The sequence below is a fragment of the Barbus barbus genome, assembly GCF_936440315.1.
Source record: "Barbus barbus genome assembly, chromosome: 30".
NCBI classification, from domain to species: Eukaryota; Metazoa; Chordata; class Actinopteri; order Cypriniformes; family Cyprinidae; genus Barbus; species Barbus barbus.
Genome location: NC_136758.1, coordinates 13,372,749 through 13,444,483, shown reverse-complemented (window position 1 = coordinate 13,444,483; position 71,735 = coordinate 13,372,749). Strand labels below are relative to the sequence as shown.

The 71,735-nt window shown below is 36.9% G+C and overlaps 1 protein-coding gene across 1 annotated transcript; it reads left to right on the top strand.

Moving 5' to 3' along the window:
- Window positions 1-46,197: 46,197 nt before the first annotated feature.
- On the top strand, window positions 46,198-71,417 carry LOC306850315 (inhibitory synaptic factor 2A-like; the record flags this gene model as incomplete). Its single annotated transcript, XM_079385883.1, has 3 exons — window positions 46,198-47,273; window positions 59,609-59,680; window positions 71,234-71,417. 3 exons carry the CDS (start codon window positions 46,198-46,200, stop codon window positions 71,415-71,417), a joined length of 1,332 nt encoding a protein of 443 aa, XP_079242009.1.
- Window positions 71,418-71,735: the final 318 nt, after the last annotated feature.

Sequence of the window (71,735 nt, the reverse complement as noted above, 5' to 3'; positions counted from 1 at the left end):
AAGCGCTCTGTTGATGGGCCTGAGATCTAGAATCGGGTGGAGTCCCCTTTCTCTTTTGGGTACCACGAAATAGCGGCTGTAAAACCTGCTCTCCAGCTTGCTTGGAGGGACTCGTTCTATCGCTCCTTTTTCGAGCAGGCTGCATAGCTCTTGTCTCAGGTATTTCGAGGCAATGTTAGAGACTGCACCACGCCATTGAAAGGGAGTGGTCGGCATCTGAATTGAAGGGCGTACCCATGCTCTATCACACCAAGTAGCCAGCACGAGATTCTGGGAATAACTTCCCACGCGCTCAGGAACTTACATAGCTGCTTTAGCGGCTTGGTCGTTGGATGCACCGGCAAGATATAACCTGTGTGGGCAGTAGCTCTGCGGCGTATTGAGTGAGGAAGAAAGAGCTCTTTTTGTGCGAATGTATGCATTTTTATTGAATGAACATCCAACACACAAACATTTGAATACATGAACTTGTGGTGCTTGGGAGCCGGGCCGCTCGCACACTCTCCTCTTCTCTTCAGACCATCAGGATGACGGCATAGCAGCTGGTGGCAGGCGAGAGTCACGTCGCGGGCTCCTCCGCTGGCTTTGGCGTTTCCTCCCAAGACCCCACGCCTTCCTCCGGACATCCGGCTCCTGGCAAGGGGCAGTAGGCAGTAGCAGTCACAGCCATGGTCGCTGGCCTGGGTTGGGAAGAGCCAGATGCAGACGAGGACCTGGATCTCATCGTCTGTTGCTGGAAACATTTGAGGCTCCACGAAGCGATCAATAATGGACTCCACGGCGTCACTGAAGAGGCCGGAGGGAGTCACAGGAGCATTCAGCAGCACTTTACGGTCAGCATCCTTGAGGTCAGCCAGGTTTAACCATAGGTGCCTCTGAATGACGACCATAAAACCCATGGCCTTACCCATGGCCTGGGCCGCTCGCTTTGTCGCCATCAGCACAAAGTCCATTGCCATGCGCAGATCTTTAAGGGCATTCACAGTGAGGGCTCCGCCCTCCGCCACCTGCAGGAGCTTCGCCTGGAGAACCTGCAGCACCACCATGGTGTGCAGCCCGGAAGCCGCCTCGCCATCAGACGCATACGCTTTATTAGCGAGGTGGATGGTGGTCCTGCACGGCTTCGAGGGGAGGCTGATGGGTCTTGGCTGCTGCAGGACACAGATGCTCAGCGACGGTCTCCTCAATGGGGGGAGAGTGCACATACCCGTGGGCCTCCACCCCATCCATGTGGGATAAGATGGCCTGTGTGGCAGAGTGGACTCATGCTGATTGGGGCACAGACAACGTTTTCATAAGCTGCTCATGTACGTCGGGGGAGAAGGGGACTGACGCCCTCGAGTCAGCCTTCCAGGTGGACTTGAAATACCAGGAGTCAAGCTTACTCCAGGTAAGCTCCAACTCCTGGACAGCTTCCGACAGAACCCTCATGAGCTCCTCCTGTAGGTCTCGGGGCCCCAAGCTATCCGGTTGATCGGACTCCGATCCCGTCCCATTCAGTCTTTGAATTAGTAGTAGAATATTTGCCTACAATCTATCCATCCTATAATTTTTAAATCAACATTATAATGTTTTCATTTTACGCTATACGTTACATTTTTCCTGCCAATAGCATTTGTCAGAATCATAAGTTGTGTATCCCATATTTTCTGTCAGCTGTTTAGAAAACTAGAGATGCTTAATTTGCAAATTAATGACTATATCTGAGCCATTTTTTCTTCAATGAATCGCTAATGAATCACTCTTCTGACTTCATTCATCATTCTAACAACTCATCCATACACCTATACTGTTTAGAGTGGTATCTCACTCATTAAAATTGGATACTTTGAAATACATTCAAAAAGATAACTGGATGAAGTGGATAATTGCATGCAAAATTTGAATCAAAGCTGAAAATACATCCTATCATAATTGTTTGTTAGTGTTGAAGAAATAATTAGCTTGTGACAACAGCTTGAAGAAAAGAGCTTGTGAACTCCTCTGTACTAACTTACAGGTAAAGACTCACACTTTTCATTACACCGACAGCAAGAAATGTAGGCTATATTATGCGTGCATTATATTTTATAATAAATGACCTTTTTAATGAAGTAGTGTTTTATGAAGGGTACTGTAGTTTCCAGCTTAGTTTATCTAATATTAGTAACTTGCCAAACACTGTGTATATGACATAGCTAATGATAACCATTTGAAGGAGGAACTGGTCTGTTATCTACTTTGCAAGCCAAGATCTTGGAAGGTGTCAAATTACATGCATGCAAAGATGGAGTTGGGTAGGATTTAATGAGCAGTCAAAAGAAGCACGTCTGACCCCTACTCAGTCCAAAAGAGATTTAAAAACCCAACCGTTCATTCAAATTCAACATATGGCATATCTCAATGGATCTACAGTAACCCTCTGCCATAAAATCGATAAAGCTTAAACAGAAAGTACTTGGCCAGTGCTGAAAGGTTTGAGTTATGTTGTTAGTCCTTGGCCAGATGAGTGTGTGTTATCTGCACAGAGTTCATAGAGCCAATTTCCATATGATAACTAGAGGCTAAAGGAGCATCTGCAGCTCGCTGTGGTCTGCATCTGGGACTGTGCAGACAGATGTGCCATTACCGTTCTGGACAGGGCAGATGCTTCAGACATGTCATCAGGTGACGTCCTGCTAGTTGTCTACACTGGTTTGCCCTTTTGGCTGTGCCAAGGACTGACAAAGTAAGGCAGTCACCCTTAAAGACAAAATTCACTGCAAAAAATTTAAATTCTCATTTACGCAACATCATGTCACTGCAAACCTGTTTGACTTTTTTTGTGGCACACAAAATATTTTAGAAGAATGTTGGAGTATGAAGAATTATGGAAACCTTTGATATCGCTGTACTTCATAAGAAAGATATAAAAAAGAGAAAGTGTTAACGATTTATATTTAATTTTTGTGTGAGCAATCCCAGAATTACACCTGTGTGAACTTACTGACTTCACACATCTACTAAAATCACCTTGTGATTAGTTGGATGAACAACTATGAAAATGACTAAGGAAAGTGAATTTAGAGCATTATTTGTTTGCACTAATTATTTGATATTGTGTTATGTTAATACCTTTTTAAATTGTCCAAATATATGTTTATACCAGTTAAAACTTTGAATACACACTTTATGTCTCAAGATTTTAACATATTTTCAAAGGTTTATTAGCCAGCACGAGGTTTAGATTAATTGTGCCTACTTGACAGAATAAAAATGACCTAATGGATGGAACAGATGGAATAATAATGAAAAAGCAGCCAAGATGTGTGGGAACTCAACACTGTTTAAAAAGCATCCCAGGATGCATAAAATTGGTTGAGAAGCCAGAATGTGCAGAACTGTTATCCAGAGAATGGTAACTACTGAAGAACTGGCTACTGAGAAAGCTAAAATATTCAATTTAAAATATAACATATATATTTAAAATGTATCTCTGTATATATTGGCTATTCTAATTAAAATAATAATAATAAAGACTGAGTAACTTTTGACTGCAGACATCTCCCTGTTCACTTATTTAAATTCCTGGTATGACCCTTGTCTGCCAAGTTAAAGCAGCATTATAGTTCATCATTCCCTTTCTCAAACACTGCACTGCCCCTCCATCATTCGGCCTCCTGCTGATTTATTGCTTTGCATTAAATACTGTGACACAGTTTTTGTCTCAGCTGAGCAATTGGCCTCTTAAGCAGCTCTGCTAATTGATCCTGTAAGACTTGTAAATCATGCTGGTGTTCCTCTTTTCTGTCTTTCTCAGCCTGTGGATTAATCTCATTAAGAACTGCATTACACTCGCCAAGGCGCATTACAATGCACTTTTGCAGCTTACAAGGGACTCTACCTCCATGGAATAATTCAACCGAACTCTGTAGATGGCTGGTCAGAGACTATTTAAAATCATTTTTTAAATTTTGCAGTGATCTTTTATTAAAATATGATATGGCTATGCTGCAATGACATATTTTAATAATGTTGGGGTTGTCCAAACAACACTGGATGACATTTTCTTCTTTTGTGTTCAATGCAGGTCATCGAGGATTGGAATGACACAAGGGAGTAAATGATGACAGAATTTAAATTTTTTATGTGAACTATCCCTATAAATAAATAAATAAATACACAACTGTTCTTTCTTGTCCTCGAATCTGATTGGCTGAGAGTGCGATTTTCACTCCGCTTGCACTATTTCTCACAGTGGGTGTCATGGTGGATGCCAAAATCCACTATAATTTTATAAATAATACTGTTTTTGTGTCAGAGAATGTAGTTTAAGAATTTTTTCGTTAGAGTGTAATTGTTTAGACTTCAAATTTGTGGTTTGTAATAAAAGATAATGCCTATTTGAAAATTTGCTTCAGTGTTTTTGGATATGTGAGCTCCACGGCGTCAGCAACTGCTCAGTGCTCATGACCCGCCGAGAGCGCCCCTCTTCTAGAATTTGCCACTGGCTCTGATGTCTCTATACACTGTAAGCCCATACAAGTTGATTGAACTTGCCCTAAAAAGTTAATTTTGTCTTGTTGAATAAACAAGACATTTCAAGTTCATTACATTGGAAAATGTTAGCTCAGACCAATCAGCTTCTTCATGTCACGTTCCTCATTTCGTTGCCATTGGCAACAGACTCAAATAAGCTTAGAGTTTATTCAACATAAAACATTCAGAGTGAGGAAACTCATGTAAATCGTACACCTAACTCAAAAAATTCAGTACTACATAATTTTTTTTAATTTTTATGTTCAGTGTACGTAATTAATTTGGGTTAAAACTATTTCAGGGATAACAGTGTAGTGGTTAAACATGAGATATAATTCATTTTGGGTACATTAAATGGATAGTCTTTGGTCTCATTAATCTATTATTTGTTACAGAGCAAATAGTTTTGGCTGAGGGCAAAATGTTATCACGTTATATTTTGTGCAACTTCAATGCTGAATTGCAAGAAACGTTTATAATGGCTGTTGTTATTGAATATTATTACTCATTAAATAATATTTAATATAAATAATAGGATAATTTAATAATAGCATTCATTATTGGGAAACAATTCGAGATTACATTTTTCCACCATTAAATGGAGACAAGAGACTGTTTTCATGAGTGAGTCATTAGTAAAGACTCTTATATTGAAAGAGACTAAAACATTGCTGTAAAAAAATAAGTTTTTACTTTCAACAACACCTTGTAAAATGCAGTGAACAAATGCACTGAGCAGCACTGTCATCGCAAATCATCCTTAACAGATGAAACGATAGTACTACAAAGATATCGCTTGACAAAGAAATCACACTCGCTCAGTCAATCTCTCTCTCATAATACTCTACATTATACAGTGAGCTTTTAATACAGTAATACAATAAGTTTTCAATGAAGCAACTCCAAGTTCTTTCGTTACTAGTTCTAATGTGACGTTTTAGAATTAGTAGTGGAGGCTTGGGATCAGCTGTTAAACTGTCAACCTTAGATTTGAATCAATGGCAGGAAGAAGTAATTCTGCACAAAAGAGGGCTTTTAAAGACAGTCGGTTGTTGTTGGTAACAAAATTACCAAAAGGTAAATTCAAAACTAAAAATATAAAAGCCAATTCAAAATAATGTAATAGTATATAAATATAACCGTCATGTGTTGGTGAGGTACAAATGCACAGTGACAAAGGAGATCAACAAAAGGTATTTTTAAGTAGATCAATCCAGGAGACAATGCGAAAAAAACCAACTTAACATGGACGAGAACGGACAAAGACTAAGGGAGAACTGAGGTCTTATAAGCATGAACCAAACATAGGGGACTAATGAGCTGATTAACAGACAACAGGTGAACTGAATGACTAATTAAACAGAATGGGGAAAACTAGGTCACAGGGGAAACACAGAAAACCACAGACATGTAACAATAACAGTCATGTGGTATTCCAAACTCTGAAAATAGCATAAAATACGCTCAATATTAACTGGAATAACAGCTTTGTGTGATGTATTGAATGCAGTTTAGGGTTAATGTAGTCAGTATAAGTCTATGATGTGCAACGTAAACAACAGAAACAAAAAATCACTAAGTGCACTATTAAGATAAGCATCATTAAATAATGACAGTTCTAAAATAATCATCATACTTAATTGCTCATTAATTTCTACATAGTGATCAGTCATATAATGGCTCAAATACATTTTGACCCTTGCAATGGTAATTGGATAAGTGTCTCCCGAGCCTCAGATTTATTGGATCTCTGTCTTTGTTGATGAAGTAAACTATCTGTATGCCCCTTCTGATCTAATGAGGAATCCATCACAAAGGCCGACTGAGACTTCTCTCTAGCTTATTATATGAAGGAGTTCTTCTGTTCTTCGATCACCAGATTCAAGTCCTGAAACAAGCCCATTGATCAGCCTGGTGTTATGTTCTCTGTGATTCATCAGCCTCAAGGGGTGCTTTCTACTAGTATTGCATTAGTAAGCAGAGTTCCTCTTATTTTTTTACACATTTGCGAGCCCCTCAATACACTTATTTTGTCTGCATAGTAAAAACCCTCAATGAGGATTAAAGCTCATGTAGTGTCTCTATTGTTCATCACAGCAGTGATAATGAACATGTCTGCCTTTATATCTCTGAGAAAAAAAAGTTGTTTCAGGTATAACACAGCAAGATGTTTCAGTTGTGACTCAAAAGATCAATATTTCAGATGTATGTATTGCTTTTTCTCCATGCTGTGAGCTCAATGATGTAAATCATGAATCCAGGGTACATTTGAACATAATGAAGTGTATTTTTGCTGTCACCAATATCATCATTTCATTACACTGCATGTAGTCTAATAGAATATTCTCCTGTAAGACCCTCTAAAATAAAATCCCTTTTATGACTCATTTAAACCAATTCAGAGATGATAATATGATTTGAAAATCTAATCCAGTTGCGTTTGTATATGTATGATGAGTATTCAGATGCTCGTCCCTTATTTATGTTGTGATATGGTGGTTGTATCTATAGTTTGTTTTAGTACTGATCAAGTGAGAGCTGTTTGGCTCTAACAGGCAGCATTAGGACAGATTTCCAAAATCCTTTTGCTTCAATTCAAGGCATGACTCTTTCCAAAATGCAGGCAACCAGTAAATTGAATTCTCCAAACGGCTGAAGTGAGAGAGCCGCAGTGCTTTGTAAGTAAAGTTCTCTTTTAACCATCAGCTCTTATTGAAATACTTGATGAGAGACAAGAAAAGGTTTTGCAATTTATGTCCAGTGATTACTGACAGCGGGGTAAGATGAGCCTCATTTTAGTTGTCCTATCCACCTTATTCTTCAAACCGGAAGTAAGCATATAGGTGAGACTTCTGGTTCATTAGCAGGGAAATAATGAGAAGAATAACAATATGTCGTGCAGTAAATGGTAAAACAGTTTGCACTACAAACCATTGTGTTCATAATTAATATAATACTTTAAAATAACATGGTAAGACACACTTTTTTGTAACAATGTATTTCTGTGACTTTTGATCAATTAAATGTGTCCTTGCTGAATAGATGAATTTCTTTAAAAACAAAACAAAACTTACCTAAAACATTTGAATGGTAAAGTGCACATTTACTACTACGTACATCTTAATTTTTCAGTTCTCACAGATTTGCAGATGTAAGCTGTGTCTCAGTTAGTGGCAGTCTGTGGTTTTCTTTGATGTCTTGACTGTCACTCAGGTGATTGATTTCAGTGAGGCTGTGAGTCATAAATGCTGGACATTTGTCCTCGCTTAAGCAGCACTAACCAGCACGACTATCCCAACACACACGTCTGTGCACATCTGTATGGAACACACAGTCTCTGCCTCTCAGTCTCTTTCTCTCCTGTTTACCCATGCAAATAAATGAATCTTGAGTATACACCTTGATTTATGACTTTATTATATTTAAATCTGTCAGTCATAGGGTTTTGAATATGATATATTCAGAATAAAAAAACAACTGGTCACTGAGTTTTGTCATGGCATTTAAAAACATTGTTTAAATGATACAACTATTTGTTTAGAGACAGCTTTTAAAAACTGGTCACTTGAAAACAAGCGATCAATAAGTGACTACTATAAGAAGAGTTATTATATAATGAATGTAGTTGAACTGATGTCTCTACAGCTGTAAGCTTTAGAAATGAAACACTGTCAATATTTACCTTTTAGAAGATTCTGTATAAATTTGTAATATATAATTAAACAGGTTACAAATGTGTAGATGATTTCACATTGACTAACTGAAATGTCATGTGTCTTTAAACAAATAGATGTTTTATATACACTAACGTTCAAACGTTTGGGATAAGATTTATTTATTTTCTCAAAGAAATTAATACTTTTATTCAACAAGGACACATTAAATTGATCAACATTAAAGACACTTATAATGTTACAAAAGATTTCTGTTTCAAATAAACACTGTTCTTTTGAATCTTTTATTCATGATAATATCATGAAAAGATGTATAATGATTTCCACAAAAACATTAAGCAATGATAATATTAAGAAACATTTCTTGAGCAGCAAATCAGCATATTAGAGTGATTTCTGAAAGATACTGAAGACTGGAGTAATGATGCTGAAAATTCAACTTTGCCATCACAGGAATAAATTACATATTAAAATATATTGAAACAGAAAACAGTTATTTTAAATTGTAATAATATTTCACAGTATCACTGTTTTACTGTATTTTTGATCAAATATTTCCAGCTTTGGTGATTTTTAAAAAAAAAAACATTTAAAAAAATATTTCTGCCCTCAAACCTGAATGGTAATTTACATTAAATTGATCTAGTCTTACTTCACAATGCATAATAATGTAGTGTTTCAAGTAAATGTGTTCACACGTAGAATTGACACAAATACCAACCGATTATACAAGGCATGGAAACCATCATGTTTGAAAAGGACTAATAATCCTCAAATGCATGAGGAGGTCACTGATGTTATTAACGAGTTCACTGACTGAGCCTGGTTAGGTTATGTGATCATCCATGACATCCAGTAACGTCATGACAAAGGTCAATGTTATTAATGACTAAATGAAGTCCCGTATGAGTAAGTGTTAACATGATGACAATGTGGTAAAACGATAGTGCCACAAAAATACCACAGGGTACTTTTAATAAGGAAATAAGATGGCTGTCAATTGGTTATGAAATCAATGCAGGGTCAGAGATTTAACATCATAAGTATGCTCAGATATGAATCCTTTAAGTCTTAGTCAGAAAATAGCAAGACACATCTGAAACACTGAGAAAGAAAAACACTGATTCCTTTAATCAATAGACCTTTTAAAAAATAAAATATTTAATTACTAATATCAGCGTTTCAAATTAAAACAAAAGCTCACCTTGAGTTTATCTGGCTTCAGAACAGACTCTCTCAGTATGTACTGAAAAGACACTGAATTATGAACAAACAAAAAAACAGCTATTGGAAGAAAGTTGACATAGGGTGAATGTATTGCCTTCAAAATGTTTGCTTATTGAAAATCCCTCACTTAAAATTATTTATAAGTTTGAGAAAAACTGAAGTATTGAAGTTTACAGTATGACTCTATGCTGTCATTTTCTTTTAGCTTCAGATGGTATAATAGTACCAACATTTGCTTATCTATTTTTTTTTTTTAAAAGGATGGCCTCACATTATTGGTTCTAATTTGTTCTTGTACAGTGTCCATAAGGCAATTATTAATATTTTCTGACTGAAGCAAAAACTGTTTATATGGATTCAAATGATTAATTGAGTGCCTTCTGATGAACAAAATACATTTTAATAGATGAATTTAAAAAAAATATATTTTTACAAAAAAAAAAAGAAAAATTAGCTAAAATGATTCACACTCTCAAGCCATCCAAGATGTAGGTGAGTTTGTTTAATTATCATAACAGATTTGGAGAAATGTAGATCCTCTGCAATGAATGGGTGCCGTCAAAGTGAGTCCAAACAGCTGATAAAAACATTGCGGTAATCCACAAATAGACTCCAGTCCATCAATTAATGTCTTGTGAACTGAAAAACTGCGTGTTTGTAAAAACCAAAACCATCACAAAACAATTTGAACTTTAAACTGCTTTAATACTGAATTCTTCCAAATCTGTTTAGATGAAGAAACAAACTCATCTACATCTTGGATGGCCTGCGGGTGAGTAAACTTCCAGCCAATTTTCAGAATTATTCCTTTAACAGTTTTTGTTATGCAAACCTTATGTTGGTCTGATACGCAGTAGTACCTATACTTTGCTGCTCCTTAAGTAGATTAGTAGCTGCTTATTAAATCACAGTGATTTTAACCTGACAACTAATCTAAATGGATAAACTACCTCTGCACCGTATTACCGTTAAACCAATTGCGTGTATTAAGATGCACTCTCGCAACAAGGGCCATCTTAATTTTTAACCTTATGCTGTGCAACAATTGACCGTGACTAAGCTTGAAAAATGGCCTTTGTGTAAACGCTGTTATGCTATACATTACAAATCTTTTGACAATTTTGCAGTTATGAATCAAGTTGATGGCATCTGCGGTAGTCGTTGCTAGTGCGGGGGTGGGAGAGGGCTCTCATCGCCATGGAGATAAGAGTGCTTCATTTTTTGCGTGAGTGGAGTGGCTTGTCAAGGTCAGAACCGAGGTGTTCCTGTGCCGTCTCACAGCCCACACAAGAGAGGGAGGAACGGGGCACACTGGTAATTGTTCACCGGGGAGGAAACCTACTCTAAGGGTTTGACTGTAATGAGAGGGATGGACTGTAAATAGGGACACTTTTCTTCTGCATTTCCTCCCTTCTGTGCTTTGATGTCATAGCATTATAATTTACTTGAAATATTGAGCTGTTTGGGCATCAGAACAAAAGCTCTGTGTTATCTTAGTTAGAGGTTAAAAAAAATAAACCATACCAAGTACTTTGTCCGTTTTTTGGAATCTAATGTGAATGATAGGAATAGGAGTCTGCATATGTTTTGTATATTTTTAAATATCCAAACATTTACTTTATTATTCAATAATGGCAATAGTTAAAGGTGTGATTTGGCTCTAAAATAATCATTACTATTGCAAACATGTGTTTTATGTGCCAAGCTGTAGAGAAAAGACTGCGGCTTTTGCTTCAATGGTGAGGGCAGTTGAAAGAACAGCCACGTCTGTAATTATGTATGATTATGTGTCTCATCGAGTGGGAGGGAAGGCGAGCTGTGGTTATGTAATTATTAATCAACATTGTCCATAACCCTCCGCTGGTGACCAGGTACAGTGGAGGCCCTCATCGACTCATAATGTAAAATGCTCTTTAGGTGATGAGTGAATATTGTCATCCGTCATATATCTGAGGATTAACCCTGCATGCATGAAGGATGTGTTAAAGTAGAGGGTCATGCATTATTATTATTAATAGCAGTAATATTTATAACAACAACTATACTAATATTTTTATTGTAATAATAATAATAATAATAATAATTATATGTATGTGTGTGTGTTTTAACTTTTTTTCCCCAATACACAAACAACTAAAACTAAAAACAACTAAAAATCAAATTAATAATAATTAACAAAAACTATATAGACATATTTACAAAACACAAAAACTAATAAAGATGTAAAAAACAACAACAAAATTGCTAAAACTTACTAAAATTAAAGCGAAAACAGAAAATATTAAAATAAAATGTAATTCAAAATGTTATCAAAAAGTATGTGTATATCAATAATAATAAAATAACACTAGTACAAAGGTATTTTCTTCATTTATTTTTTTTAAAACATTATTTGATGACTGTTCCAAGATTGTGCTGTTGACAACTTTGCAAAGAGAGAGCAGCTTAATACGTTTTATTAAAACAGCTGATTTTTAAGGCAGGCACCATTCACATGTTCTTAAGAAAAATCGAATACTTCTTAAGGATGTATATTATGTTTATTAGACTATATGTTACAATGTCATTCTCAACCAGAGGCTACCATTATGATGGCATTTTCTGTGTGTGGGTGTTACGTTTGACCTCTGTAGTCTCATATGGGAGTCTTTGATGGCTATAATAATATAAAAATGAAAGCCATTCCTTTCTAAATGACTGCCGTCTCCCTCTTGAGGTCTGTTTTTATGATTCATATCTGTAGAAGGACATTTAAAGGACTAGTTGCTTAAGACAGTGATAGCTAGGAATACTTGAAAAAACATTTTGACTAGATATTTGAATTTTTGGAGTGTGATCCCAAGCTTTTGTGTGCTTTGCCCACCCATGCCCAACCACCCTGAAGACAGTGTGTGTGTGTGTGTGTTTGAGTGTTTGGTGCTCTGGCTATCAGGCTGGGAAGCATCTCTGGGATCAATGTGCTTCATCTCCCTCTGCAAAGTGGAAACAGGTTCAGTTCACTGATTTAGAGGCTCACTGGTCTGCAAATGCGCACGCACACACACACACACACACACACACAACCTGCTCTCTTGGCCCCCTGCTGTTTGGAGATAGCCCTGAAACAGCCTCTCGTTTGGCCTGCTGTGAAAGGTCTTGAGAAGGTGGGGTGCCACCCATTTCTTCAGAAGAGCCCCTAATTACAGAAGCTGGGTGCCCATCTATCGGTGCACAAGTGAATAATAGCCACAATTTGTCTCAATAAATGCCCCCTTAAAGCGATGACACCGAGGGAAGACAGAAGACGCAAGAGGAGTGATTAAGTGATGTTTAACTTAGATTGAGAGACTGTGATACTTCACTATTATCTCATTTGGTGGAGATCAGTCAGAGGCACAAAAAGCATTTTTGGGCCTGTGTCTCTTTTCTTCTGTCAGTCTGATTGACTTGTTAAATGTGAGAATATGGTGGATTAATAATCAGATGGAGGTATCAAAAATTATGTGTATACACTCACGCACACCTACACACACACACACACACACAGTATATGTATGTGTGTGTGTGTGTGTGTATAAGTGTGCTTGAGTGTATATACACCACCAAGGCTGATCTAAAATACCTTAAAATAGTAATATTGTGAAATAGGTTTATCATTTAAAATATGTTGATTTATGTACATGTTGATTTACTGGTCAAGAAACATGACTTATTATCAATGTTGTGCTGTTTATTATTTTTATGGAAACCATGATCATTTTTTCCAGGAGACAAAGAGAAAGTTTAAAAGAATAGCATTTATTAATATGAGCAGTTAAGAATAGTTAGTACTGGTTGGATGCACAAGGTAAGTCATTTCTTTATTAGTGAATCTGTTTCTCAGTGAACATGACTTAATGATTCTGATGGCATAAATTTGATTATCATGGGTCAGAAAATGAGAAAATCAGAGCTGTGGTGATTTACAGTGTTTTGACACTTTTAATCTGCGACCAAACTATAGTTTGAGAAAACTGAGCAAGCTGTTAAAGGTTAATGAAACCGAATATTGATTCTCTGGGTAAAATTTGTTCAGAAACATTATAATTTATGAATTCTGAACATAATTCATGCTCTTCTTCCTAACTCATGAGCTTATCAGTAATAGTCATTGAAAGCTCAAAAATTCCCAGCATGCATCTGACTCCTGTTGCACTTAAATTGCATATGAGCCGTGATGTCAGAGTACACCACGTGCAGGAATCTTTGCCCACCTCTCGTGCTCGATGGGAATGGCTCAGTTTATATCTGTTGCTATGAAGGAGAAGAATATGAATAATAAGTGGCACCTCTTAATGATGGCACTGATTACACACAAAGCGCATCATCAATCAACAGGAGCGTTTCTGCTTTAATAGAGCCAGACAAACGCAAAAGGGCTAAAATCCAGAGCTGCTTCACCAGCGGGCCTCCCAGCTTTTATTAGTCACTCTGCAATATTAATATGAGTTATTTGTGCCATTATACCATCGAAGGAGTCTCGGCACAAGGAGAGAATGTTGATTAGCACCAAATCTGAAGACTTTCTTTGAAATGGCTGTTGTCAAGAGAATCACATGATCACATTAATTATGCAGAGCTGCTTTCTAAAGCTGAATCTAATCAATGACTGTAAACTGAGGCTACTTGTTATGTGCAGCATTGATGAATAGTGTCATATTATAACACACTTCAGCACGATATAAAATAATATGAACCAAAAAATACTGTGCAGAAAAAATAAATAAATAAAAAACATTGAAAAAAAATAATGTGTTACACCAAACTGTTTTATAGTCAAAAGCAAGTTGGTCAAAAATATATACAAGTATCCACACTAATATAAAATGAACAATGTTTTCTAAATCTTGTTCTAAAATGTGTGCCAAGTTCTTAGGAATGTCTCCTTTTTATGTTAGTTTTAAAGGAACACTCCACTTTTTTGAAAATAGACTCATTTTCCAACTCCCCTAGAGTTAAACAGTTGCGTTTTACCGTTTTTGAATCCATTCAGCCGATCTCCGGGTCTGGCGGCAGCACTTTTAGCTTAGTTTAGCATAGATCATTGAATCGGACTAGACCGTTAGCATCTCGCTCAAAAATGACCAAAGAGTTTCGATAATTTTCCTATTTAAAGCTTGACTCTTCTGTAGTTACATCGTGTACTAAAACTGACGGAAAATGAAAAGTTGCGATTTTCTAGTCCGATATGGCTAGGAACTATACTCTCATTCCGGCGTAATAATCAAGGAACTTTGCTGCCGTACCATGAGTGCAGCAGGTGCAGTGATATTACACAGCGCCTGAAAGTAGTCCCCAGCTATATCATAACTAGTTACCTAGCTGGGGACTGTTTTCAGACGCTGCATAATATCATTGCGTCATTTTTGAGCGCATCCTTTTATTATCCTTTTATAGGATATCTGAAAGAGGTTGAAAACACTTCAGTATTGCTCTGGCAACCATCTCCAAGGAGAGTCAGGTCTTTAAGTAGCCATGCCTATTCAGTGGATTTGATTTCAATAAGTAGAGCTCCGGAAGGGAGGTTTTATGGGTTTACATACACAGCATACAAGCCTCTGAAGATAACACCATTAATTAATGTCCATTGTATGGAGGATTGTCTGTAACAGTTTGAATGTATTGATTCACCAATCTCAAGGTTGGTTCCTTATGGTCAGACCAGCAAAAAGTAATTACATTTGTTAGATGTTAGATATGTATGTTCATTGACACGCAGAACAATGAAATGGTCACTGAAACAAAGATGCAGTGCAACTTAATGCGACTCACAGTTGTGCTTCAGAAAAAGCAGATTAATCACAGGGAAAAAAAAATTTACTTTTAAAAATGAACATGACATTTTTCATGTTTCTGCAGATTTGTGTTTTAAGTAAAATAAGTAAAAGTTAATGTACAAAATAATATATATTTTTAAATAATATGATTGTAAAACATATACAATGATGCATAATATAATTTATGTATATATACCTTTCATTTCTGAAAATGCATTGCATTTTGGTGTACATCATTATGCAGAAGAAAAGATCTATCGCTACTTCAGTTTCATTGCAACTTAAATGACATAAGTGGAGCAAAGGCCCCAAAAAGCAGTTCTTAACATTTTATTCCTGATTTATATATTCTCCATCTCACCCTTTTTAGGGGGTAGTGGAGGCCGTGTATCTGTTCTGGCTGACTAGGCTTCTTCTTCACTGAGACCTTGAACCTCATAAAAAGCACAATGATCAATACAGTGATGTACTGACCAGTAGCCAAGAGCATTTCTCATAGCTTACTATCGATGCGCTGTCAGTCTGTCTCAGTCTAAAGTTACGTCAAGCTGTATAGCCTATGGGAGGCTTCACTTCTGGGAATCAGACCGCTTGTAATCAAAGAGAACCTTTGCTTTAATGTTTATATTTTACCATTACAGCATATGTACATTACAGCACAGTAGTTAGCCTTGGGTCTGAGATTACCAATGAAATGCTTACATTTTTTATTCTTTTCTATTTAATATGGCAATTTTCATTAATATATCATTTTATCAGAATAACATTTTAATGACAAGATTAATTTATACTAAAACTTAAAATAATGTCCTCTTTTACTGCAGCTCATGAACTGGATGTTAACTAACATTATTTCATATATATATATATATATATATATATATATATATATGGGGACTTGGTTCTATGCATCTGATGATTGGATTTTGAGATGTAGGCATTGCATTCAAAGGTTGAATTGACTAAATGATTGGAGAGAGAATGACAGTTGTTTTGATTTTAAACATTACAAGGTATGAAGAACTGTAACATGCGTTTAAAAAAATAGATAAGGCAAATTTTCATTTAATGCCAAGGTAGAACTAAAAGTGAGAAACAATTTAAAATGATCCCATCTGTGGTGAAAATATACAGTCATATACAATGTCACATACAGCATGTTACTACACTCTAAAACTTGGGTTATTTGGCAACACAGCGCTGGGTAAATATTGGACAGAACACATACTGGGTTATTTTGACCCAGCTGGTTGGGTTAACGCTTTTACCCAACATTTTGGGTTGTTTTATTTAAGTCATCTATTGTTTAAAAATGATTATATTGCTGCCTTAAAATGGGATGGAAAATCACTCACAGAATTACTAGGCAACAGCAATAATCAAAAGATTGTAACATTTATTATAAAGCAAGAACACATGGACAAAATACAAGACAAATTGAATTTATTTGGGTGAATAGAGCAATGTAATTACATACATTTAAACTCCTTTAACAAGCATTTTAGAAAAAAAAATTTACATTTAAAAGTAGCTTTTTAATTTAAGTGTATTCAACTGATCTCTGTAATCACTTTTTACCGAAATAGTGCTAATTCTCATGCTGGTGTGTTGCCGAAATCTGAAACGGTGAAGGGCTGCTGTTCGCTGGGAACTGCGAACTTTAGAGCGCGGCCTTGCATTTCACTCATAGCTGAAAGATGCCGTGACTGACTTCATAACCTGCCCATAAACAAACAGTTCTGAGATTAGAGAATACATTTTAACATCAAATTAAATTAATCTCAGTATTACAGTGAATAATATGCATTTATGTTATGCAAGGCAAAACGACTGACACAGCTGACTGACATCTCATCCTTGTATGTTGCATTGCGTAAAATAATATAATTTACAGCACAGTACAGACTTTATAAATGATATAAAACATACAAACCTTTATTTCACTGAAGAAGTGCACCAATTCGATGGTGGCGGTGCTGAGAACTGCTCTCTCCTGTAGGATGCAGAAAGCCTGCGCACTGACTGTAACTCAGCAGCTGGGTTGTTTCGTTGGAGACAGGCTCAACCCAGCAGTTGGGTAGAAAAAAATAATCCAGCATTAAAAATGACCCAGCAATTTAGTTACAGAAAACTACCCAGCACCTGGGTAAATAATAATAATAATAAAAAACAATAAAATGACCCAACAAGCTGAACCCATGCATTTAGGTTAAAAAATGTACCCAGCATTTTTTAGAGTGTGGGAAAATAAATCATTGAAATGCTATATTTTAGATACAGCTGACAGGGCCCCGGGCCCATGAAATCCCAGGGGCATGTGCTGACCTCTGGAAAAAAGTAAAAAAAACCTGTGCTTTCCACAGACTTACTGGAAAATATATATGGTTGCAAAGTTTCAGGCATTACAGGATGACATTTTATATACTGTATAACATATATATACCTAGTTAAATCTGATGGACTGCAATACATGCATGCATACATATAATTTCTTTTTATTACTAACAATATTTTACTGTAAAATTTAATTTATATATAATAGCCAGTATATTTAGTTAAAATTACAAACATATTTTAAAGTGAACACCATGCAGGCCCTTTTGGAACATACAAAGTGAGGGTCTTTCAGAGAGTACTTTGCAAGCTGTATAGCAGAACCCCAATACCCTCTGTACTAATATTAATCCTCATAGCCTACTAGCCTATGTAAATTTCCCTTTTCTTGCCAAATTGCCCTTGTTGCTTAATGTAGGATAAGAGTCTGCTACTAGAGGCATCAGCCCTGGAGAGGGGCCTTGCGGGATGTGTTAGGAGCAGGTTTGTGATTACATGTGTGAGAAAGAGAAGAGAGAAAAGCATGCGTTTGAAAGTCAAATGTTTAAGCACACATATTATGCTCATTTACAAGTTCATGATTTTATTTCTGGGATCTGCTGGAATACATTTACATTATTTAAAGTTCAAAAAACACATTTTTATTTGCCTGAAATACTTTTACTGGGTCTAAAGTCGCATACATTTGGTTAGAAACTTACTTTGTGACTTTTAAAAAAGTATGTTCCATATAGTATGCATGAGTGTAGAATTAATGAAATTCTGATGTACAACATCTGCCATTTTATCACAGTCATCTGACATGGTGTCAGTTGCATGAAGTTCTTCAGTCCCATTTACAACTCCTTTCCCATGGCCTCATGGGATAGTAAAGTGTCCACTGGATGCCTTCAGAATCTCGCCAGAAATAATACAACACCTGTATACTTTTTGCCTGCTGCTTTATGAATACTATGACTATGGCTATACTATGGCTCACATACTTTTTTTCTACTATATGGAAGTTGGCATATTCGGACATTGGTTATTTCCTGTATCTTTAAAGTCCATCTTTCCGAGAAAGCCCAATCTGTTCTGATTGGTCAGTAGCTTAGAACATGCTGGAAATTTAACACCGCTACCATAATTGGGTTTCAGTTCCCGAAGCTTCACTAACAGTTGTAAACTGTAGTAAACATATGGTAGTGTTGCCCTTGCAGCTAAAAAACATCTCCTTCACATAGCAAAACCACTTATCTAGTTGTTCTTTAAGGGCAGGCATTATGCAAATATGTAGCTTTGTGACATAGATAAGTCAAAGAAATAATGGCAGGACTACAAACAAGCCATTTCAGGCAAGTGCTTTCTGTTAACTCCCTTTGAGGTGAACTTTGTGCTTGGTAACTTTGCAGACTGTTTATCTGCATAAACTATATTACACACTAAAGGAAAGATAAAATAAAAAAGCACAATAGGTGCCCTTTAATGTCAATATATGCTAAATTTGTAGTCAATATGTACTGCACACAGAGGATTGAGGCCCTCATTGACCTGCAAAAATGCACCTACGGTTAAACACAAAGTAGGAACACGATAACCAACGTCATCTCATCAATGATTCATGATATCCAGAGAACATGAAACTTTTTTTTTTGTTTGCTCTTGGTTCATTTCAGAAAGCTTCATCATTGCTGCTGAAAATTATTGTTCTAGTCTGCCCTCAATGTCATTACGCAGTGTTACATCTCTGCTGTCATCCCTTTGAGTGCTCTGCACTTATAGTGAACCAGTGCTTGTTTGAGATGAAGGAAATGGAGCTATTAAAAATTAATAGGAGTTCCTGAGAAGATTCTTAAAAGATATTGTCATTTCTGCAGCCAAGAAAACTCTGGACATCATGTCCGCTTAGTGCTTCACAAAATAGCTGCCACACGCACATATTCTCTTCATGTTTGTCGCCGAGAAAGCTTCTGCAATTAAATCAAAGCCCAATAATTCTTCCAGAACACGGTGTATTCATGTCAGGAATAAGTAACCTATTAAAAATGTGCTAATGACTAAACTCTTGTAAATGAACGTCCTTGCTAAGTCCTCCACAGATAGATTGATACTTGCGAGAACAAATAAATCAAACCGCAGCGAAGCAATTCCCAGCAGTGACCAGCATATCCCGTCGTGTTTCTTACTGTGCCCCTATTTGTCACCGATGACATGAGCTCATTTTTACTTTTCGAAACATTACTGCACTACTGCAATGTAGCTGCAGCATGAGAACTTTTTATTAACATGTGGCTCTGTGCTTATCACTACAAGCCATTACTCTTTCTTCATATTTGCCTGACTGTCACCGCATGGTTAGACCAACCCTTCTTTTTCCTCCTGACAGGAAATGAAACTCAGGGAAGGCTGAACTTTACTTGACCTCACCATCTGTCTCCATGGTGATGAATTCATACCCTACCATGGTAACTGAGTTTTCTCAGAGTATGGTAGTCTTGGGCTGATCCAGAACCCAGATTTACAATTCTGTGTATTTTCCGGTTGAGTGTCTCATCTGGTGGAAAAACTCACACCTGCTCCTGGTGTTCCTCCTTCCGCCAGCAGGGGCTAACTGCATCATGCTAACTAACTGAATCTAATGCTTGCATATTGAAGATGATACTAAACAGTCCTGGATGAGAAATGCTTCATTTCATCACAATTTTTAATGCCCCACCTTGGAAAAATGCAACTGAACAGCACTGCCAGTCAACTTTTTATTTGGAAAAATCTGATTCATCGTTATGTTGGTGTATGACATCTCATGAACATGGTGGCATTTAGACAGGAAGTGAAGTGAGAGAGAGCAAGAGAGAGAGGGATGACAGGATCGGTAAAGGTCCGCAACCTCGAACTCAGGTCGCTTGAAGTGCAACTACGTTATATGTCAGCGCACTGCCCACGAGGCTACATGAGCAATTGTTATTGCTAAACAGTATGTTTTTATTTAAATGTTAAAAATTGAAAACAAACAAACAAACAAATAAATAAATACATAAATTACTATTGCAGTACTATTGCACTGTAAAATAAGAAGCTGAGTATTTAATAAGTAAGGGATAATCAATGGCTAACCGTGCATTAAAGGATTTTAATGCACAACGTGGGGGCAAAGAACCACCCGCTTCCTTAAATCCTTTAATGCACGGCTAGCCGTTAATTATCCCTTACTTATTTTATAGTTAAAATTTTTAAAATTAAATCAATAAAGTAATATATTATTGTACTGCAAAATTAACAGCTGAGTGTTTAATAATAATAATAATAATAATTTGAAATTATATCCCACACAAATGACTTTGAATGTAGAGAATGGGGAAGCATTGGACAAGGAAGACAGGTGTGTGGGCACACGGTGGACCAGGGCATGATTGTGTCCAGAGATGAAACTGGAGATTTGCGTAGGAGCCTGCCAAGAACAAAGCCAATATGCCAAGAAACAGAAAATTCTGTTGACACACACACACACGCACGCACGCACACACACACACATAAACAGTATCACAGTACTTCTGTCGGCAACAACACTATGAGTTCTCACAGGCAGCCAGCCACCGCAGTGATCAAAGGAGCCTATCAAAAGACAACGAGCCTATCAAAGGAGCCTATCAAAAGACTGCTCCGTAAGGCTCTGGCATAATTCAGACTAGCGCTTTATCTTCATATCTCAAGGCTGCTTCACGCATCAGCAAACTTGGAGATAATCTCTCAATCAAAACTCAGCCTTATGCTTCATAAAGTATATTCTAACTATAATCAGGTCAGCATGAAATAAGGATCAGTCAGTCAAGCATTCAGTATGGAGATGTAGCTACTTGTGAGCATATGTGAACAATGTCTTATAGACATTACAGTAAAAATATAATGAAGCAGTGTCACATGCAAGATTGCTATTCAGAATATCAGCATATGAACAACAATAAACAAAATATTTAAGTTTAAGTTTAATTTTAAACAATTTTGCCCCTAACAATTTAAATATTTGTCCCATTAACATAATTATTTCAGTCAAAGCAAAGTTGACCAATTCACACAAAGTAGTTTCTCTCATGAATTAATCAGTATTTTGAACAAATTGGTTGGGTAAATGATTCAATGACTCAATCACAGTTGCAGTTTCCAAAATGAATCACGATTTTTGAACGAATCGGGTTGATTGAATGATTCAACGATTAAAGACACTTGCGGTGTAACCTACAAGAATCACTTAAAACGGAATAACAGTGTGTCTGGATCATGCAAAAACAGAAAAGTGATACAAACAGTGAAAAGTTCCAGTGCTGTTGGAACCTCGCCCAGCCTCACACTGTTGACTTAAAGGCCTGGATACAAAGTGAAAAGGTTTTTTTCTATTATCAAAAAATTACAACAGAGTTTAGTCCAGGACTAAGCTTAATCAGAGCCTTGGAAAACAGCCCTAAGTATAATTTCAGAAGGTGAAATTTTAATTTCATGCTAGTGGCTGTTGAAATAATGCAATAAGAGGATTCTGATAAAAGCAGAATACAAGCTTGTGGCAATGTTTGCACACGTGTTATAATTTAAATTGATATTAGTTTCATTCAAGCAATAGGAAATAATCATAAGGGAAGCCTTATTCTCAGAATGTCTGTAAGGCAGAAGCCTGATATGATGTATACGGTGAGGAAAGCAATAAACATAAAAGGAAAAAGTCACGGAAAGCCTTAATTAAGTCTCCAAAACACGACAAAAATGCATTCTTTTTCATGCGAGTGACTGGGAAGAAAAAAGAGAAGGCCGCGTTTAATATTCCAGGAATGAATCTATGACTTCACACCTCTCCTTCCGCTCTGCTGAGTGCCCATTTCTTATTATGCATATCATTTTGCATCTGAATCCACTGCCTTTATTAGTATCCTGGGGATAGGACATGCACAGAAAACCCTCATACCCAACCTAACCCAACATCAGCTCCGAAATAGATCTCAGAACTCACCGGGGCAGCGATACCTATACACCTGCAATGAATATTTTTATAAGAAGCACTGCGATTAATTTACTCCAAACAGGAGCTTAGTATAATCTGCTGAAAAACGAATGCTTATGCCTGCTTTCATCGGTTAATGAAACTAATTATGAAAGCTATGATAATACCATGACAAAATTACAGCTTTAATGGTCCATTAGGTTGATCGGTCGCCCCCCTTAATATCACTGTTGGTTCAGGGTCATAACGCAGCCCTCTGCACTCATTAACATGCACTAAAATGAACTATAAAGCACCATCTTGTAAAATATTTCACATATGATACTTTTTTTGTTTTTGTCAAGGTCTAAATCCTCCTAACAGCTGTTGCTATGACAAAGTAGTTGCAAAACATCAGATTTGGGCAGCTATGTAATCCATCTAGTCCTCTGGCACTCAGTTCAGACCCTGAAGCCAGTGTAGCTGTTTGTCTTTGCCTCTGCCACAGTATGCACGGTTCATTTACTGCCAATAACCGTGCACATAATCTCACCTAGCATGGGCAGGGAGCATCTCCATCGTTCTAACATGACAATATAATGATTTTAACATGTGACAGTGATCCATACTGAGGTAAATTTATGGATCTTACTGTAGGCATACTGTCTGCATATTCATTTTATTGTGTGTTGGGGAGATAACTGGCTATTGACTGTGCATATACCCTACGGAGTGTGCAAAGTAAATAGCAATGCCGGACTAAGCAATGCAGTAAACTCACAGGGAACAGGCACATTCTCTCTGTTTTTTTTCTAACAGGCTTTTCTCGATGCCTCGTCTAACTAACTAGACAGCTGTGTTAATTTAATTTAGTATTATTTATATAGCATCATGGATTTATTACTATTTTTAAATTAGCTTTTTAGTTTTAGTCATTTTGTCATGTGCTCTTGTTATTTTTATTAATTTCTTAATATCTCTTTATAGTTTATTTCTATTTCAGTTGTATTTTAGTTTCAGTCATTTTAGTACTTCAACACAAATCTCAGTTCAGTTAGTTTAAAAGGCAGCATTTAACAGTTTAAGTTTTTAGTCTAATATTTATATTTTATTACAGATTTATTTCAATAACGAAAATCCTTTTTAATTGCTTTAGTTATAGTTAATGATTACAACACTGCCAGACAGATCAATCTCTTATTGATATATTGGATTAGATATAATATACAGTTAAGTCCATATATATTTGGACACAAGCACGTTTTATGTTATTTCAACTGTTTACCAAAACATGGGTATTGAGGGTATTGACATCACAATTGGAGGAAGGATTTAGATTAGATTTAAATTTGATTACAATTTAATATGTAGACACCTTTTTCAAAGGACCAAAAATAATTGGACAGTTGGCTTGAAAGCTGGACAGGTGTGGGCTATTGCTTTGTTATTTCTTCATTAGTTAAACTGGTAAAAGGTCTGAAGTTGGTTCTATGTGTGGTATTTTCATTTGGAAGATGCTGCTGTGAGCCCAGATCATGTGGTCAAATGAGCTCTCAATGCTAGTGAAACTGATGGATAAAACTTGTACCATAATAACCTGAAGAAAACAATATGGAGAAGAAATGGTTGAGGCAGTGTGATGGCATGGGCATGGATGGCTTCCAGTGGCACTGGGTCATTGGCATTTACTGCTGATGTGACAGAAAGGTATATGGATATACTTTGTATCCACATTCAACCAAATGCAGAAGTTGACTGGACAGCGCTTCACAGTACAGATGGACAATGACCCAAAACAACGCAGGAGTTTTTGAAGGTATAAAAGTGGAATGTTCACCAATGGCCAAGTCGATCGCCCGATCTCAAATGTATTTCTCTTGCTGAAGACAAAACTAAAGGCAGAAAGACCCACAAAAAAACAAACAATTGAAGACAAGCTTGTTTAGGTGTGTTTGATTAGCATTGGAGCTAAACTCTGCAGGAAAATGGACCTTGAAGGCCCCCAATACTGAGCATTTTGCATGTCCCTTTAATCAAACACACCTGATTCAGGTCATCAACTCATTAGTAGAGATTCCAAGCCCTAAAACTGGTGTGTCAGACAAAGGAGAAATTCAAAATGTACAGTGTTGGGGGGCTCCAGGAACCTGGTTGTGAAACAATGATATAGATTATCTATTAAGGTAATAAATTAGCAGGTACAGACAGCCATGAACATGTTTATAGGTCTCAACTCGACTTTTTGGATGCTGGGGTCTCGTGCAACCAAGCTGTCGCTAATAGACCCCTAATAACATTACTGACATTTCATGCTTTAGTCAATTAGACAAGATAATTGCTTTAGTAAATCAGTCCCTTGGATTTTATTCGCAGTTCTGTTTGCTGTCACAGGCTCCTCATACATTATTCAACTGCAGAATTTGAGGCTTGCCTCTCAGCAATATTCAGGAATGTTCAAAGTTATATATTGTAGGTCTGAGGTCTTTATTCATCTGGAAATCCATCAGATTGATAGTGAATTATAATACTTCAAATTCCTCGAATGTCATGGATCTAAGTTTCAAATCCAGACCACAGTGATTTAGCTTAGCTGAGCACATTCATTCCATCTTAAGTGAAGTTCAGTCATAAAAGTACAATATTCACCTTTTAAAAGACTGATACCTTACAAGCTGAAGCAGTTCTGTAGATTTATTTAGTATGGCCACAGGCTTAAATCAGACATACTCAAAATTATCTGGGAATATGATTACATGTTTCTATCTTGCCTTTACTTCTCTTTCTATTCTTCACGCTCTCGCTGTCTCTCTCATGAAATCAATTTTACACACATCCTGCCCAGCAATTAATCGAACTTCATGATATTTATGTTACAGCAGATTTATCCTGCATAAAGTCTGTCTTTGCCTGATAAGAAGAATGGAGAACAGGTACTTTCACAATAGCTTAGCGATATGTCAAGAACAACCCCAATAACAGTGAAAGACATGCAATGGACTTTTAATAAAGATTTTCTGGAAGAAGTTTGAGACATTTTGATTCAAAGCAAAAAATAAGTTGGCATGTATGAATTAATTATTGATGGCATATAAACTGAAAATTTGTAGTTTGTAAAATGTCTAAAAGATGTCATTAGGAATGTCAAAAGTTTGATTCATATATTTTTATATGTATTCATATTTAAATATACATGAACTACTGAACTGTTCAGCGTTTTATACTTGTTAATGACAAATGAAAGATGCTGTAATTGTTTCCACATTTTGCTTTCATAACACCAGTGATTAATTTTTGATGTCATCTGTGTTCACACAGCAGGACACCTTGGATAAATTACTCTTCATTCACTATACGTGGGTGTCTGAATCCATATGCTGTAAAAATCTGTTCATCTTTGAATGTAAACACCATTTTGCATAAACCAATTGCTTTTTCTCTTTACATTCAAAGGACACTTTATACACCTTTATACCATAACAACACTAGTGGTGCTTCATGGGAAAGAAAAAACTAAAAGTTCAAGTGGATGAGTGCCAACTGTCAGTGAGGTTAATGTGGTATCTGTTCTCCTCTGTGCTCAGTGTGACAATGTGCTGATTGTAATTGCTGAGCACTAATAACAAGGAGGTGCGGCTGTGACTGCAGCACTAATTAGCTCTCTGATGCAGATTACAGAGGGAGAGGAGAGATGAAAACATGCACCTTCCTCTCGACCCCACAAAGCAACTTCTAAAACATTTGATACTGATAGTTAATAACTCAAGTATACAGGTGGACCACATTATAACATGTCTCAGTGGAATACTTGATCTCAGTTAGTCAATCTATATTCACTGAATAAGTCATTGAATTGTTCACTCAACTGATTCTTTTAAAATACTGAAGCTGTGTCAGAAATCACACTAAATTTGGATAAAAATCTACTTTGCAACTGATAAAAATAATGTTCTACATAGTATGATTGAAATGCGAACATATTACGTCTTATGACACACACACAAAGAACACTATTGTGTGTTGCTCAGAGATGCAGCAGTTCGATTTGACTTTTTTATATGAATATTTTCGTTGGAGGAGCTAGAAATACTGCGTATAAAATGTAAGTTAGTCAACATTAACTTCCTATTTTTTGAGCTATTGTAAAAAAAATAAAATCAATAAATAAGCAAGGTAATCACAGCTGTTCTGATTCCCTTGATTAATTCAGATCAACAACACAACTGTGAGTGTGATATTGCTTAACTATGTCAAGTATGATTCATTACTATAATGATTGCAGATGAATGTAAACAAACATGGGCTCACAGAACAACCCTACTATGCATAGAAAGAATAATGATAATTTAGGGGGAATAATATTCTCTTCCACTCTTCTAGAAATTCTTCTACTGAGAAAATAATTAGCTACTTGTGATCTCAGCATTACATACACTTTTATTCATTTGTACGCTATTGTGAGCCCATGCTGCCATTTTGCTTCATTTTCTGGGGCACTTTGGCTGAGCTTCAGCTGTTCATTTAAAATAATAGAGCCATGATAACTTTCCCCCAAACTCAGATGATCTTTCGCACGAATTAGGCATGTGGGCTGTAGCTGAACGAGCTTCTGTCACAATGCAAATGTTAGCTTTGTGTTCCACAGACTCCAGATCAACCATCAATGGAAATTATGTTTCTGAATGTACCTCAAGTGAAGCTCCCATTATGTGCTAGTTTGAAACCACAATTCTCACCCCTGATATTAGCAGAGCTCATTAAAAAATCATGTGTGCTTCTTTAATTTGTAATCCAAAGCTGAGAAAGGTTCCACAACACTGAGCCTTGTGACATTTATGTGGGGTGCGCTTGGTGTTGTAGAAATCAAACTGTCCCTGGCGATGTCATTATGTGACAAGCCGAAGCTCTCAGTCCACAAGGGTCAGTTCTGTCCGTTGTCAGGGGAATACGCTCAATCTCACTCAATGAAGCTGTTCATTCATTCGTTAAATCTAATTTAAGGACCCATAATTATGTTCTAACAGACCAGGCAGAAGAATAACTCCACAAAATTGCCTAAAATAAGCCATATTTTTCCAAGCAACATTTTGTCGGAAATACAAGAGTATTTAGATGAGAAATGAGATGACTAAGCTCTATACAAACGGCATAGAGTCCCATTTGGTCTGTCATGTCGTTTAGGCCAATATTGACATTGGTTCTTATTGGAAGTGTGTGTTTGTGTGTGTGTATTCAGGGATGGTATGGCCTCCTTGTCAGGGGATTTCATTCATTTTCAAAGGTGTTTGTACATTTGGATATGTACAACAGACTGCCAGTGTTTCCTTTTACAACTTTAGAGATTCTAGTCTGAGATTTCTAGTCTGAACCAACATTGCTTGAACCTTTGTGAGATGATCGTCATACGTAGCAAAGTTACTCTGACAGAATTTCACAGCAGGCCTCTTGTTTATTATTAAATGACGGAAAAGTGTTGTCCCCAAAGGAAAAAGACCTTTTTTAATGGCAAATTTATTTCTAAATAAAATGTAGACGTGAGCAATGCAAAATAAAAGTCATTTGCATTTGTTATGTGGATGAATTTAATTATCATCAAAGCTCAACGGATATGGAAATAAGTCTGTGTGTGTTCTTGAGAAGCCACACAGAACAGAATGAAACCGGTATTTTATCAAATGAGGTAAATGCATTTAGTGCATTAAATAAATGTGAGGGTGTTAATTAACCTCAATTGCTATAAATGCAATTAATTCCATACATTCAATATTATATGAAGCTAAAGGGATTCATAGACATTTCTACCTCTCTGAAGTTGCACATGTACAAAAGCATTTATGTTTAATTGCTGCCAGTATGTTGTACAATTCAGTATCTATGCAATAATGCATATGTGAAAGAACCACACTTTACATTAGTATAAATACTAATGTGATCATGTTATCCTTGGGGCCAAATGCTATTGTTTTGCATATTTTATGTGTCTACCTAATTGTTTTTTCGCTATGGCATTATGAAACAACAGATCCACTCTAACAATCTAATGAATGTCTTGTTATATGTTTCATGATTTTTTTTGTACAAATGTTAAGTACGACTCTGTTTGTGCCTCAGGCTATATACATCAGGAAAGATACATAAACTCTTCTCTCAAGCAATTACATAAAAGAATGAAAGTGAAAATGGCTATAAATTATTTATCATAATTTACCACAAATGACTTAAATCTACTCCACATCAAAGACAAAAAGCTAAACTGCAAGGGCAATTTAAAACTCCCAAGTAACCACTGGGAACAATCCATTACATCTACTGTCATGCACTGTCAGAAAGGACAAACACTCCACCTCTGCATTACAAACAGCACGGGCATTTACATTTTCCTCTAATTTGCTGCGTGTGGTGACAAAAGGACATTTGACAGCATTGAAACTCTCTCCAGGACTCCTGCTTTTACAGCAAAGCCTCCTCATGTGGCGAGATCTGTTAGATGGCAAAGCTGTCATGTCCTGCCAACACGCCTCAGTGCTTTGTGTTTGTATCTGCTCCAAGCAAAGAGTTACAACCCACAGAACAGAGAGAGTTATGTTAAACAGATGTATAGTTGATACGTAGTTTATGGCTAGGTTCACAGGGTTCCCATCGCTTCTGTTCTGTGGATGATCTGACAGAACTATTTACTGGCAGTGTTGGAAAGCACTAGCAGCTTTAAATTTGTAAAATGTCAAACTACAAGATAGTCAAGCTACATTTTTTTTAAAAAAAAGGTAGTTAACTACACAACAAACAAAAAGTAGCTAAAACAATTTAAGGAGGCAAACTTTAATCGCAAAGCTGTCTTTTTCTGGCTCAAAAACAATGCAGCTTTTGGAATGAATTAATTCATCTTGATTGCAGCAGGATCAAACTTTATCAGATACATTTGCAGCAAGAAAGATACTGACTTTTTGAATCAAAGTATTTTTAACTGTAAGACTGTTATTCAAGGTAAAGAAAAAAGCAGCTCGAAAGACAAAGTGACATTAATCATGATGATTTTGTTTGGCATTAAGACACATTGGAGAAGGTCCCTACTGTATTATTAAACGTGATTGTAATTGCTTTTGATAGAGGAAGGTCAGTCCCTGCTTTTTAAAATCAGCTTCACCGTGTCAGAGTCAGTGGATTTTGTCGCTCTCACTGTATTAAAGATAGAGTTTTTACTGTTTAATGACTTTCTTGGTAAAGTCAGTCAGCTAAATCCACACATACCCTCTAATCAGAGACTCAGTGCTGCACAGATAGGATACATTTTAAGTCGACCCCACTTCTTTCAGAGGGTTTTGCACATAATTACTGAATCCATTATTTGTCATTTTAGATAAAGCTGAGTGATTGACAACTCAAGTTTGAAAGGAAGATGGTGAAGCTTCGTGGTTAAATATCTGGTTTAGTTAAATGATCGTATAGGTTGAAATGAAATCACTGCTGTGCCCTTGAACAAGGCACTTAACTCTGAGTTGCTGTGAATAATAGAAATAAAGAACAAATTAGTTGGGGCTGGGTATAATTGTTGATCTTCATTTGGGCGTTCTTAAAATCTCATGACAAATCTTTTACTCTGTGTTAGTATTTCTGCATCTTCGATGATGAATCTACAGCATAAGATAACCATGAAATAATGGCAAGAAAGGCATGTCTTTTTATTGATCTGTCCTCTCACGCTGCACACAATAATATATGGCCACAACCAGTGCAATCTGGTTTATGACCAAATTATTCCTTTAAACTGATTTTTCCTAGTGAACCAAAAACATACAGCATAACCAGTTCAGAATGAGTTCTGAACAAATAGATTATTTTAAATAGCTTATTTTAGGTCAGCAAAACCATCACTACTTGACCAGTGCAGTCAGATTCACCAACAACTGTGTAGATTCATCACTAAATCATCCAGGTGTTTAAAACTTTCCAAAAAATTTACTTTTTATTAAAATCACTGGACTATAAAAAGCTTAACAAGACGTTTCGGTGTCTATCCAAACACCTTCATTTCCAAACACATGCACATTTTTATAAAAAGTACATTTTTTGGAAAATTGATATATAAACTGCAGCTTAAACTTATGTTCAACTTAAAGTTGACAATTTAATATCCAATTTTTGGTTGTGTTTATTATATTTTTTAAAATAATTAGCAGTTAAACTGCATAGTTTAGGCACTGTTATCAGAATTAATATTTTCATAATGCCCCATGTATAATTCAGAGCATTAGCTGAGAAAGTTTCTTTCATATGAGAGCAAAATGAACATTATAACAATGCTCAAATGAATCAACTGAAGCTCAAATGAATCAGAATCTAATCAAACTAAGATTAACTAATCAAACAAAGAGATTTTCAATCGGAATTGTACCATAAAACCATACCCAGGCCTACAATTGCAATACAAGTGCAATTAAAAAGACAAAATTTATCCAAGAAGACTGCTGGGTTAAAAAAAGAAAAAGAAAAAAACAGGCATGTAACACCGCTCACACCATACTGTTCAGCTGCAAGCTTTTACCAAGTGTAAATGAGTCCCAAGAGTGTAAATAGCTCGGCTCTGCTTCCATTACTGCTAATATATGAGTACTTTTTAACCATATAGAGAAAGGACCGTGAGGATCAAGTAATGCCTTGTTAACAATGAAATTTAGCACTTGAGAACATCTCAAAGAGACTTGCAATTATATGGTGCATGCCAGCGAATTTAATTAACAAGACTAGAAACATTTTACTGCCAAAACTACAGACCTGAAAGGCAGATTCCTTTTTGTTTTTGGAACGTGTCTTTAGTAAAGGGTACTTGGGCTGATTTGGTGAATGCAAATATGCTGGTTAGCTGAGGACAGTGGATCTGCCTGCTACGTATGGATTCTTCCTTGGATGCCTCCAAGGAATAATGCATTCCGGTGATAACAAGAGAAGGTTAACGATTAAAGTATGGTCAATTGTGCAGTCACCATCTGTGTCTAACTAGGCATGCAATCTCTGTTATCATTGTGAAAGATCAGTGTGTGTGTGTTTAGACACACAAGGTACCAGGAGATTACTGAAGGTAGGGGGCAGCAACGCTTCAGTAGACGCAAATAGTCCAAATCTGAGCAAGACACCTGCTTTGTTTTTATACTCACCACTACACATGCACACACAGATGCCCGCACACATGCTGCCAAGAGAGCTGTGCTGACACTGTAAAGCCTGAGAAAAGGTTTAAACAACCACCAGTGATGCTGTTAATCACAGTCAATCTCCTGTGCACCACGCTTCACAAAGCCTGAAGAACATCCAGCATCCTCAGTCCCTCGGCACTCGTAACATCTGCCTGCACCCCTCACATAGCACTCATGAGATGCACACAGTACATACCCCTCACCTTACTCTATAATAGCAACCTTTGTTCATTCTTCCTTAAAATGTAGAATTACTAAACGATTTGTAGAAACATCCTTTCAGCCGAGGTTGATTCATCCTGACAGTGTGCTCTAGAGAAATCTCTTATTTCCATCATGTAGGTGCAGTCATACCCAGTTTTTGCATAAATAAAGAGCCCTTAAGTGTGAATCCACACTGAATATATATGTATGTATGTAGGCTATGTACCTATATGAAGAGTTGATGCAAAAGCCTCTAAGCGCTGTTTCAAATTTTCTTCTAAAATAATCATTTTTCTTAGGCTCCTATGTTTATGTCCAGTTATTTGACTGTAATGGTGATGAAAAGAACTTATTTATTGCCATTAATTGACTATTTCAGTTTTTCTACTTCAAAATTTCACATCTAATTCAGCGTGTTAATGGTTTTTTTTAATTGTTTGTTAAAATTTACTCACAATTTCTGAATGAAAATAGTTTATACACTATTTTTTTCAGTGTAGGCAAGTTTTAGGATTGAAAAAAAAAAAAAGTAAAAATTAATAAAGAATTATTTTGTGCACTATTTCTAGGTCAGAATATGTGTTAGGTCTTTTTTAACTCGAAATACGAAATACAAATTCAAAATACTGTATAATTTAAACATCTAAATAAACAAATACTTAGTTTTAAATTGTATTTGTAAGCAAAATGAGAAAATACCAAATACAAATATACATATGTAAATCCAAGTTTTTCACCAAATTCTAATGCTGGAAATCTACAGCAACACAGCAAAAGTTATATTTTAACCTGTTTGCATAATGAATGTGACAAGAATAAATTATTGGCCGGGAAGCGCAAATTTATTAAACTCTCCTCAAAAGCTGCACACAAAAGCATACAGAACAACCTGCAGAATCAGATTGATGAACAAATGACTTTTAAACAATCGTTTTTAGTGAATCAATACCATGCAGCATTAACAGCATAGTCTCATTCACAGTACTTTTTAGTGAACCAAAAAATTTAAGGCACAATCAATGTAGTCCGATTCACAAAAAAATCAATCAAATGACTCAATTAAAATGACGTGCATACAGTTACATTTGACAAATAATTTAATTAAAAAAACAAACAAGGAAATAGCAGAATTTTATCTGTAGATAATATAAAAAAGAAGAAATATTTCAGGGTGTGATTTTAATTATAATGCTCATTACTTTTTATACCTATTTGTACTAGAAGTATGGAAATGAGGTGACCTAAAGTATGGTGAGAAAATTCTTGGAGTTGTTTGGTTATTATTCAGTCAGGATATATATGCAGTGGCTCATACAGAATAAATAGTTGAAGTCTTGAGGGAATATGCATGAACATTATAAAATTAATGAGCAGAAGGTGATCTGTTCCTGTAACAATAAGAGGAAGCCCAGTGGCCTTCAGCGAGAGTTGAGCCAATGGGGATCAAGCAGCGAAAATGACTCTTAGCTGCGGCACGAGAAGAAAGCAGAAGGATGTGCTCACAGCATCAAGACGGGGGATTTTCCCCTCTCTCCTTTCACTCCTCTGATTAGCCCTGCTCAGTAATATAGGCTAGAGCTCAGTGGTGCATCTCAGCAAACATCTCAGCTGTCTCTTTCCTTCATATCCAGACTCATACCTCAGGCCATGTTCAGATCAGCGTTAAAACAACCAGAAGAGAAAATGATTTCCTTATGTTGTTCTATTGCCAGTTGTTGACACGTTTGAATTTGATTTGGGCTTCTATGCAGAGAAAAATCACTCTTGACAGACAAATTGAACAATAATATATCTGACTCATAGCACTATGAAAAAGGCCTCGTATGGGATCTGCGCCCCCTCGCACCAGGGGGGATGTCCCGTATGCCAGGGGGCCGACTCTGATTTCATTGTCACTTTAAAAGAGCTGAAATGTCGCTCTCTGTGCTGGTGGCACCGAAAGACAATTTGAATTGCACGAGACAAACCTCAATAGAGTGTGTCTTGAAAACGACCTCACTGAAAGTCACTGTATAATTTGCACATATTACCACTCAGGGCATTCTGGGAAATGTCAGCTCAACATAGTTCCTGTTCTGAACGTCTTGTGAATGGAGCGTCCCTGAAAGTATGTTTAACAAATCTTTTTTTGTGTGTCAAACTGTGCTAGCAGATGGAGTCTGTATTCCTGCTGAATTATGAAGATTTTTCTCCTTCAGTAATTGGTGGAGGGAAGAGTTTTATTTCACTTTCTGCTTAATGACAGCCGATGGCCTGAGGCACAGGGGAGGGAAGTTCCATTTCACAGACACATGCAGAGACTAACATTTTGTGGCTAAGAGAGACACTGTGTATGAACTCCCCACTCACCCTCTAATGAGAACAGCCTTTTTTGCTGTTTTAATTGCAGAATATGCATGCAGAATATTTTTTCTGAAGTTCATGAATATATGAGCACATTTACTGATGTAGGAACACTTCTAGCTGCTGCGGAGTAAGATGAATTTGTAAAGCAATTAAGCATTTTTTGGAGAATAATCTGAACATGTACAAAGACTACTGGTCCAAATGAAACGCCAAATGGCCTGGCAAGTACATCAGACTATTAGTTAAATGCAAATTTAAAAGTAAATAAAAATTTAATTTCAACAAAAGGTGTTCACAAACTTACAAGCTATAACACTGTTCTATTTGTTGCTATAATACTGTTCAGTAAGATTTTTTTGTGTGTTTTTAAAAGAAGTTTCTTCGCTCTCCAAGGCTGCATTTATTTGATCAAAAATACAGTAAATGCAGTAATTAAAGCAATCATTACTCCAGTCTTCAGTGTCACATGATGCTTCAGAAATCATTCTGATTTGATGCTCAAGAAACATTTCTTATTATCAATGTTAAAAACAATTGTTCTGCTTTTTGTGGAAACCTTGACGAATTTTTGTTTTACATGAAAATATATCATATTGTGGAATTCAAATGGGTTTCAATCAGCAAGTCATACTGATTTTGAGAATACTGACCATCAAGGTCACATCCTTGACCGTGCATTCATTTATTATGATGATCATCAGCAGTTATAATTGCTGTGCTTTATTCCAATGCAGTAAAAGGGTTTTGACACTCAGTTAATGCACCAAGGAATTGTTCTGAAGTGGGTTTATGCCATGTCATAGCTTGTATTTCATGTGCATCTCAGTAGCAGTGAGTGAAGAACGAAGATTCAGTTTCACTTTAGGATGAGTTATGTCAAGTTGCACTTAAAATCTTCCATAACTGTAGAAATTATTTAGATTAAGTTGTTTTCATTTAAATCTTATGTTTTTTTTTTTTAAAGTTGCATAAATAAGATAATTTACATAGTTTTAAATTAAATTGAATATTTGCTTCATGCATGAAAAATGTATACAATGGAAAGCAAAGTGCTTGTTTTCCTAAACTACAACATCACATGAACATGTGCTGAACAATAATGAATAAAAACACTCATGAAATAATCACAAAACTGATCATTTTGAGTAGAAGAACAAACAGGTGCTAACATCACAATTTACTAAACATGACAACAAAAACAGCACTGTAAGCCCTTGGTCAAACAATACACCCATATTAATTATTCACGCCCCAGTGCATGCTGGGAACAGTGGATGGGACTGAACAACAAATCATTCCTTCAGTGTATTGAACTAACAAAAATGCATCCATCTAAATCATACGCTATGCGTTTTGGTTTGACTTATCCTAATGGCAAAGCAAGACGCATTTCTTGTGTTCCTGAAAGCTGCAGGCCTACTTTGTTAGAGCTTCAGAACAGCAAGTAAACAAAACACTAAATCAATTAAATTAACATTTGCTGTTCTTTCAACATGACTTACGTGATCTAAGATTCATTTTTGACAGTGTAGCATTATTAGTGAGCATGGATGATCAGGACGTGAGTGTGTTTGAAGCAGCAACAACAAGGTTGATTTATCCCCAGAGGAATTCTGTTAATTATAAAACACAGAGATGACTCGCGTTAATTAACAATCCAATTACGCTTCCTTACATTTGATTTTTTTCTCACCCACATTGTAATCTTCCAATCTCTCCATCTCTTTCTCATTTAAATCATGCCATCTTGTAACGAGGTGTAATCAGTGTGATAATACACGCGCTAGCCAATTAAAACGTGTCAGTATTATTACTTCTCATCTTCCGAAACCTCACAAACACCTACCCACCCACTCCTCCGATTACATAAGCTTTGTGGGTTAGTAACCTTAGATAAGACAGCCTATGTGAAATGACCAACTAAACTGAACTAAAACAGGACTTCCCTCACCTCATTTCTCTCTCTCTTTTGCTTTCCAAACTCTCCCTCCCATCCTGTATCCTTTATCTCTCTCTCTCTTTTCTTATCAATCACAGAGCTTCTGCAGCGGCGGGTGAGGAACATCGTCTGCTGGCGCTCGTGCCAACTGTCTGTGCGCTTGAGTGTGTGTGAGCACGCACACATGTGCCTCTCCCGGTGATGTGAGAAATCAAGAGGGACACATCTCTTAAGCCTCCTTGTGGTGGGATTTCAATTTGACGCACTAAACGTAGCGCGCGTCTTCGCTCTCACACACTCTCCCTGCATGTGTGTCCGCTCGCTGCAGCTCCGGCGTCGGGCAAACCCTCTCACTGCTGCACTTCAGCCAATGTGGAACAACTCGTCTGCAGCCGGCCGCCTCGCATGGCTCCTAAAGAAGCGGATATGCCCCAGTGCCACGGGAGAGTGACGCCTTCACTGTCTTCCTCTCCTCCGCTAATGGTCCTCTCAGGGTGAGTGTGCCCTCCGTCCAGCCCTATTTTTTTCACATCAAGTGCTGGAGCAGGAAGGTCAGTTTGTGCATTGCAATGTGCTTATTCGTTGGCTGTCTGACGGTTACTTACTGTACTGAGGCTGAGTGAGTGAGTGAGCTTAGTTTCAATTACACTTCATCTATGTCTGTGCCACAGACTGGAATATGATAATTCATTTCACTTTTTTCTGTCCTTTGGGAAGGCTGGAGCTTGTGAGGTTTGTGATTGACGTGGTTTGTTGGCGCTATTTTATAGCCTATAGTTGGCTCTTTCATTCAACAGTCTGATGTTTTAGTCCAGTCTTTTTACAACCTGAAATTTTGAAAGCCACGTCACAATACTTCCTGTGATAGCTGCAAAAACAATATTTGTAGGTGTAAAGGCAATTTGATGAGCGTGGGATTATGTCCTTCGTGGATGAGGGCTTTTTCTCCCACGCCTCAGCAGGCTCAGCACAATGCGTTTGCAATTGGATGCTGTGATTTATTTAATATGCATAAGGTGTATTTTCAGTTAAAATTATGTATTTTAATGGTGCAGACTTTGTTTAAAACCTGTTAATCACTATAACGGGTAGTTAAATAAGCATTTATTGGATGTATTGTAGACGTGACAAGAAATCATTTTAGAAAACTTTTATGCAAGGAATAAACCTGTCAGGAAAACATGAGAGGATGTGCATTTGAATGATGGCATCCCTGCCATATGATATTGTGCTACATTGTGTGTGTGTGTGTGTGTGTGTGTGTGTGTGTGTGTGAGAGAGAGAGATTTCCACTCTGTCACGGACCACCCTGTATGATGGAATGACACTTCTATCTTCACTGTGATTCAGAATCTCATTTTCTTCAGATATGAACTTTTTCATTTGTACACATGCCAGAATGGAAAAACCTCCAGCATATTTTCACCCATTTTGAGTGAAATGTTTCCATCATTCTTTCATTACCTTGTCCTTGTGAGAAGATTAGATGCTCTTTTTTTTACATATTTACCTTTTGATTCCAGGAAACTGAGGCTGAGTGAGGCTTTACATCCTTCCGTTTTATTTTAGTACCATTTTCGTCCACAGTATACCTCAGTCTTGCAGTCTTGGGCCTCTATTTGAACAGAGGATGAATGTGTTTAGTCATGCTCCAAAGCGTCTTTACTCTCTTCCCTTATTTTTTTGCTCTTCCTTCAGTTTTTGTTCACTTCTGGAAGTCATCACTGATGATGGGCCATTGAAATAAGCTTTCGTGTTTAGTTTAGAAATGTGTGAATAAAGGAAAGATAATTTAAATGATAAATTACAGTATTTCACTTGTTTTGTTCAGCACACCAAATCTCCATTATGATTTTGACAGCAACATGTAGAACATATTAAACACCCACCTTTCTTTTGCTTTCTTCCTTTTAACCCTTTCAGTCATTTTATGATGTCCATTGTAAAGGACATGAGGGGTTGAAAGATATTTCAGATTCTGCACTATTTCTAGGTCATTGATCAAATCTGTACTCTGAAATAAGTATTAAATTAGAAAAACACTAAATAGAAGCATTTGTGAATTTTTAAATCCCACTGTAGAATGTTGAATAAACTTTTGTGAATAATTAGTTTTTTTTTTTTTTTTTTACTTAGCGACTGTGATTCATGCACTAAAGGGTTACATTTTTTTCCCCCCCTGTCATACACCCACTTACAGTGGTTTAATGACACCCCAGTGTACATCACAAATCCAAAAGGGGATTCCTCCATTTTCAGTCACTTTAATACTTTAGCTTGTTAGTAGGATTAGCGCCACATTTCTCATTCACAGCGCCTTGCGCAGAGCTCTTGTAATAGCAGTCATTTGATTCCACTGTACTCCTTACATGGCTTGCTGATAAGTCTGTAAATCCAGTGTTACAAACTAGTGCACCTTCTCTGTACCAGCCAGTGGCCAAAGGCCACTTTAGTGAAGCCTGACCCAACACAGAGAGACAATGACCCCCTTTAAAATGGCGATTTTGGTATGTCCCACATTTTTACCTTTCTCAACTGCTTGCAACAATTAAAATTTCATAATTGGTTGGGTATTAACAAATTAGTTGGGTATTAAATAATCAGTTCATTGTATTAAAAATTCATTTTTTTTGCATAAATAAAAAATAAGTAAAAATACAGTTGCTGGTGCAAAAAATAAAACGGTGTAAAATTAATTTAAATATTTGATAAAAGTTTATTTTATTCTCACTATTAACTAGTTGCTTATTAGCATGACTATTAATGGAATATTGACTGTTTATTAGTACTTATAAAGCACATATAGTCTGCATGACTATATTTTAGGTCTCAACTACCTTACTAGAAATTAATAAGCAGCGAATTAAGGGTCTGAGGCGAAAGTCTAGTTACTAGTGTGAATTGGTCCCTAAACCAAAGAGTGACCAAAAAATTTAGATTCATTTGTATACAAATTGTAGTGTTGACAATATTTGTGAAGTTATTTTTTTATGTATGTATGTTTTAAACTAATATATTTTCAAGCAATATACAATTATTGATAACAACAAACCTATATTTGGTCCCAGGCTAATTAGCCCGTATAGAGTGACAGCTTAATTTAGGCTGTGTTTGCCAACTTGTTACTTGCAACGTTGCTGCCAAGTAGTTTTTATTCATAATTGGATTTTTATTTATTATTTAACATTTATGCTGCCCTCCTGAGCCTGACAGTCAACAATTATGAAGGTTAAACATATCCTATTTCACTGTGTCAGGCCTAATTTGTAACCTGTTTGTGGAAAGTATCATGCATACTAGACAGCAGTGTGAGGACTTTTGGCCTCCCAGCGAGCAACCTTCCAGTGACTCATAACTTTTCACTGTACCGCAGTGTCAGTGCTTTCAGGTTTCAGACTGTGCAGTCATGTGGTGACAACGGAAGGCAACGGCAGCTCGGGAAAATCATTAGATTGTTTTTCACGTTAAGGTTTGGTGCTACAAGCAGGGCTCAAAGCCCTTTGCAGAATAAAAGACAGAGATTACAGCTCTCCCAGTTTTAATGACTGTTGCACCACATGCAGCTTGGGATATGGTTATGATAAAGGGAGGAGGGGGAGAGGATAAAAATGGAAACATTGGACTGGCTGAGGATATTGTGTTATACTGTGTGTTTTTGGAACAAGCGATGCGTTTATAAATTGCAAGCGCCCCAGTCTTTTCCAAAGGAGACCGTTTGTTGGAAGTCAATTTACAGGTTCTCTTTTCCAGGGACTGTAGTTAGTGTTTAATTTTCATGTTATTTTTAATGCTGAATTGTTTGATGAATAATGTCAAAGGTATATCTAACAAACCAGTAAAGAGACAGGTCAGCCTTCATTTTTACCGTGAACCCCAATGCTAATCAACGGTCACGCATCACAAAAAATACATCAAATTAAATACAGTGATGTCTGTGACATTTCGAACAATGTTGTATTACAAAGTGGTCAACACGTTTTCAAAGGGAAGTAATGAAATATGTCAGTTTTTGTGCGTTATCAAAAGAGACTTCAGCGTGATGTAGAAGGACAGGTGCTGTTTTATCGGAGGCAGTATTGCGCCTATCCGCTCTCTCTCTCTCTTGAATCTTGCATAGACTTCTTGGTGGGGTTGAAAGCTTGCTGGTAGCTGGTTGATTGCTTCGCTCACAGTTTTTTCAAAGGCGCCATCATAAAAATAAAAAAGGAAGACAGAAAATCAAGCCATCAAATCAGCTCAGTTCAAACTGAACGTTTGAGCCAGACGTGATATTAGGAATACCATGGCTAAAATATGCCCGCATTCTCCATCATTATACATTTACAACACATTTAGCCGTCAGATAGAATGAATCATGGCTAGAAAGAAACGAATTATAACAAAACACAACCATTGTATAATATGCATTATATCTGAATACATAGCATTGTATTTTAAAGGTCGAGCCTATAAACTCCACACTTAAAATATGCATCAAATATTTGATAAAATTAAGGCAATCGCTCCATGTTGTCTCTAAGCATTAATACCTTTTCCCTGCTAAATGTTGCAATGCTTCATTCACACATCATGCTTCATTTGCATTACAAAACATTAATAATATTTGTAGGATTTACACGAGCCGAGTACAATAGCATGCAATAAAGCTCCCGATGCACGGACAACAATAAAACCCAGCTAGTGCTGTTATATCACTGCGATGTAAAAGGAATACTAATTATATCTCTGTGGTATAAAAGTCATATCAGCTCTCAAATCCACAGTCAATCTTATTATCCCCCCAAAATCGTGAGATTATTACAGATTTTTGATATGAAGTCCCTGGTGGAACTGGCCCATAAATCTGAGGTCTCCTTCAATGCAGAATATCAGGTTGTGCTCCAAGTTGATAGGATTTAAAAAACCAAAGCCGGTATAAATGAAATCTGAAACATACAGAATTATCTGAGAATAAGATGGGATTGAATAAGGATGTAAGATGATGTTTTGAGCAACACATTGTTTGCCAAAGGAAGAGCAATAGAAGCATTACAGCGCGTATCTACAGTTCCTGCTGCTGGCGATAGCCATCCATTGACACAGCTGGATGAGAGTGTGGGTTAAATTAATAAATATTGAAAACCTAAAAATGCACATATCTAGAGTTAAAGTCCGTTTCTTTTCACAGCCGTTTTCAATAGGAGCAGTGGGCCTGTTTGAACTGACATGCTGCTAAAGTGCATGAGGAGAGTTAAGAGGATTACTTTTGCAATTTTAGATTCAATGCATTACTCATAATCCAGGGGTTGACGGTGGCCAAATTGTCAGGGTCGAAGGGGGACCTCTGTGTGTGTCTGAAAGAGAGGGAGAGAGCGTGAGAGAGAGATTTGGTTTGAAGAATAGTTAACCCCACAATGGAAATTTTGAAGTAATTTTGAAGAATTGTAATGGTCGGTCTTTTAAAATGATAAAAGCAAATGGAAACTGAGGATTTTAACCTTCAAAAGGAATTTAAAAACAAAAAAGTGCTCTACACAACATTTACACTATACACAAAGACTTCTGAAGTGAAACGATAGCTTTGTGTGATGAATAGACTATTTAAGTACTTCACTGTTGCAAAAACTGTTGAAAAGATGAACGTGATAATCAAATCAGTTCGATTAATCATTCAGACTGCTTTTGTGAACTGATTTAAGATGTAAAAAAATATTTCTTTTCTAAATTGGATATCACTACTCGTGAACTCAACTTCTCTCATAATTTGGTGGTGCTTTTGGGTATTTTTCATTCAATGTAATTGTCATGGAAAAGAACAACCAGGGTGAGGGTGATTAAATTATGAGAGAGTGTTCGTTTTTAGGTGAACTAGCCCTTTAAAAGTCTAGTCTCCATCTGTATAATCTCAAGGTATTTTTGCCGAGTGCCCTTTGGGAGGAGAATTATTCACTGCAAATTATTGATGATGACAGTAATGATGACAGTAATTGCTATCATCAAGAAACACTATTACAGCATAGCAGTGTTGCTGGGGCTTCTGGTACTGACCATTAATACCTTTCACAAGAATAAACAGAATCAGTTGCACAAGTGTCCACCATTACAGTTTTAATAATAGCCTTACGCAGCTTTGAATGCGTTCCCAGGACATTGCAAAAACATTTTCCTGTATACCACAGCGAGTACTCACAAATGACCCAAATATGGTTTTCAATCCTAATCATAGTCGTGATTCCGTTGGCATTTATGAGACACGCAGGTGAGCCACTACCATGTGGATTTAATTAAATTACAGAATCAATGAATCAATCAGCCATTGCCATCTGTTTAAGGACAGATGGTGCTATAAATCAGAGACTGGTGGGAGTGCAGATGCTATGAGGAATCTCAATATTTTGGCATGTGCAAGGCAATACAGTTCTGACTAGTGCAACGGATCGTAGATGATGCGTGATCGGTACGGACCAGATGGTTCGGCACGTATGTAACTGTTAAGTTTAACCATCATCATAGAGTAAAAGTTTAGCATTTGCATGTGTTTTGTCACCACCCATTCAAACAATTTTAAACCATTCAAGCAAAAGAGAACACATGCACTTTTTTTTTTTTTTTTTTTTAACCTCTGCCGCACACACTCGAATTGATGCATACACACAATGTTATGTTTAAATGCCCGTTTTGGCAAGTATTCTGGTAAACACAGTGGGTTTTCTCTTAAGTGAACCAAAACAGCTGAGAAAGAAACCGGATGTATGTCAGTATTAGGTATGTGCATTTGTTCTTAAAGAGACAAAAGCCTATAAATATCTGCAGTGATGTAATAATTAATTGTAAAATAACATTTCTGCACCTGAATACTAGTGTTACTGACTTTTAGTAAATTTAAGTGTTCATCTATGCTTGTCATTTATGAAATTGTTCTTGTTTTATTACTGACTTTATTAGTTCAGCTAGTAGTTGTTCCTGTGGTATAGAAGTACTTAAAGTAAACTTTCAGTAATTAATAAAAAAACTAACTTTTTTTGGCGTTTGTTTGTTTTTTGCTGATCCGAAAAATGATCTGATCCGTGGCTGAAAATTCATAATGTGATCTGTGTTTATTTTTTTGGTGATTTGTTGCACCACTAATTCTGACAAGTGATTGTAGAAAAAAACATTCATCTGAAAAAGCACAAAATGCATAGTGTTACAAAACCTTTTTTGGCCCTATACCAAATGGCACCTGCATCACTTCTCTCGGCTAACCACATGGCCTGCTGGGTAATAGTCCAGCATGAAGTCCACACCTCTGCAGACTCTACAGAAGTCCACATCGAGGAGCATGTGACCCCTAAAATGACAAATGGCTTCACTTACATGCACAAAACTACTGATGCCAAACCAGGAATGTTTTCTTTTTGAATTCACTGGTTATCATTTAGCAGTCTTATGTTAGTAGTTTTAAATATAGTAATAAAATTTGTATTCATATTTTAAAATATCTTATTTATTTTGTCATTTTTATTAATTCTTTTAAATATTACTATTTAGGTTTTTTTTTTTTTTTTTATGTATTTAAAAAATATATTAGTTTTTCTTTTTTTTATATAGTTTTTAATAGTTTTAATTAATGTCAACATCCCTGTTATATAACCCTAAACATTTAAACAAAAAAAAAAAAAAGTGTATTTAAAAAAAAAAAAAAAAGACTTCCTTGCAGACTGAGGTTCATTTAACCCTGGTTGCGGAATCACTGCCATCATAAACTCTGTATTCTGCAGGCTGGCTAAAAGTACCTGCCATATTAGCTCCAAGAATTGACAGAGCACTGGGCTCATTATTTTGAGATTCTGATTGAATCGTTAGAGGGGGCAGTTCAATGACTCAAGGAGGATGAGTGTTATCACTGTCAAGTCAGATAAGCTTACGGAGTGAAAATCAGACACCGAAAGACACTGCTGCTGCCTGACAGATGACAAGGTGACCATTTGTATTCTTCCCTGTTACTGAGCCTGCCAGACATTGCAATGACTAATAGTAAATGATGGACCACAGCTGAGTGAAATTAATATGATACAGAATGAAAACTGTCTTGCCACTATATTTAACTACAGGCTGAAACATTTATTTTACATTGTATAGCCTGTCCATGGTATGTTACAAATTGTGTGAACATGGCATTTGTTTGGCCAACAATATTAGGCTAGTGCTTGATGATATGAAATTAGTGATCTTAAACAGAGTTATGGTGTTGACCTGTAATTTAAACCATAATTAGTGGTGCTTTGCTATTAGTATTGTCCATATAATGTGTTGGGGAATTGATCTAACTCCCAATCCTTAATATTAAACTACAGACATGAATGATATTTCAATTGTGCAGTTTATCAAGGAACAATGAGCGATATTACTGTTCTAAGCAAGACTAAGCTAACAGGTAGCACTCTGTAAAGTAGTGTTTAGTTGCATAAAATTGCATCTGACTTTACTGATGTAGTAAGTTTGAAGCCCGCAATTTAGTAAAACGTTGTGGTGCTCATTTTCCACTTTGCAATTTGGTTTATCCTGTCATAGTTGATGTTTTAATCCTAATCATATCCTCATGGTAAATAGTCAACAGCAAGTTTCCATTTAATTTATTACAGAATATATTTAGAAAATATTATTGACCATATTCAGCAATAAATATATTTCTATATATCTACATATCTATGCAGAGAGTAAAAATAAATATGACATTTCTATATTTAATTTTTTAGATCAGTTTCGTGCTGCAGAACCACTAAAATGTCATGTATTCAAATGATGTTAAATATAAATGAGTCAATCTCAAAAACTTCATGTATATCTAAATCTTTCATGGAAAACATGATCTTATTTGTTGGTTTATTGATGATCCAGTTGGTCTGCCATTTTATTCCAAATGTAGTCTCACGTAGCCAGAGCAAGATATCTAGATCCCGGAAATCCTGCAGAGTTCAACAAATCAGATGACAACTTGAAACTCCTGAATTGTTTCCAATTTTGTGTGCCATATGCATAAAACGTTCAGCCAACAGTCCGTGGGCGTGACGTCAGAGTCTGAGACTATTTCAAATATAACTCTTGGTTGTAGGCTTTAGTATTTATTGTATATGTAGGGTTATATTTCAACTTTTTCCTTTCAAAGTTTAATGGCAAGGCTTTCAAATATTTAGCAGTGAGCAAGCTGTAACCTAGTGTTAAGTAACGTGCACTGGTGGTGCAACTTCTCCCAGAATATCTCTGAGTAGTGCATATTTTTGACTTGGCTAGCAAGCAACCAAACATAACACCTTCGCAACCACCTAGCAATGCTTCTGGAACCACTATAGCAAACAATGCATCAAAACCACTTGGAACACCTTTGCAACCATATAACATTACCCTGGCAACCGCTCACCCAAGCACTGTCGGTGAGTTTTGCACAGCCATAGTTGAAATAGAAAGCAAATTGACAAATTATTCACGGTCCACGGACCGTCACTGTCACGGACTGTTAAAGCACCATTTTTTTTTATTTTTTTTATTTTTTTTTTAGCACACACACACACACACCATCCATTAGATTTTTCTGTACATGAACAATTTACAATTTAACAGCAGAAACTCAAATGAATCATTCCTATGCACACATCTTTGATTGATGGTATTTAAATAATTTTGTTCCTCTTAATTCAGGTGTCCTGTTATCGTGTGTGTCTGTATTTGCCATCAAGTATTGAGTTTTATTTCATATCTGATGACTCAAAGGCCCTGTTCCATCTCACTGGTAGTCTGTGCTTCAGCCCCCATCTCCCATGTACTGGCAGCCTCATTAGAGAGATGAAGCCTTAGTGTAATGAGAGAGCATGAATGCAGGTCGCTCTGTGTCAGCTGTGACTTCCACTGCTAAACAAAAGACGCGCCCACAAAAAAACCCCCAAGCTTTGACTGCCAGGATGTTGTGCATTGAGGAAAAGACAAAACTAGGCCATCTGTGCTTGAGCCGCAATCACTGGCATTTTATTAACTGTAAACGCTCTTGCTGTCCCTCATTCTTCCTCCTCTCTCTTTCTCTCTCACAGGAGTTATGGTCAGTAAGGAGGCAGGCCGCTGCACTCTGTCAAGCTCAGAGTCTGACTCGGAGTCCGGCGGTCCTTCGCTGGAGCGGAGCGGAGCAGACACGGTACGCAAGCGAAACAAAGCCCTGCAGGTGCGTTTTAAAGACATCTGCGAGGCACAGAATGAGGCCGCCCACCGAGGTGCCAGAGACCGCTCTGTTTCCTGCAAAGTCATCCACCGGAGGTACATGACCATGCCGGCTCGCCGCTCCATCCCGAATGTCACTAAGAGCACGGGCGTGCAAACCTCGCCCGATTTGAAAACACGCTACCAGACTTTCCCCTTCGAACGCAAGAAGGGAAATGTCATCAAACACACTGCTCTAGTGGAGAACTACCCGGATCAAAACAACGGCTTTTTGAGTGACGTGAAAGGTGGGGAGCGGGGGATGAGGTGCGAAGGAAAGGTGCAGCAGACCCGAGTGTTGCTCCACACTACACCGCAGTGCAGCGACGCTAAGGACTTGTGTGCTGGGCTGGACTGTTCAGATGGGAAACTCTGCCCTGATCTGTCAGACTCCATTTTGGATCAGTCGGACTCAAGGAGGGACACCAACATCCCGGGGAGTGGGGCCAAGCACAAAGGATTACCCAGTGAAAACGAGGCGGGGGCAGGCCAGCAGCCCAACTGTGCCTCCTTGACCACTCCGACTCAACCTCTGCAGGTCAGGGGTGACTGTTCAAAGATTTCTGGCCCTATTGCATGGACATCTTTGACACAAGTGGAATGCCCGGAGAGTCCCTCAGGGAGCTGCAAACGCAAAAAAGACACGGCGCAGCTGAACGGATTGCAGGCGCAGTCTCAGGCTTTGCCTCATTCGGCGAGTTGTGCTTCCCAGGCCCACTGTCACAGAAGCCAAAACTTGGGCACCACAGAGACCCGGCAGGGCATGCAGGGGCAGCTGATTGCTCTCCCCGGGGCCGATGGGAATGTGAAAGCCAGGCTTCAAGCCATGGAGGCTCTGATCAACTCCAGTCAAGAAACCATCAAAGTGCTGCTGGGGGTCATTCAGGAGCTGGAAAGAGGAGAAGCACAGCGAGAAGGGTGAGTCATAGTGTTTATGTAATGCATTTACTATTCATCAACTGTATTGCAGGTTTTGTGTTTCAGGCTTGTTTTCTCAATGTGAGAAAGAAAAGATAATACCAAAAATACCAGCGTTCTAAGTCTATTGAACTTGTTGTCTTCAGAGTTTGGAGAATCTGCCACTCACTGATCAGAACGTAAAGAAAAGTTGTTTTGATTTCAGTTTGTAAACGCAAACGGGAAATACAGTACAGTATAAAGGAAGCCTTGCAAAAAAGTTGGTAGAGCCACATGTATCTGTTCACACGTCAGTCTACATCTATCACACTGTATAGGGATGCACCAGTTTGAACATTTTGGCCAGTTTCAATAAAATTATAAAAATATTTATAAATATTTTATACGTTTTCTGTAAAATAAAATGCTAAAAACAAAAAGCAATAATTTTGAATGCTTCAAGTGAATTTAGTTATCACTACAGTATACACTCTTAAAAATTAAGGTGCTTCACAATAAATGGTCCACTAAATGGTTCCATAAAGAACCTTTAACATCTGAGAAACCTTTCTGTTTCACAAAAGGTTCTTTGTGGTTAAAGAAGGTTCTTTAGATTATAAAAAGGAAAGAAAGAGAGAGATCTTTAAAGAACCTTTGACTGACTGGTTCTTTGTGGAACCAAAAATGGTTCTTCGATGGCATCGCTGTGAAGAACCTTTTAAGCACCTTTATTTTTAAGAGTGTAATATATAATTTGAAAAATGGATATTCAATTAGCAATAATTGTCACATTTAAGCAAATGTCATTTAAAAAAAAAAGTACTGTAAGATGGCGGATTTGGTTTTTCTATCAGTTGTTGATTGGAGATCTGAATGCAAGCTTGCGGTTGATTGTAATAAAGGTGCGGGTTTAAGCAGATTCAATTCTTGGAGAAGTCCTACGAATGTCACCAGAGAGAAGTCTGACGTTTTACCAGAAGATCAAGCTTTTTCATTTTCATTTTGATTAAACATTGTGATGAAAAAAGGAAAATGTGCATGGATGAATTGTTTACAGTAGGATCAATAAGATTGCTTTTGCATTTGAATAGTATTGAAAATTATCCAAACATTGGGTCAATTATAATAGTGACACAAAATACTGTTTTTTGGATGTTTTTCCTCATCCAAATCACTAAATAAACCTTGACAAGTGTATGATGTAAATGAAACTGTCACCTGCTTTCCTGAATGAACTTGTGGAACATCTGGAGGAACACTGACAATTTAATGCAACACAATTTTATTGTTTCAGTTCACTGTAGTGTTCATAACTAAAGTAGCATATAGTGAATGTGTTGTAGAAACATTAGAAAGAGTTCTATTCACTTACTCTAATGTTATCATTTTGTAATCACTTTCAAATGATGATTGTGAAGCATTTGCCTCCGTTCTGATTTGCAGTTTTTAATCACATTAATGTGATACACTTTTAAAGGAAAATGCAATGTCACAATTCATTTCAACCCACTTAATTATAATATCCAATCAGTTGTTACCACTTTGAGCACATTTAACTGACAATTATATATTCGCATAAATCTAAATATGTTTGTAGAGCTGCAGCAGTAAACAAGGGGGCGGGGCTTAGCGAACTGTCAATCCATTGCCTGTATAGTCACTCTTCAAAGATAGACGAATAATGTTTATTTGGAAAATGTGCTTGAGCTACTCTTCTGTTACACCATACTTCATTTAGCAGACAAGGTCACTCGTAAACAACAAAGCATTTCTAAAATGATCCGTCATACCTGATTTATGAATGAAAGGCAGGTGTGAAGTCAGCAGGGAATATGTAGCCTATTCAACTCAGCAGCTTGAATATTTTAATTTAACTGCATTTGTGGTGTTGGTGCCGTACAGGTTTAAACCGGCACTGTGAACAACATGAGCATCCATTTATAACAACTGTTTAAAGCTTTTAAATGCACTTCAGCTCCATTTCCATGTCAGCATCTATATTGAGAGGCAAAAATTCAGGGTTGTGGTGACTGTTGAAATTGGAACCTGGGAAGTAAATGAGGTGAAAAGATGCTTTGGTGCCTGTTGAAAGCCACTTGCACTGCAACACGGGCACTTCAATGTCAGATGTCATCCTGCATTCTCTAATACCTGATGCTCCACAGGCACAGAGCCAACCTCACAGTCTCTCCGCCAGCCCGCCGGATGGGAGGAAAGAACTCGATACAATCAGTGCTCCTCATGTTTAATAATGCCCCTCCATTAAGTGGACGTGTCTTCTGGTTGGGATGCTGGAAGCTTAGAAGTGCCTGCCTCAGCTGTTGGCCCGACAGGACGTGACATTTTATTTAGTGAAGGTCGATGAGAGTGGGTTCTGGAGATATTAGCAGCTCTTAATCCCTGGTAGACATCCAAAAGGAGTGTTAGGCATATGTTTTTTTTTATACATGTTCACTACCCTTTAAAAAATTTGAGGTCAGTAACATTTTTTTTGTTGTTGTTGATAGAAATTATTTTATTCAGCAGAGAATAATTAAATTGCAATAAAGTGACAGTAAAGACATTTTAAGAACGGTTTTTATTTGTTAAATGCTTTTCTTTGGAGATTTATATTGATTAAAGAATCTTGAAAGAATTTATCACAGTTTCCAAAAATATTAAACGGCAAAACTGTTTTCAACAGTGATAATAATAAGATATGTGTCTTGAGAACCAAATCAGCATATTAGAATAATTTCTGAAGGCTCATGTGACACCGAAGACAGCTGAAAGTCCTGTTTGCATCACAGGAGTAAATTACGGAAGAAATCAGTTATTTTTAATATTAATAATACTTCACTATATTACTGTTTTTACTGTATTTTTGTTCAAATAAATTCACCCTTGGTGAGCAAAAGAGACTACTAAGATGTATTAAGGTACTGTGATACCACAAACAGCATATTTATAAAATTAATTATTGAATTAAATAAACAGTTGGTAGATGTTGATATGTAAAACCCAGTCAGCACTCATGTTTTGAGATTAGTTTTTTCTTGTAAAGTGTCATTAAACTCTTAATAAACCATTCACAAACAGAAACCGTTTACAGAACATTCCACGAATAAACTACAGATTTCTGCTCTATTTTTTTGTAAATTAAAATAAATAAATAGCATAAAGTGCCTCTAACGGGATTGGATATTATTTTTATATGGGCTTGGATAAATTGTGACATTTGTTTGATGCATTGCTTTTTTAATTATTAAATTAGGCCATAATGTGATTTTAAAATGTGAAAATCAAAATCAAGGCAAATGCTTCTGTCAAATCCGTCTGAAGCCTCAAAAGCAATTCCAACTAAAAAAAAGGCTTGTATCCTCCCTGGTCTATTATGACATTTTGACCATGGTTCTGGATAATTTCTCTCAAATTACTCTTTGAAACTACAGGTCCTTCTCAAAAAATTAGCATATTGTGATAAAGTTCATTTTTTTCTGTAATGTACTGATAAACATTAGACTTTCATATATTTTAGATTCATTACAACACAACTGAAGTAGTTCAAGCCTTTTATTGTTTTAATATTGATGATTTTGGCATACAGCTCAAAAAATTAGCATATCATGAAAAGGTTCTCTAAACGAGCTATTAACCTAATCATCTGAATCAACTAATTAACTCTAAACACCTGCAAAAGATTCCTGAGGCTTTTAAAAACTCCCAGCCTGGTTCATTACTCAAAACCGCAATCATGGGTAAGACTGCCGACCTGACTGCTGTCCAGAAGGCCATCATTGACACCCTCAAGCAAGAGGGTAAGACACAGAAAGAAATTTCTGAACGAATAGGCTGTTCCCAGAGTGCTGTATCAAGGCACCTCAGTGGGAAGTCTGTGGGAAGGAAAAAGTGTGGCAGAAAACGCAGCACAACGAGAAGAGGTGACCGGACCCTGAGGAAGATTGTGGAGAAGGACCGATTCCAGACCTTGGGGGACCTGCGGAAGCAGTGGACTGAGTCTGGAGTAGAAACATCCAGAGCCACCGTGTACAGGCGTGTGCAGGAAATGGGCTACAGGTGCCGCATTCCCCAGGTCAAGCCACTTTTGAACCAGAAACAGCGGCAGAAGCGCCTGACCTGGGCTACAGAGAAGCAGCACTGGACTGTTGCTCAGTGGTCCAAAGTACTTTTTTCGGATGAAAGCAAATTTTGCATGTCATTCGGAAATCAAGGTGCCAGAGTCTGGAGGAAGACTGGGGAGAGGGAAATGCCAAAATGCCTGAAGTCCAGTGTCAAGTACCCACAGTCAGTGATGCTGGTGTTGGTCCACTATGTTTTATCAAGGGCAGGGTCAATGCAGCTAGCTATCAGGAGATTTTGGAGCACTTCATGCTTCCATCTGCTGAAAAGCTTTATGGAGATGAAGATTTCATTTTTCAGCACGACCTGGCACCTGCTCACAGTGCCAAAACCACTGGTAAATGGTTTACTGACCATGGTATTACTGTGCTCAATTGGCCTGCCAACTCTTCTGACCTGAACCCCATAGAGAATCTGTGGGATATTGTGAAGAGAAAGTTGAGAGACGCAAGACCCAACACTCTGGATGAGCTTAAGGCCGCTATCGAAGCATCCTGGGCCTCCATAACACCTCAGCAGTGCCACAGGCTGATTGCCTCCATGCCACGCCGCATTGAAGCAGTCATTTCTGCAAAAGGATTCCCGACCAAGTATTGAGTGCATAACTGAACATAATTATTTGAAGGTTGACTTTTTTTTTTTGTATTAAAAACACTTTTCTTTTATTGGTCGGATGAAATATGCTAATTTTTTGAGATAGGAATTTTGGGTTTTCATGAGCTGTATGCCAAAATCATCAATATTAAAACAATAAAAGGCTTGAACTACTTCAGTTGTGTGTAATGAATCTAAAATATATGAAAGTCTAATGTTTATCAGTGCATTACAGAAAATAATGAACTTTATCACAATATGCTAATTTTTTGAGAAGGACCTGTAGTCTTCTGTAGGCTGAAATAAGACAACCAAAAGTTCTTGAAAATGGCGACAGTTTCTAAGGTAAAATTGGTCCATAATATTTTTATAGCTGGGCTTAGCAAGGTGTCAGTTATAGCCACTTTACATCTACCATATTATTGCCCATTTAGTATGGCAGAGATCTTGTAAACAGCAGATGGCTGAATTTGTGTATACTGTATCTCACTCTAAAAATCCCCTGAAATTAGTCAAATTGGCCACTCAGAACTGGTCTAAAACCCACAGTCTCAGCACTTAAGATCCTTCAGGTATTGCTTTGGGCAGGTAATGGCCCTCAAACCTAAGTCACTGTCTGAGGAGCACCGCACTTCTTTCTAATCCCGGCCAGGAGTGAGAAAAGCAGGGCTTTTTTCAGAGCACAAAACCACTACTCAAACAGCCTCAATTAGCAGCGCCTCATCAGGCAGCCCTTTCATCTTCGGGAAGGAGAAAGTGTGTGTCGTCTTTTTTTTATGTGTATGTGTAGCTCCCATCTTTCACAATAAGTGTGGGGCCTATTATTAGAGGCAGGACCCCCGTGCCCACACTCCTACATGCTAGGTGTCATCAGAGCAGCTGAGCTCAAAACCGATGAGTGGCTCAGTGTGGGCAAATGAAAGCCCAGCCAGTCTCCCTGGGTTAAACCAGTCAGAGCCAAGGGTTTGATGTTCCTCTCTGTCTGAGTGCAGCTCTTTTAGTGCAAACAAAGCGTCTGCATGCTGCTGACAGCCAGGGTGGGCAGATCTTAAAATGCCAAGCACTCGGGAGCCCTGGCATGGATGCCTCTGGAACACCAGGGTAGAGCCTTTAGGTGTTAAGCCAGCTTTTAGTGCTGATAGAGCCGTGCTGCGCCTGGAAATTTAGCCAGTTAGTTAGCTTTCACAGGTTGTAGTTTGCAGTAGGACAATACTACAGGAGCGCACCATACTATCTGTGCTCTGAGTCATCAGTCTAACAGAATTTAAACAATTTTTTGGCGCTTTTGCCTCATACGGACCAAAGTATGTAACATCACCACATGTTAATTAGCAGTTAGAATCAAACAAAAATGGAATTTGGGAAATATTATTGGAAAAATTACAAATTTGAAAATGAAGGAATTGTTATAAGTAAAACAGCATATTGATATATACCCATATGGTTATATGACATATATTGTCCTATGTCAAAAAGTGATATTGCCATGTATGTTACCTACATCATTTTGACATTCATACATTCTCTGGATAGATGAACAAGTGATTCAAGTTTAAATAAACCCCTATAGTAACTTCTGTATATGTCCATATGGTACTACTGTATGTAGCAACAATATGTCAACATTACATATTTATACATGCAACTTTATAAAAACAACATTTATACAAAAATATTTATTGTATGTTTATGTTTTTGTAATATTTTTTTAAATGCATGTCTTTTTATATTTATATAATAACATGTTTTGATGGCTTTTAGGATAGATATACATGTATATGTACATGACATATGTCAAAAAATGTATTGCATATACATAAACACATATTTGGATGAACTGGAAGTATATGTTAATATATTATGAAACTGTTCCAATTTTTAATAGGTTTCATATTATTTTACTTTATATGCCAATATATTTAATATGGAACTTTTATATGTACATATGTTACATTTGCATGTGGAACAATGAAGACTGGAGTAATGACTGTTAAAAATTCAGCTTTGCCATCACAGGAATAAATTACATTATATTAATACAGAAAAAAAAGATTTTTAAAATTTTAACTGTATTTCAGTATTTTGCTGTATCACACCTACCCCAAACTCTTGATCGGTTTTGTATAATGTCTTATTTGTAGGGATACACTCCTACATGCACAAAAATAGAAATTTAGCAAATGCTGGCATAATTTTCTTGTTTTTTTAGGAAGGTAATTGCAAAATTATTGTAGAGGAGGAATAAATGAAGATTTTGTGTTGCTTCAACTCTGCTGATGCCTCAAATTGGCAACAATATATCATTTCTCCATAAGTACTTTAACACATTTTGTTCCGCTCGCCGAGGCTCAATTCACCATTATATTAGACGAAAACTGCTTTTTTTTTAATGCAGTACTTTCCAAGGACAGTTACTGGGTGATGTATCCAAATGGAGATTCAGCTGCCTGAACTGCTTTTTAATCATTATCACGACTAGCTCATTAGTGTGTCAGTGACTTCCACAGTCTACCCAGACAGCAACAGATTGTCAGTGTCTGGATGAAAATGGGATTTCACAAGGCATGCTCTGCTGTGGTTTGAGGGCATTTGGATTCCTTTACACTTATAGTGCATTTCCAAGCATTCACAATACACGACAATGCAACTAAGTATCAGTCATTGATGCTTATTAGTGCTGATAAGGTACATTTAAAAACTGGCCAAATATATGATTCACCAAAAAGGAACCAACTCAGGAGTTTTTCTTCTATAAACAAACTGCACTGCCTTGATTCACTGCAAAGAACATACAGGTCATTCATTCAGGAATCGGACCACACTGGTCACGTTGTGTGCTTTGCATCTGTTTTGCAGCACTGTGGAATAAATATTGCTGGAAACTGTCCAAGAATTTCAGTATGTTGTTCCGTTCCTCCGCAAATGCGAGAACCGTTACTGGGAATCAAACATTAACTGGTTCCCTATCCTAGGCAAGCATCACTCACATTTTTTTAGATAACATAAACATTTAGTTCTTCACTGTATATTCGGTCTTTGATCAACAAATGAATTATCCATGAGCAGCTTCCAGCACAAGTCAAGGGACTTCAATATGAGTATCATCAGATGCCGCTCTTGCTGACATTGCCACGTATCATTTTCATTAGCATGTGCAAACATGAGTATGTCCTAATAGCATTCGCTGAATTTCAATGACATACCGAACCATTGTGTATTCACGTTAGAAAGAAACATTAGCGCCCTATTACACAGTGTGTAGACGTGCTTCTGCTGCCAGTGTCAGATTTTCACAGGTTATTCCAGGAACGTAGCAGTGTGGCACCTCCCTGCACACTCAGGGCACACCTCCAGCGAGAGAGGGCAGAGCGTGTCTTTCAACAGAGCTGATGTCTGCAATAACTGAGAGCCAGCTCGCAGGGGAAAAACACAAAGCACTTGTGTGATTCAGTGACACGCACACATACACACAGTATGATCAATACTTATTTTATACTAAGAACTGAAATATATACATAATATTACTGTATGCTCCACACATTCACGCTTTCACAGATGAGAAAGGGACCTGGCAACTCTAAATTATTCTGTAGCTGCTTTGGAACATGGTTTCTAGCTGGTCTAAGCTGGTTATTAATTGGTGTAAGCTGGTAGACCATGTAAACTGGTAGCTGGTAAGATAGATACAGTAAGTAACAAACCAGCTACCAGCTGGTGATACTAGCGTTAAGGCAGGGGTTATCAAACTTGATCCTGGAGGGCCGGTGTCCTGCAGAGTTTAGCTCCAACTTACCTCAACACACCTGCCTGGAAGTTTCAAGTATACCTAGTAAGACCTTGATTAGCTGCTTCAGGTGTGTTTGATTAGGGTTGGAGCTAAACTCTGCAGGGACACCGGCCCTCCAGGACTGAACTTGGTGACCCCTGCTTTAAGGGATAAAAATGATAAGTCTGTCATTACTCTCATGTTGTTTCAAACCTTTGGGTGCATTTCCTAAAAGCATCGTTAGCTAACTTTGGTCGTTACAGTTCCATTGAACTCTTTTGGTAACATTGGAATTTGCGACCATAGTTGCTTTTTGGAAATGCACTCCCAGTTGGCTTTCTTTCTGTTGCAAACCAGAAAAAAAAGATATTTTGAAGAATATTTCAATTGTTTTTGCACATACCGTGAATACAGTGTTTTTGCACATTAGTTGGGTGCAAAACAATATTGTACTAGGACTGTGCAATATTAACAAAAATTTGATTTTGTTGTTAATGATAATTAGACAGTAGTTTGCTGAGTGTGTTTTTGTGCTGGTTTAGGCCTGTTGTGGGCAGCTGATTACTAAAGCTTTTTGTATTCTTCAATTTATGTGCAGTGGTTAGTTCACAGCAATCTGCTAGTGATGTCCTACTACGTTTCTGTTCCTTGATTGTGAAATCCAGAGAGCTCTCGGATTTCATTAAAAATATCTTAATTTATATTCCAAAGATGAATGGAGGTCTTACAGGTTTGGAATGATACGAGAGTGAGCAATTAATGACAGACATCTTATTTTGGGGCAACTAACCCTTTAAAATATAAAACCAAAACCGCAAGTGGAGGCAAGTCACTGTCTTAATGAGAAAGTCACCGAATCACTGATTCATTCAGAAACAAAGTTTTAAGAATAGATTATTGAATCATTCACTCATGATTTTGTTAGAAAAATGCAGATTCATTCAGTTCTGAAACACTGAATTTCACAATGTGAGTAACATGCTCTGTAATGTCAGCTCACACATCGTTAACAACAATTAAAATTTTATTGTAGACAAAAAAAATTAAAAATCGCACACCTTCACAGTTTACCCTACTGACTTGGTATAAAATCTAATTTTTTTTGTGTTCCACAGAGGAAAGAAAATCATTCAGGTTTGAAACGATGTCAGTGTGAGTAACAGATTTTTCATGTACATTCCTAAACACACAGGAACTTGCACACACCTCCAACAGACCTCATCATCATATTGGCTGTTGTTTGGGTCACCCTGACTGCCAATAAATTCCTTGCCCTTCCTGACCTCTTCTCCAGTGCTTCTGCCATGAGGAAGGGTTCGATCTCATCTCATTCCTATTTATTCCAGATCATATTGAACATATTGATTTTCTTCCTTTTAAGTACAGCTCTCTCCTACCATAACGCAGTGCCCTGATTCTGAGCAGACAGGGAAAGATACCATTATGCTAAAAATATCATTTATTTTAGTCTATAAGCAAGTAAAGTAAAAGCTCAGTTCAGGTGTTGTTCATGTGACTGCATTGCTGCAGCAAAACATCGCTCTTCTACATTTGGACTTAATGTGCGTTACCACTGTCGCCATGAACTCCTAAGCAACGTCAGATCGAACTGAATGCAGAATATCAATGACCATCCTGACACTTGAGCGCTCAGAGGGATAAAGTGATCCAATTAGGCTTTCATTAAGCTTTAATGAAAATGCATAACTGCATGGCTGCTGGGTGCAGCCCTGTTATTGTCTCTGGAGAAATGCTAGGCATGTGTCACAGTGTCACATTAGCACACAAATAATTTATCAAAACCACTTCAAGTATGCCAGGCTAGTGCATGATCCATCATCCCCTTGTACATACTTTAATGGTGCTGAAGCCCAAGGGCCACAAATGAACAGTGGATAGATACTGGGAATTCATTCCTGGTGTCTTCCATCATGAAATAATGTATAGAAATCCTGGGCGCAGGGCAGAATAAAACAATAATCTGCAAGAGGCCCTGTGTTAATAAAAGACACCAATGCAGAAGAAATAATTAAGGCTGTAAATCAATGAAAAACAATGTTAAATATATATCTTATGCTTAGCATAGCTGCATTTCTGAACCAAAACTACTGTACAATAAAAACAGTATAGTGAAATACAACCCAAATTCCGGAAAAGTTGGGATGTTTTTTAAATTTGAATAAAATGAAAACTAAAAGAATTTCACATGATCCAATATTTTATTCACAATAGAACATAGAGTACATAACAAATGTTTAAACAGAAATTTTATGCACAAAATGAGCTTATTTCAAATTTGATGCCTGCTATAGTTCTCAAAATGGTTGGGACGGGGGCATGTTTACCATGGTGTAACATCTCATCTTCTTTTCAAATCAGTTTGAAGACGTCTGGGCATCGATGGTTATAAGTTTCTGAAGTTTTGGTGTTGGAGTTTGGTCCCATTCTTGCCTGATATAGGTTTCCAGCTGTTGAAGAGTTCGTGGTCATCTTTGACGTATTTTTCGTTTAATGATGCGCCAAATGTTCTCTATAGGTGAAAGAGCTGGACTGCAGGCAGGTCAATTCAGCACATGCTTACAAAAAGCCATGCTGTTATAATACCTGCAGTATGTGGTTTTGCATTGTTCTGCTGAAATTCCCTGAAATAGACGTCATCTGGAGGGGAGCATATGTTGCTCTAAAACCTTTATATACCTTTCAGCATTCATAGTGCCTTCCAAAACATGCAAGCTGCATCAGAGACGCTGGCTTATGAACTAAATGCTGATAACACGCTGGAAGGTCTCTCTCCTCTTTAGCCCAGAGGACACGGCGTCCGTGATTTCCAACAAGAATGTCAAATTTGGACTCGTCTGACCATAGAACACTTTTCCACTTTGAAACAGTCCATTTTAATTGAGTCTTGGCCCACAGGACACGACAGCGCTTCTGGACCATGTTCACATATGGCTTCCTTTTTCCATGATAGAGCTTTAGTTGGCATCTGCAGATGGCACGGCGGATTGTGTTTACCGACAGTGGTTTATGGAAGTATTCCTGGCCCCATTTAGTAATGTCATGCAAGTGATGTCAATGTCCCCAAATGTCAATGTCACAAGTGATGCAGTGTCGTCTGAGGGCCCGAAGACCACGGGCATCCAAGAAAGGTCTTCGGCCTTGTCCCTTACGCACAGAGATTATATTGTGAATTAAATATTGGCTCATGCGATTTGAAAGTCTTTTAGTTTTCATTTAAATGAAATTTAAAAAAATGTCCCAACATTTCCGGAATTCGGGTTGTATTAGTCCAGTTTAAAATAACTGTTTTCTGTTTTAATATAGTCCAGTCTTCAGTGTCACATGATCCTTCAGAAATCATTCTAATATGGTGCTTAAGAAGCATTTCTTCTTCTTATCAGTGTTGAAAACTGTTGTATTGATTCAATTTGTTTTTAGAAATGGTAATTCAGGTTTTTTTCATGAATCTTTGATCAATATAAAGTTCAAAGAACAGCATTAGCATATGTATTTGCAATAGAAATCTTTCCATAACAATGAAAAGTCAAGTCTTTACTGTCAATTAATTTAATGTGTCCTTGCTGAATTAAACAAATAAATAAATAAAAAACTCGTTATTCCAAACCTGTATAATTTACTGTCTTCTGTAGAATACAATAGAAGATATTTTGAAAAATGTCTAAGTGTTTTTGTCCATACAGTAAAAGTCGGTTGGGTCCAATGTTGTTTAAACCTCAATATTTTTTTCACACTCATAGGGGTTTGGAATTAGTGTGAGTAAACAATGATATAATTTTTGCTTTTGTTTAAACTACCTTTAAGTTATGAATTTAGTTGTTTCCAGATGCTATATTTATCACACACTGTTTTTCCACAGACTGTCTTATCGAACTGGGCAGGATACAGCCAACTGTGACACATGTCGTAACAGTGCCTGCATCATATACAGGTGAGTCTCTGATACTATCTGAATCTTTCAGCTTGGCCAACATTTTTATACTTATTGAATAATTTATTTTTTCATTGAAGATTCATCTGAATCCTTTATTCAGAGATTCTTTGTGTACGAAGGCACCCATTTGTACAAGTGCAGCTGCACTTGTGTCCAAACATATTGTCAAATTTGTCTCTGTTGAAGTAAAGCTTGGAAGAACTATAGAGTACAAAATCGTGCTGTTAGCCTGAGCTCTTCTACCGATAAGAATTTAAGTTTAAAATGAAAAATGTCATGACTGAGTTCCTTTGATGCATCCCGCATATGAACTTCATAAATTTTTACCAGACCAACTGAAAAATCCACTCAGAAACTGTAAAACTAGATATTTTTTTCTTCAGTGCAAGCTAAGTAGCTAATGTAATTGTATGATTCTCAGAAACATAACCATTCCTTTTTAAATGAATGGGTTTACTGTTAATTTAGTTATAAAAGCAATAATTACCCCCATGTCATTTCAAACCCATATGGCTTTGAAACCCAGAACGCTGCAGACCTATATTACACACACACTCATGGCTATGTTTTCATTAATGTTTGTTTTGCAGCAATATGCTTGCACGTGGGAGCAAAACACAAACATTTAGTCTCTCAAGCATTTTTGTATTAATTCATTTACACATTGAAATCAAATGCAGTGACATGTAAATAAATGCATGCCATCTATCATCAGACAAATTCAGCATTTCACCGCCTACCAGACAGCCCTGGAATACATTAGGCTACTTGGGTCAGAAAATAAATAAAAAATATGCAATTCAGTTTACACAGTGAGGGAAGTCAAATACATACAGACTGTGTCAGCATGTCAGCACTCTTTGAACACCGGCCCAGAGGACTGGAGATACATTACTATAGAGAAGAGCTAAAACACATTCACAAAAACTACAGTACCCTCTAATGCACACATAGCAATTGGTACTGTTGATTATTTAGGTGTAATTAGTAAATTTAAAGGAATTTTAAATCAACAATGAAATCTTTAAATGTTATTTTTAAATAAATATTATTATTATTACTGTATGTAATTATATTATATGATATTTTATTATTATATCTTTCTATTTAAATCTTACAGATTTGGAACAACATAAGTAAATATTGCCAGAATTTTCATTTGTGGTTAAATTATCCCTTAAAGAGACTTTATGAAAAGTACAAATAAAAAGTCTTACATCTGTATTAAAGGACTGTTTATTTGATTGTTATTATGTTTATCGTGAATATTCATCAGGTCTGCTCAGGGGTGCTTACGTTTGTTAAGTAAACCATGAAATTTAAGGATCTGATTTGTAAAAGCTGTAATTGGTTTTGATTCTCAGGAACAGTTCACTGTGGAAAGACTAAATTGCAGTTCAATGCCTTTTCCAGAGATACTACTGGAAGGTTCTTCCAGAAGAGGACACACTGTGACATTAGTATGAGAAGAATACTGAGCAGAAACAGAGACAGACATGTACTGGTGAGGATGATGTGGTTGTCATAGTTACCAAAGTGATGAGGTGGTGAAGAGGAGAAAGGTGCTCCTATAGCTTTGGTTGGGGTTAGTGAATCAGAGCAGTCTGTCTATAAATCTATGTGTGCGCGTGTGTGGTCAGACAAAACACTTCATTCTACTCAATAGGGTTATCATGAACCACTTTCAGTATCTAATACCAATACTATTTCTGTACCAATTGTGAATTCATAGTAAAAAATAAATTATTTATTGCTTTGTAATATTGCAATTAATTTGGTCTTTTTGCTTATTCAGCCGAACACCGAAAGAGCTTTTTTTTGTTATTTTTATCGGAATAATTTCAGTTACCGAACATTCGGTGCATCCCTACTGCTCATTACATTTAAAATTACTGCTCATTACATTTTCTAATTTTAGTTTCGACTTTTTTTTTAGATGTCTACTTTTGACATTCCAGAACACTATCCAACTGCTCACAAATCCCAATGGACAAGAGAAGAAGGCCTATAAGGTCAAAGTTCATTGTTTATTCAGTCTACTCCACATGACCCATAGAGGGTTTAAAATGGATGCCAGCATGGTGTAAGATACCTTTCGCTGTTCCTCCATCACAACTTCCTCAAAGGAACACAGAAGGCACTGTAAGAGAGCAGCATGCTCCCAGCAAACAACCAACTAGCTGGCTGCAGCATACTGTGCCACATTGTTGTTTTAAACAATGGCACATCCTTCTTTCAACCCAAACTATTTAATGTGTATTTCTCTTCCAAACATTGGCAACGGTGAAAGCTTTGAGTGAGCACGGAGTACTTTGAATACTACATTGGAACTGTTTTTTTGTGTGTGTGTGTGAAATGCTATATTATAGTATATTATATTATATTATATTATATTATATTATATTATTATACTGCTCTGGGTGTGTGTTCATGGTGTGGGTGTGTGTGTGTTTGTTCACTACTCACTGCTGTGTGTGCACCTGGATGGGTTAAATGCAGAGCACAAATTCTGAGTATGGGTCACCATACTTGGCCACACGTCACGTCCTTTCCTATTATATTATATTATATTATATTATATTATATTATATTATATTATATTATATTATATTATATTATATATTGTATTATATAATTTTTAATTTTACTTTATTCACCCAATTTTAATTACATAAATGTAACAACTGGCAACTGGCCTTAATCTGTGAATTTATACTCCGTTAAATGTATTGAAAATGGCATTAGAAATATTCATGAAGAGTTAAGCACCTTCCTGCTAATACGGACTTACAGAGAGTCCAACCATGCAACCTTGTTAAGAAAATAAAAAATAATGATTCAGATAGCAGATTAAAAAGGTATTCTAGGAAAAAGGGTCAGCACTGCCGTTTGCAGTTTTGTGTAAAATGCAAAAAAGGGCCAATTAAAAAAATTACCCCGATTTTCTTTAGCTGTGTATAGTGAGTATAATAAGCAACTTCCAAACTACAGTGCCCTCCAAAAGTGTTGGAACAGTAAAGACAAAATTGCTCTGTTGGCTGTGGAGTCAAGACATTTACAAATATGATTAAAAGCTGAATATGAGACAAAACTACAGAATGTCACATTTTATTATTGGGTGATTCAACACAGATGTTTTACCAGCTAAGAAGTTCAGCACTTTTAGAGTTTCATCCCTCTATCTGATGTGAGCATAAATATTGGAACAGTTGCCTCACAGGTCTTTCTAAGTGATCAGCTGTGTCCTGTTGCATTAATTCTTCAGATATTAAAAGCAGGAAATGTGTCGTATCAGTTATATCCATTACTTCTGTATTCTGAATCTTGCATTCGATGATGACACACAAACCAGGATGAAGATGAGGGAGGTGACTTTGAGAGAAAAGCAAGCGATTTGGATGCTAAAAGAAAAGAGGAAGTCAGTTAGAGCTCTAGCAAAAATAAAGGGCATGGAGAAATCAAGAGTTTGGAAACCACCAGCGACACCAGCAACCAACAACGACCTGATCGGCTGAGAAAACAACAGTAGTTGATGACAGACAAATGATAAAAGCTGTGAAAATGAACCCTTAAAGATGTGTCTGTAAAATCACCAACAGCTTCCAGAAAGCTGGGGTGATGCTCTGACAATCTACTGTCCTCAGGAGACTTTGACACAGAATTACAGATGCTACACAACAAGATGCAAACCTCTGACCACCACCAAAACTAGAAAGGCAAGATTAGAGTTTGCAAAAAAACACAAAAGTGAGCCAGAAGAGTTTTGAAACTGTGTTTATGGACCGATGAGACAAAGATGAACATTTATCTAAGTGATGGGAAAGCAAAAATGTGGAGAAAAAAAGGGAACTGCAAATGATCCCAAGCATACCGCCTCATCTGTAAAGCATGGCGGAGGTGTTGTCATGGCATGGGCATGCATGGCTGCCTCTGGAACAGGCCCTCTCAACTTTACTGATGACTTAATGTATGATAACAGCAGTAGAATGAATTTGGAAGGGTACAAAACCATCTTGCCTACCAATATTCAAGAAAATGCCACCGGATTCATTGGGAAGTGCTTCATATTGCATCAGGACAATGGCCATTTCAGTCAAGGAATTTATAAGGGCGAAGAAATGGAAAGTCTTAGATTGCCCAAGCCAATCTCCAGATTTAAATCCGATTGAACATTAATTTCCAGCTGAAGAGGAGAGTAAAGGCAGAAACTCCCCAAAACAAACAACAATTGGGATTGGCTGCATTAAAGGCTGGGAAAAGTATTTCAAAGGATGAGACCAAGAGTCTGGTGATGTCTATGGGTCACAGACTCACTGCTGTGATTGTGTGCAAGGGATCTGCAACTAAATAATATCTTGTAATCTTTTATATCTGCCTTATGTTCAACTGTCCCAATACTTATGCTCACATCAATGAGTGGGATGAAGTCTAAAAGTGCTGTTCTTTTTATTTGGTAAAACATGTATTTGTTGAAACGGCTAATAATAAAATGTGACGTTTTGTCTCATATTCATCTTTTAATCATATTTGTAAATGTCTTGACTCCACAGCCAACAGAGCAATTTTGTCTTTACTGTTCCAACACTTATGGAGGGCATTGTATATACTGTGGGTATTTATTTTTTCTGAATCTTTAGTACACTTTTGTGGAGTCTTGATGCTTGATTCTCATTTCACATTTGCATCAGTTCAACTAAGCTCAAATTCTTTGTGCTCTTGTTTGGCACGCGTATCTAAGAGAACATGGCTACAAAGATACTTATCACATGCCCAGTGCACCAGAACATATGGCAAAAACAGCACCGGCTTTATAATCATAGGACTTAATTCCTCACTGTACCATAAGACTTGCTGAATATGTTCTCAACTGAGCATGTGCACAAATTGGTTAAAAAATAAGCCTGGTTTGCAGGATGAGGCCTTGCACTGACAGTTAATGGTGTCACTGTTAAAGAATTAATAGAAATATCATAGGAAACATTCTGTCATCATTTGTTCACCCTCATGTTATTCCAAATCTGAATGAAACCTCTCTCTTTTCTGTGGAAGACAAATAAATAACCCAGTTGTGTGAAGATACAAGAAGAATGTAAAATCAAATAAATAGGTCAGCGGCATAATATGGCGATGCAAACAGCAAAACTTCTGTGCATATAAAAACAAAGGTCTCAGCAAGCCCATGTGCTTCAAAGCATTTGCACCTGTGCATACATCATTGTACATACACTTCTGTATATTTTTACATTCTCATATGTCAAAATATTGAAGCCAGCATGGTGTGATTTGTTGCGACGTCTCTGTAGTTGGACACATTCTGGGAGACAAATAGCGACAGAACGAACAGCCCGACCTGTGGCCGTCCTGCCACAGCCTCTAGAGTTTTGAAATGGTAGCAACCATCAGTTTTTCTTGCATGGTGTCCAAAATAACTCCCTGTGGTATTCCTACAGTTCGCATTTAGCACCTTTTTTCCTTCCAACTTCATTTATTTTGTGTCACGTCTCACCGTGGCCCAGTGGGTATCTACAGACGCTTGGCAATATCCTTCCTGCTAGGAGCTTATGAAAAAGGCCCATTAATTGTGCCAAATACAGTTGTGGTTTATTCCATTTGGATCTGTATATGGTATTTTAAATGTCTCTGTTTTTTTTCTTCCAAGTGGATTACTGTAAGTGTCTTGCGTGCATCAATTATTGAGATGGTGTGATGCAGATATCCTCTTCTCACTTTCAAAGGCTGCAGTGTTTCTCATTATAAGCAGCAAGTCAGTTTCCATTAAGTATTTATGAACCAGGAATAAACTGGGTAAATCGTGTGCTTTGTGCAGGCTCCAGATGATTTCTCAAAATGTAGGAAAGTGTCCCCACTCTCTCTCTGTTTTTCTCAGCCTAACACCCTAGCAGCTCAGAGAAATGCAGCTTAATCACAATGGCTGTGCTCACACAGATGCAGAATACAATCGTCAGTCTTGTTGTAGAGAAATATGGCTGCGTTTACACACAGTTTGGTAACTAGCGAAAGTGACAATTGCATTTTATATTCAAACTGGCTAACTTCAATTTTTAGGGCTCACAAATGCATTTTATGTAAACCCACATTAATAAGTAAATTTATATGCATTTTTATAAAATCATACTAATTTATGTAATTTAATCAAACATGATGGAATGTTTAAAAATGAGACAAATCACACAACTGATCACAAAAAACATCACAGAATTTATACTAATACTAATTAATGTTAGTGCTCTTGTTTTCTCAACATGATTATGTCACTTCCTCGAGCATTATGCCTTCCTGGAGGCTTTTTGTGGTTAAAAATGAATGGAAACTGTTAGTAGTTCTCAACCATGGGACCAGGGTCCACTAGGGGGCCTCAGCAAACTTCCAAACAGAGATTTATTGAATCATAATTAATAATTTATTATTATTAATATAATCTAAAATTAGTTCAGTGCTTGAAACTTGAAGAATCACAACATGAATGACTTTATTACCAATATTTCTAGCTTCTGTAAAAAAAAAAAAAAGTTGAAAAACAGGTTGAAAACAAGCAGCTTTGTCACAATTACAGAAGAAATACTGGATCTATCATATCTTATATGGGAGAGGGAATTCAAATATTTTGCTGGACATTGGAGGTCAAAACACTGATTAAATTGTAAGTTTTTATGTGTACTTTAATGTAAATAAATTCCTATAAATAATATAAATATTCCTAAGAAAACAGATATCTTTGTTCACATTGTTGTGATACTGTAGTTAAATCTTAATTAATCTGTAATCAAATAATTCCAAAATATTAACTATATTAACTATACACAACTAAAACGATTGATTGATTGAACAATTAAAAAATTAAAGCAAATTGTTTGGAAAATGTACAAAAATGTCAGAATTTTTTAATTATTATTTATTTTTTACGTTTAAAGAACATTTGGACCTCTCAATATATGATAAAAATAAACACACTGCATAGGACTGACCCAGAGAGTGAACATTCATGAGTTTGGATGGCGTTGCTCACTAGTGATGAACACTGTGCTGCACTCAGCACAAATAAGCAGACCAGTTCTTCACTACCAAACAGAGGAGAGGAAACAGAAGACAAGAGGAGGTCTGATTGCCAAAAATCTCATTTCCTGCCCTGAGCTGGCAGAGCAGCCAGTGAGGAAGTGCTGATTGTTATGCCTGTTGTTGGCATATAGTGGACTGGACAAGTTCATTCTGCGGCTGCCTTCTCAAGGCAAGCACAATGTGGCCATTGGTCACCTGACGGGCCCTGTCCTTCAGCATCACCTCAGCCTGTCCTTTCCACACGGCACCTCATGAATCCAGACAAATGGACACAAGCGGGTCACATGTCAGGTTGGTGGAGGACGAGTGGTTAGTTTCAATGAGAGGTGGCAGAGATACCCAGTAAAGTGCACAGCAGGGATGGACAGCGGTGCTGCTCGAGCAGAAATTACAGACGGAGCTTGATAATAATCCACTCACTTCAGTAAAACCCTCAGAAATGATCCAGCTGATCTCTCGCACCAGCCTCCGCTCACTCGGATAAAAACCTTTAGGCCTGCTTCTAAAATCAATTGCTATCTTGACTCGTACTGGAACATAATATTTGACATTGTTGTGTCCAAGATTGAGCTTTTCTTTTAATACAGTCTTTCAATGACTGAACCTATTACAGTTTGTCCCTGCGGTAAAGTGCTTGAACATAATATCTGTGGCGTCTGACAGGCCGGGTTTGTAACCTGTCATTGACTGAAGCTCACGGCAGAATGTTTGTATACCTGAATAAAGGATGCCGTTCAGTGTTACTGTGATCTACATGTCTACAACCCCCGTATGTTTGACCGTATGTATTTTTGTGTGTTTCTGCATTACAGCAAAGCAGTCAAGCAAATAATTGAGTAAGAACCTGGGTCACTTATATTTGATGTTAACAACAGCGAGTTATTTCAACAATCACCTATTTATACCTGCAATGCTTTATTAAAAATCAATTTCAAATTAAATTCTTGTGAATTTACTGGAAGCTAACAGGATAGTTCACAAAAAAAAAAAAGAAAATTCATTTACTCACCCTCATGTCATTTCATGAAAGTATGACTTTCTTTCCATGGAACATAAGGAGATGTTTTGCACAATGTTCAAGCTGCTCATTTGCAAATCATTTTTGGGTGAGGAATATTTAAGACGAATATTTACATATTTCATGTTTTAAAAATATGTTTTGTTAAAGTGTCTATTAAAATGTATACTTTGCTGTTCTTTTTGATAAAATTGTATGCATTTGGAACATTTACACATACAGTACACACTAATTTAAAAGTTTAGGCTACGATTTGTTTGAAAGTTTGAAAGTCTACAAAAATACAATAAAACAGTAATATTGGTAAATATAAATACAATTCAAAATAACAGTTTTTAAAATATAAGTGTATAAATATAATGCATAATAAATGTATTTTAAAATGTAATTTATTCCTGTGATGGCAAGGCTGAATTTTCAGTAGCCATTAATCCAGTCTTCAGTGTCACATGATACTTCAGAAATCAATCTAATATGCTGATTTGGAGCTCAAAGACATAACTTATTATTAATGTTGAGAACAATAGTACTAGTAATTAATTTTGTGGAAACCATGATTCTATTTTATTTTTTATTCTTTTATTCTTTGATGAATAATCAAGTTCAAACAGCATTTGTTGGTAACACTTTAGAATAGGGAACACAATACATTTCCCTTTATAAATTCCTAATTTGCTGATTATTAATAGTTAGTAAGGTAGTGTTAAGTTTAGGTATTGGGTATGATTAGGGAGGTAGAATAAGGTCATGTAGAATAAGTCATTAATATGTGCTTAATTACTACTAATAAATGGCTAATATTCTAGTAATATGCATGCTAATAAGCAACTAGTTAAGAGACCCTAAAGTAAAGTTTTACCCATTTGTTTGAAATCGAAATCTGTTGTAACATTCACTTTTGGGCAGTTTTATTTATTTAATGGCCTTAAAATAGATCACACACACACACACACACACACACACACACACACACACGCACACACACACACACATATGTTGGTTTTTGTGGTTTATGGGGACTCTCCATAGGCGTAATGGTTTTTATACTGAACAAACTGTGTGTGCTATTGCCCTACACCAACCCTACACCTAAACTTAGCCCTCACAGGAGACTTTGTGCATTTTTAGATTTTCAAAAAAACACCATTTAGTATGTTTTTTAAGCCTTTTGAATTAAGGGGACATAGGCAGTGTCCTCATAAACCACCTTCATATTGTAATACCTCTGTCATACCCATGTCATTATACAAATTTGTGTCCTCATAAACCACATAAACATGCACACACACATATACATACACATACACACACACACACACACATATATATATATATATATATGTGAAAACATGTTTTATAGAAACAGTCATTATAATGTTAAATCTTGTAATAAATATATTATTAGAAATGCTTATAATTCAATTTTGAAGCTGTCCAACAAGTTTAATATTGTACTCATATCATAGCTTGTACATTTATTTATTTATTTATTTATTAGTATAGTAGGATTTTTCCTTTTTCAACAGTAAAAAGGATGTTTGAATTGAATGCAGCTGTTACAGATTGATTGCATCTGTTGTTGAAAACCCCACATTGCAGAAGAGAAAATAACTGTTCTTGGGATAACCTTAAGACATCATCTCTATTCTGAACCAGATTTGCGGCTCCTGCAATTGTTTGCTGTGCATTGTTCACCAGCCACCCATATGTTTCTCACCCCCCTGTTGGTAGTGTGCACAAGGTAACTGCTCGGGTTTTTCCAGTGATTAATTGCTAAGCGTAGTTTAGCTCAACCCGGAGCAGAAACACACTGCTGTTCATTCTCTTTCACCCTCAGAGAGTCTGCTGAGAATCGCTGAGCTTTCACAAGTTCTGTAAATAGACAAACCAAACACTGCAGCTTCTAAATATATCATGCCAGAGAAGTTTTTCTGATCATTTGTGAAAATCCAGGACAGACTTGAAAATGAGATGCATATCTCTTTGTATCTGTGGGTTTTAGTCTGTTTTTGGTGCGTTCTGTTGTCTCGATACGCATATAGTGGGGAAAAAAAAGTACTTGGTTTAAGGTTTGTTTGTGTGGAATTGTGATAAAACGCTATTGTATTTTCAAAGGCATTGAAATTCAGTGCAAAATTCCATAATGAACTAAACGAATAACGTCTGTGTTTCACCATAGCAGCTTTTAATTAAACGAAATATGTGCGTTATCCAATACAAAACTAAATATGAAAGCCAGAGGGCTCGATTGTAGTATATAAAACGCTCCTTAATGCAAACCAAAACAAACCCTCAGTGTAAAGACGGAGATAAACAATTGACTCTCATGCTGCAATTTGGTTAGAGAGCTCTCTTTTTTTTGCACAAATCTTTTATAAATGGATGCAATTGATGAGTCAATCAGCATTGATTTCCAATACGCTCATTTGTAGTGTGGGAAAGTGAAAAGAAGGGGAGCGAGTGAGGAATGGGGCAGTTGAAAGTGAGTGGTACTGATGGGTTGTGTGTGATTGGTCTGTTTGTCTGTTCTTTACACTGATGAGTCAGACGCTGCTTTGTGAATGATTTCATTTAGATCAGATTAAAGCTGTCTCTGATGGTTAATCTGGGAGTTTAGCCACTGCAATCATCAGGAATCATCTGATTGTCATGGGATTATGACTTTAGAGGGAAGACTAGGTCAGACTGTGGCTGTGCGAGGACAGTCGAATACACACACATACACACAAACTGAAATAAAGTAATATTTCTACTGTTGAAAAGTTTGGGGTCAGACTTTTTATTTTTTTCTGAAAGAAGTCTCTTATACTCAGTCTCTTATTTGATCAAAAATACAGTAAAAGAAAAGAACAAGGTTATTGTGAAAAATGATTACAATTTAAAATGACTTTTTAAATTGAATATATTTAAAAATGTAGTGCATTTCTTTGATGCAATGCTGATTTGCTGCTCAATAATATACAATTAATGTTGAAAACATGAATTATTATATTTATTTTATATATATATACACACACACACACACACAGTGTGAAAGTTTTGAATGTTGCCAAATAAAGTATTAACTGCTTTCAACAAATAATATAACAATTACAATTAAAACAATATATATATATTTACATTTCTAAATAATATTATATTATTTTAATAATATCAAAACACAGACTAAGTAGTGTCAGCGGAAAAGGAAAGTCGTTTCTGAGGTGTTTTTGCACTATGAAAAACAAATATGAATAGAGAATATGGAATAGAGTTTTGGGATGTTGCTGATGCAATATCCACAATAAGATGAGGAAAATACATTTTTAAAGAAGGAAATGGTGTCAATTTTGATTTATTATTGACTTTAATTGGACTAATATAGGTCCTCATCCAGACAATTCTGTGTAATCTGTTTTGATATGATCTCTACTCTACATTATCCTCACCTAAAATGTTCTCTTTTTCTCTTTTAGTGTGGAATTGGATTTTAAACTTCAAGAGGACAAACTGCAGCCCTTAATGAAGAGACTGTGTCCATTAGAAGAGCCGTCCTACCCCTCTCTGCCTTACACACACGAGGTGTTCACCTCCACACCCAAACGCAAATCCAAGACTGAGACCAAGAAGCATGCGCGATGGAAACTCTGGTTCCTCTAACATGTGGATCAGAAACCATCACAAACAAGCAAATTCTAGTGGAATTTGCTTGACTAATCGGATAAATAGGGAGAAATGCTCACTGCTAGCCACTGTTTTGGAACATGCATCACGGGATCCACTGAGCGACTGGATTTTAGTAAGGAATAACAGTTGTTTTCTAATCATGACCCTCTGATGAACCCTCTGAGTTTGGGAACTGCTGAATTCACCTGATCTCACATTTTTCAATGGGATTACACAATCATCCTTAGGTTTAGTCAAGTTAGTAAGGTAAGAGAAGAGCATGATTGTTGGTGCGCTGTGTGTGTGTTTCCA